This window comes from Salvelinus namaycush, chromosome 4 (genome assembly GCF_016432855.1).
Source record: "Salvelinus namaycush isolate Seneca chromosome 4, SaNama_1.0, whole genome shotgun sequence".
Lineage (NCBI taxonomy): Eukaryota > Metazoa > Chordata > Actinopteri > Salmoniformes > Salmonidae > Salvelinus > Salvelinus namaycush.
The window spans coordinates 33,742,031-33,814,119 of NC_052310.1; the positions used below are offsets into that span (position 1 = coordinate 33,742,031).

The following is a 72,089-nucleotide window of genomic DNA, read 5'->3' on the forward strand; positions in this document are numbered from 1 at the left end:
TGTTTGGCCATAATGATAATCGTTATGTTTGGAGGAAAAAGGAGGAGGCTTGCAAGCCGAAGAACAACATCCCAACTGTGAAGCATGGGGGTGGCAGCATCATGTTGTGGGGGTGCTTTGCTGCAGGAGGTGCACTTTACAAAATAGATGGCATCATGAGGCAGGAAAATTATGTGGATATATTGAAGCAACATCTCAAGACATCAGTCAGGAAGTTAAAGCTTGGTCGCAAATGGGTCTTCCAAATGGACAATGACCCCAAGCATACTTCCAAAGTTGTGGCAAAATGGCTAAAGGACAACAAAGTCACGGTATTGGAGTGGCCATCACAAAGCCCTGACCTCAAACCTATAGAAAATGTGTGGGCAGAACTGAAAAAGCGTGTGCGAGCAAGGAGGCCTACAAACCTGACTCCGTTACACCAGCTCTGTCAGGAGAAATGGGCCAAAATTCACCCAACTTATTGTGGGAAGCTTGTGGAAGACTACCCGAAACGTTTGACCCAAGTTAAACAGTTTAAAGGCAATGCTACCAAATACTAATTGAGTGTATGTAAACTTCTGACCCACTGGGAATGTGATTAAAGAAATACAATTTGAAATAAATCATTCTCTGTACTATTATTCTGACATTTCACATTCTTAAAATAAAGTGGTGATTCTAACTGACCTAAGACAGGGAATTTTTACTAGGATTAAATATCACGAATTGTGAAAAACTGAGTTTAAATGTATTTGGCTAAGGTGTGTGTAAACTTCCGACTTCAACTGTATAATAGACAGTAGCAGCAGTGTGTGTGTGTGTGTGTGTGTGTGTGTGTGTGTGTGTGTGTGTGTGTGTGTGTGTGTGTGTGTGTGTGTGTGTGTGTGTGTGTGTGTGTGTAAAGTCCAGTGTGTGTGTGTATAGAGTCAAAAAGAGTAAACGGGTCAATGCAGATAGTTCTAGTAGCTATTTGGTTAACTATTTAGCAGTCTTATGGGTTGGGGGTAGAAGTTGTTCATAAGCCTTTTGCTCCCAGACTTAGCGCTCTGGTACCATTTGCCGTAGTAGAGAGAACAGTCTATGACTTGGGTGGCTGTAGTCTGACCATTTTTAGGGCCTTCCTCTGACACCACCTGGTATAGAGGTCCTGGATGGCAGGGAGTTTGACCCCAGTGATGTACTGGGCCGTACGCATTACTCTCTGTAGCGCCTTGCGGTCGGATACCGAGCAGTTGCCATACCAAGCAGTGATGCAGCCAGTCCAGATACTCTCAATGGTGCTGCTGTTGACGTTTTTGAGGATCCCTGAGGGGGAACAGGCATTGTCGTGCCCTCTTCACATCTGTGTTAGTGTGTTTGGACTATGATAGGTCCTTAGCGATGTGGACAGTGAGGAACTTGAAGCTCTCAATCCGCTCCACTACATCCCTGTCAATGTGAATGGGGCGTGTTCGTCCATCCTCCGTTTGGCCCTCCATTTCCTCTAAATATGTCTAAATCCCGCCGGCGAACTCATGGGACTTCTCTGTTTTTTATGTCTCGGCCACTAGGGGGTGAATAATTGTTCTTATTCTGCATTAGGCTATGGAAAAATGTAGAAATGTAGAAAAAGGGATTTAAATGCATTTTTATATGATTTTATTATTTCTATCAAATCAAAGCGTGACTTTTTATGAAACACAAGGTTGTAAAAGTAGGCCAGGGCTTTGTAGAATAATTAGCACTTTTTTTGCTCGATGTTTCTATGACAATCAATGCAGATGTTAGTGTGAACAAGAGATTTAAATCCATTTCTATATGATATCATTATTTTATCAAATCAACACTTGACTTGTTATGCAATTCAAAGATTGTAAAAGTAGGCCAGACCTTTTAAGAGTAATTAGCACTTGTTTTGATGTTTCTACGGCAATCAATGCAAAAGTCATTGTGAACAAGAGATTTAATGGAGAATGTCTGTTGAATGTCTAATAGAAAACCTTCTTTACCTCGGTGATTTACCGATCCCATACATCCAGTGGAAACGTCATAAAAGACGTGAAGATTTTTCCCCTGCACAAAAACAGCTGTCTGTCCCAAGCTCAATAGGCTAGTTGAGACAATGTTACAAGTTCGCTAGTGACAGCTTCATGCTGGACACAGTTGATTAATTTGATACAATGTTGCACTTTACTAGCGATACCTCAAGTCAAGACAAATAGAAAGTGAGGCAGACAGGCGGAGTAGAGAAATTAATTCAACTGAAAGAACCTGTTTTTTTCATCAGGATATTTTCTTCTGTTTTTATTTGTTGACTTTAGGCCTAAATAGTTTACTTAGTTGATGAGATAGGCCTACTGCTGCATTGGCTTATCTCTAAGTTTCATGCGCTCATTTCTTTAGTGGCAAATGGATCAAGGTTAATCAGTGTGTATGGTGCTCCTGCATTACTTGAATTTCAATTTTTAGATTTTTATCATGTTAATTCAGATTTGTATGATTAACCAGGTGACAATGATTTAGAAAAACGAAAACATTATTATTGAAATGAAACTTCCACAAAAAATGCGCATATGCAAATCAGAGCTGGCACGCAGATCGGTAGAAATGGTAGGATAAATTGTAAGCTTCCCCAAACTTGAAACTCACTGGTCTTTACTATAACACCCATTAAACAAATTCGCATGAAAAAACGTGTCTCTTTTAAACAAATTCGCATTAAAAAAATGTGTCCCCCTCTGGAAATCAAATGCCCATCCATCTGTTCTGGCGCCGGCCATGATTATCGTTAACAGTTGACAAAGACTACCAAGACAATTACCAATATTTATACAGTCCTATCACCAGATGACTGTTCTGCAGGGAACGACACTAGACAGAGTTCAATGTTCAGAGTTCACTTTCCTATTATATCCGAGTGTGGAAGGCTGAGGGTTCATATATCCGTGCTACAAAATAACTGTAATTTTTTGGGGGAACATTTGCAGTTGCAATCTGTAAAGTTGAGGCGGGGCAGAAGTCGTCAGCAATATGTGAGACGGGCGTTTTTCTCATTTCTGCTACTCTTCTGTTCTCCCTAACATGCCTCAAGCAAGCATGAAAATAAACAGGTTCTGTCGGAGTAGGTGATAAAGCCAAGCAGCACGCTCTTTTTGACGAGTTCAGCACGGACTAGGAATGCGATACAGTCTCATTGGAGAATAAGTTTCGAGAGAAGGACTAAATAGTAACAAACAGCCTAAACTGAAACCATGGACGTATTCAATTCACGAAGAATCTCAGTTGAGCCATAAAGTGAGTTCTCAAATTGTTTCAGTAAACATATGGGAAGATGATGTGTAACATTTCTCTCTTGGTTGATATTTAGGCTATACTCTTTTTTAAATCAACATATAGATTTGTTCGTTGGATTTGTTTTGGAGATGTATACCTACTTTATTCAAACACCAAAATAGCAAGGTTATTTTGTTGAGCTGAGAAACATAATTGTCCCCGAAGTTATAGATATTTCCTAGAAAAACTATTATGTTAAGTGTATGTTTTTTAATAGTCTCATTATCCTCATCATTTTTTGCATTATGTTGGGCTTTTGAGTACTGTATTTCCACAGAGTTTCTAAACCCAGAGGCGCAACATCGCTAAACTTCCGGGAACGCTTGCGAAACAGACCAAACAGAACAGGACGGTGTTTGAGAAGTCAATCAGACAAGTGAAAAAAATTTCCTTAGTTGTTAATTTTCTCGTAATCTAAAGGCACAAACTAGATTCTTCAGTAGTTGAACATGTTATTACTCAAACCTGAAAGTTACCTATATGGAATGAGTGCCTTTGACGGCCTGCACATGCGCAGTTCGGCGCGAGACGACTTTTAGATCCGAAGACGTGTTTCTACGCATGAGCTTTGCTAGCCAATGTCGCCATGACATCGCCTACAAGCGTGATCAGGGATTTCTATTGGAGAAGCAGTTTTAGCCTATCTTCTTCACACTGTATGGTCTTTGGTATTTCTGTCCTTTCATGTCAGCCTGCCTAAATATGAACTTGCAAATGGAGTAAGAATTGACTGTTGTGCCAGGGGGAGGAGCCACTCCATAAGCCTTTTTAGCCTGTGGCATATATCCCCCTTTCCACTTTGTTTTAGTGTTGGGTTACACAGGGACATGCACAAGAGAATATGAATATGTAAATGGTGACATATTTTGTTTAAGGCTGATTTTGCAAATACGGGTGCTTTTGGATGTTAAATATTTTAGAAAATGAAAACTCTTGAAACTTATTTTTTATCTATCTGAATATTTTCTTCACTCTGTCTGGAAACAAGATCTAATAGTGGCTGAGACAATACTACATTTCCGAATTTTATCAGTTTCCCCAAATACCCGAGGGGAAATGTCATTACCACCACGTTATAAAATGTGCTATCTTAGTTGAAAAGGAAATCACAGAAATTGTGCTTAAGGTATTTTATAAAACATTTCTCATGATTTTTTTAAAATCATGCTTTTTTTTACTATTTGGAAGTTCTTAATTATATATATTCATCATTGTCATGTCTAAATGTCCATATATACATTGATGATACTCAGAAACATGTATTTACCACATCAAAATCGTATTATCTTAAGAACAGGTTCGCCTATTGGAAAAATCATCAATATCAATTGTAATTTAGTTCACCGTTTCCTCAAAAATATGTTCCGTGATGGTAATGACTTAGCATTGCGGTAATGACAAATTACATTTCATATAAAACAACTGATGAAAAATACATTTTAATGTCACAGTTGTGCATGTTTAATTTTATTGTATGTTTCCCAAGTTTGTTCTTCAAATTGCATGTGAAGTCTTCCAGTAGAGTTTGAAGGGTACCGTACACCTTCTCCTTTACAGTCAAATGGACATTAAACTTCTCTTTTGTTCCATCTTTTGTTTTTTTCTCTCACTATTCTGCCTTGCATTCTACTCAAACCACCATGTTTGTCGTCCACCATCAAAAGCGGAAGTCTGCAGCTCTTTCTCTTTGCAAAGAGGGCACTCTCGATACATGCACTATTTGGTCATCTTCTCGCAACACAAAGACCCAACCAATTCTTAAATGTTGCTGCTTTTAACCACTCTGTGATATAACAACTTGTCTGCTATGAACTGAAGGTTAGCATGTGTCTTACACCGGCATGTCTCCCTGTCTTTCACTGATGGATTGACAATCCAAAAGGGACATCTTTTGGTGAACTCTGTGTATGACAGCTTGACCTCTGATAGTTCTAACTTCTGATGGAGTTTTGCCAGTGTGTCGTTCAGTTATTGCTTCTGCATTTTATTCTTGTGTCTTGTCAATCTTACCCTTTTTCCTGTTGATGCTCGGTTGTTATCACATTCAAAGAGCATTTTTATTTCACCTTCTATTGCTGGGCTAATTGCATTCAAATGTTTCTTTCTTGAGTACTGCAGACAGGCTGGCCGTTTGTTGTTTCCACACGTTGTCTTCGCAGAGAATCCAAATTCTCTGTGGGCCATTTTCACCATGGAATACTTTTTAGTAATTTCCCAGCCAAAACCTTGGATATCACTTGTTGGTCTTTTGCACTCTGTTGCTTCTGATATTTATCTCGCATCTCTGATATGATGGTGTTATGTTATTCTTCTCAGATTCTGTGGCTTTGACCGCATTTGGTGTTTTTGTTCTGAGAGAATCCAAAATACGGATCTTCTCTGACAATCTATCATATATTTCTTGTAATACTTTCTCATTTTTCTTTCCCGTGGCCTCCAACTTCATATTTGCCATACATAGATCTCTGTAGACTTTGGATCTGTTTTTTTTCCACCTTCCTCTGTCTTGGGATTTACGAGTTTTAATAGGAGGGGGAATCCGGTGCCATTTGAGGGGCAGATAGGTCATCATTCTGTAGCTGTAAGACTTCAGGTGAGTGATGTGGTGTTTTCCTTGACATGTATGACTCCATAACCACTCATTTCTGGATAGTTGATCTTCTGTTTCTTTGGTTTATTTTCCATTGCCCCCCCCCCCCCCCCTTTTTCTCACTGGGAAAGTTGTGAGATGGGTTTCAGTTCACCACTTTCTTTTCTCTTGAGGTATCTTTTTGTTTCTTATGATACTCTTGGTATCTTATAGGATCTTGTTTGATTTTGTTAATACATGTCATTGTCCTCTCCTTGGTCGATTTAAGGGGGTATCTTATATTAAAGTAAAAATAATAATAATTAAAGTCAGTAATAACCATAGAAAATCACATAAATAGACATGAAAATTACGCAATCATCCTAACATAATACAAAATGTAATGGTCTTATTTAGCAAATAAGTGTTCAATTTCAACTTAACCATGATCATATGTAATTTATGTTTCTTTTCAGGTCTTAAGGTAAGTAAAAATGTATGAACTAATACATTTTGTCATTACCACCACATTCTGTCCTTTGCATCACAGTTCATTATGTGGTGGTAATAACGTGTGGTGGGAATGACATTTTTACAGTATTTGGTCATAAATTGCAGGGATTCTAGTATGCTAAATCCAGTTGAACAGCTAGCATATAATGTATCCTAAATACACATAATTAAAACAATTTTTACAAATCTAACATAATTTGATGACATTATAGCCTATTTGGTAATGACGTACAATATTATCTTCTCAAGTCATATTTACCTTTATTTTTCTATAATTTCCCGGCATCAAAATTTGAACCTCCCTCCATGACATCATCCATGTGCTCCACTGTCACTATTCATATCCATGGTAACAAGTACACAAACTTAAAAAAAAACATTTGTCACGGCCGTTTAAAGGAGAGGACCAAGGTGCAGCGTGGTGAGCATACAGTTTCTTTATTTAAATCAAAATGACCCCGAACAAAACAATAAACATTACAAAAACAAACCGTGAAGCTCAAAGGCTATGTGCCCTAAACAAAGTCAACTTCCCACAAAGAACGGTGGGGGAAAAAAGCTACCTTTTTTCTCTGATTGGGAACCAAGGCCTGCATATGGTTCCCAATCAGAGACAACGATAGACAGCTGTCCCTGATTGAGAACCATACCCGGCCAAAACATAGAAATAGAAAATCATAGAAACACAAAACATAGAATGCCCACCCCAACTCACGCCCTGACCAAACCAAAATAGAGACATAAAAAGGATCTCTAAGGTCAGGGCGTGACAACGTTATTATCATGTAATTTGCTTGTCGTGGTGGCAATAACACAACACGTAGAGACGACTGTATTTTGTGTAAAAAACTAACAAACAAATGGCTTATGCACATCTAATATTTATATTGTGTCCATTTATTTGCCTCTTTTTAAAAACGGGTGCATTAAATATTTTCTAATTATCAAGACTTTTGTAAGTGTAATACATAGTAGAATGTCAAAAGTCTGGGTGTAAGACAGGACAAACCTGTGCAAAACAGTGAAATCCAGACATGAAAGGCTTTAGAAAATAAACAAACAAAAAACATTGAAAGTTGGAAAAAAAAGTTTAAGATTATTTTAGTCTCTACTTAATGAATGTGATTTTTTTGTTGTTTGAAATTAACATTTTATTTTACAAATCTAACCCTGAGACACAAAAAGGCCCGCATTTGCAAAATCACCCATAAATAAGCAGAATTGTTCATAGCCTACACATCTGCCACCATATAACTTTGTTTCCATCCCTCCTCACTACCAAGTTCTCATATTGTGTGTACCCTCTCAGGTTCTCTCTCAGGAATCAGTATGGCGCACCGCTCTCAGTGTTCCTCAGCCGGGGATAACCCCCTGGACCCCAAATACCTGCCTTCCCACTTCCGCGAGGAGTACCGGCTGGCCATTGACGCACTTGTGGAGGATGACTTGGAGGGCTATTATCAATTCCTCCAGAGTGCGGATGTGGTGGACTTCCTCTCCAGACAGGAAATTGAGCACATTAGGTGCACAGTGCAAATTCCGTACCAGAGCACTCAGCCAGAGCTCCCGTATGTAGAGTCTGAGGGAGATGGCTCTTCAGACACATACTGGCCTGTGCACTCTGACTTGGATGCACCTGGTCTTGACCTTGGCTGGCCCCAACAGCATCACTTCATAGGCCCCACCGAGGTCACCACGCTGGTTAACCCCTCTGAGCCAGATATGCCCAGTATCAAGGCGCAGGCTCGTCGACTTATCAAGAATGCTCAACAAGTATGTCGATCAGCTCCATATTATACTAACTATACTAACTGATTCTGTTGGGCAATATGTTGTGTAACAGAAAGGATATGCAATAGTATAATAGTAAATGTAGAATCAGGGGCATAGTCGGTTTTTGAACATGGGGGGAGCCCAATTTAGGCGGGGTGTGGGGGTCCTCCCCTAGATTTTTTTAGCAAATGTAAAATAATTTTCCTGCAGGTCCAATGCAGCTGTTTTTGATCTCAATATCAAATAATTTCTGGTTAACAATTAAGTGCCTTACTATAATAGTTTTCCATTAAAGTGGTCAAAAAGAAAATAATGTTTTGTTGCAAAAAAACTATTTCTCAAGCAAGAATGTCACTAGGACTGTCTGGGAGTGGTCTGAGTGGGGGGGATCAAAGTGGGGCTTTAACCACAGTGTAAATCAATCCACCAGAGCAGAAGGGCCTAATGGGAGGGAAATATAACCTATTATATTTAACCACCCACGCAAAACCTGCTGATTAAAACATCCTGTGTTGATTTTATTTTCAACCAGCAACTATCAGGAAATAACAGTTGAAATGATAAGCTGTTATACAATATGATACCAAATTTGATATGATACAGAGTTTTGACTGCACTGGGCCTTTAACAAGGTTTGCCATTACTCATGGCTTCTCTGGAAGGTTGGTAGAAAACATAGTAAAGTAAAGGAAATAAAACATTTAGTGGAGTTTTAAGGACAATGTAGGAAATATAATGGTTGGCTTGCCACTTTATATACAGAAAATATTCAAACATAAAAAAACCTTGTTTGTTTTTTGAGGTGCACATGAAGATTACTATTCAAATATCCTCTGTTGGTGAATATTCTCAACATGTACAAATATTTTTGGGGCAGGTACCTTGTACCAATCTGTCTGTACTGGTTTTATCCATAACAAGGCCCAGGTGTAAAACAAGCCTTGGTAAGTCTTGTCTGAGACAGAAAGGCCAAGAGCCTATCTTCTGCTTCTGTAGCGTGAAGCAGCTTGATATACAAGTACCCCCCCTGGACAGGACAGTAGTCTGTTGCAGGGCCTAACCCCTAATTCAACTCCTTAATGCTTAATGTGTCAAGCAGAGAGGCATCAGGTCCAATTCTCAACTGGGCATCAAACCCCCAACCTTTCAATCTCAGGGTGGACTTTTTAACCACAAGGCCAAGGCAGTTATTTCAAAATATTATATTTTTATCTGGTTTTAGACATTCAATAAGAGATGCACCAATGTGGATATTGCAGGCCAATACCGATATACTACTATTTTTTTCTAGCACAGATAGAAACTGTAACAAATGTATGTTCATAAGGCTAATAAGAAAATATGTGAAATAATTTGATTACATTTTTTACTTGCATCACAAAGTGACTAAAATGCATTCAAAATGTTTTGCAAAGTTCACGAAAACATCAGGGAAGATCATCAGGTAGGAATTGTGTGTCTAGAAAATAAGATCTGCATTGCTTTCAATTGCAGTTATGTCACTGTCCCTTCTAATGAGACCTGCAAGGCTTATGAGCATCGTAGAAGGAAACAGGATACATGTGTTCCTGTGAGTTGTAACTTTCAGTGATGGGGCCATAATAGCTTATAGCTCTAAAAGTTAGAGCTAAAAAGTATTTTCCCCCTTTCTGATTACATTTTTTTTGCATATTTTTCTGCTGAATGTTATCAGATCTTACTTACTATATACTTATTTAATTTATTTAATTAACAAAGTTATGCAACACCCAATTCCCTTGTGTGAAAAATTTATGCAACACCCAATTCCCTTGTGTGAAAAATGTATTACCCCCTTACACTCAATAACTGGTTGTGCCACCTTTAACTGCAATGACTGCAACCAAATGCTTCCTGTAGTTGTTGATCGAGTCAAATCAAATTGTATTGGTCACATACACGTGTTTAGCAGATGTTATTGCGGGTGTAGCGAAATGCTTGTGCTTCTAGTTCCTTCTAGTGCAACAATATCTAACAAGTAATATCTAACAACTTCACAACCAATACCTAATACACACAAATCTAAGTAAAGGAATGGAATTAAGAATATATAAATATATGGTTGAGTAATGTCAGAGCAGCATAGACTAAGATACAGTAGATAGTATAGAATACAGTATATACATATGAGATGAGTAGTGCAAGATATGTAAACATTATTAAAGTGACTAGTGTTCCATTTATTAAAGTGGGCAATGATTTCAAGTATGTTTATGTAGGCAGCAGCCTCTCTGTGCTAGTGATGGCTATTTAACAGTCTGATGACCTTGAGATAGAAGCTGTTTTTCAGTCTCTCGGTCCCAGATTTGATGCACCTGTACTGACCTCACCTTCTGGAGGCAGTGGCTCGAGTGGTTGTTGTCCTTGATGATCTTTTAGGCCTTCCTGTGACATCTGGTGCTGTAGGTGTTCTGGAGGGCAGGTGATGCCCCCGGTGATGCGTTGTGTAGACCGCACCACCCTCTGGAGAGCCTTGCAGTTGTGGGCGGTGCAGTTGCCGTACCAGATGGTGATGCAGCCCGACAGGATGCTCTCAATTGTGCATCTGTAAAAGTTTGTGAGGGTTTTGGATGACAAGCCAAAATTCTTCAGCCTCCTGAGGTTGAAGAGGCGCTGTTGTGCTTCCTTCACCAAACTGTCTGTGTGGATGTACCATTTCAGTTTGTCAGTGATATGTACGCCAAGGAACTTAAAACTTTCGACCTTCTCCACTGCTGTCCCGTCAATGTGGATAGGGGGGTGCACCCTCTACTGTTTTTGGAAGTCCACGATCATATCCTTTGTTTTGTTGATGTTGAGCGTGAGGTTATTTTTCTGACACCACACTCCCAGACCGCTCACCTCCTCCCTGTGGGCTGTCTCGTCGTTGTTGGTAATCAAGCCTACTACTGTTGTGTCGTCTGCAAACTTGATGATTGAGTTGGAGGCGTGCATGGGTGAACAGGGAGTATAGGAGGGGGCTGAGCACGCACCCTTGTGTGGCCCCAGTGTTGAGGATCAGCGAAGTGGAGATGTTGTTTCCTACCTTCACCACCTGGGGGCGACACGTCAGGAAGTCTAGAACCTAATTGCACAGGGCGGAGTTCAGACCCAGGGCCTCAAGCTTAATGATGAGCATGGAGGGTACTATGGTGTTGAATGCTGAGCTATAGTCAATGAACAGCATTCTTACATGGGTATTCCTCTTGTCCAGATGGATGCAATGTGATGGCGATTGCATCGTCTGTGGACCTATTGGGGCGGTAAGCAAATTGAAGTGGGTCTAGGGTGACAGGTAAGGTGGAGGTGATATGATCCTTGACTAGTCTCTCAAAGCACTTCATGATGACAGAAGTGAGTGCTACGGGGTGATAGTCATTTAGTTCAGTTACCTTTGCATTCTTGGGTACAGGAACAATGGTGGCCATCTTGAAGCAAGTGGGGACAGCAGACTGCTTCAGTGTTACTTGCCTCGAAGCGAGCATAGAAGTAATTTAGCTCATCTGGTAGGCTCGTGTCATTGGGCAGCTCATAACTGTGCTTCCCTTTGTAGTCTGTAATAGTTTGCAAGCCCTGCCACATCCGACGAACGTCGGAGCCGGTGTAGTACGAATCAATCTTAGTCCTGCATTGACGCTTTGCCTGTTTGATGGTTCATCGGAGGGAATAGCGGGATATCTTATAAGCTTCCGGGTTAGAGTCCCCCTCCTTGAAAGCAACAGCTCTACCCTTTAGCTCAGTGCGGATGTTGCCTGTAATCCATGGCTTCTGGTTGGAGTATGTATGTATGGTCACTGTGGGGATGACGTCATCGATGCACTTATTGATGAAGCCAGTGACTGATGTGTTGTACACCTCAATGCCATCGGAAGAATCCCAGAACATATTCCAGTCTGTGCTAGCAAAACAGTCCTGTAGCTTAGCATCTGCTTCATCTGACCACTTTCTTATTGACCGAGTCACTGGTGCTTCCTGCTTTAGTTTTTGCGTGTAAGCAGGAATCAGGAGGATAGAATTATGGTCAGATTTGACAAATGGAGGGCGAGGGAGAGCTTTGTATGCATCTCTGTGTGTGGAGTAAAGGTGGTCTAGAGTTTTTTTCCCCTCTGGTTGCACATTTAACATGCTGGTAGAAATTAGATGAAACGGATTTTAGTTTTTCTGCATTAAATCCCTTTAATGCAGGAAATTATGGCCGAATACAGCGCATTGAGTGCGGTCTTAGTGCCAGCATCGGTTTGTGGTGGTATGTAGACAGCTACAAAAAATATAGATGAAAACTCTCTCGTGTAAATAGTGTGGTCTACAGCTTTTCATCAGATTTGTTTGTTTTTGTTTAATTTAACTAGGCAAGACAGTTAAGAACACATTCTTATTTACAATGACGGCCTACCCCAGCCAAACCCGGACGGGGCTGGGCCAATAGTGCGCCGCCCTATGAGACTCCCAATCACGGCCGGATGTGATACAGACTGGATTCGAACCAGGGACTGTAGTGGCGCCTCTTGCACTCAGGAGATGTCGTCGTTCAGCCATGACTCTGTGAAACATAAGATATTACAGTTGTTAATAAAAAATGTAAAAAATATTTATTTAACCTTCATTTAACTAGGCAAGTCAGTTAAGAACAAACTTATTTACAATGATGGCCTACCAAAAGGCAAAAGTCTTCCTGCAGTGACGGGGGCTGGGATTAAAAATAAAACAAATAAATAACATATAAATATAGGACAAAACACACATCACGACAAGAGAGACAACACAACACTACATAAAGAGAGACCTAAGACAACAACATAGCAAGGCAGCAACCAATGAAAACACAGCATGGTAACAACACAACATGACAACAACATGGTAGCAGCACAAAACATTATTAGGCACAGACAACAGCACAAAGGACAAGAAGGTGGAGACAACAATACATCCCACAAAGCCGCCACAACTCTCAGTAAAAGTGTCCATGATTGAGTCTTTGAAGATTGAGATAAAACTGTCCAGTTTGAGTGTTTGTTGCAGCTTGTTCCAGTCGCTAGCAGTGGCGAACTGAAAAGAGGAGCGACCCAGGGATGTGTGTGCTTTGGGGACATTTAACAGAATGTGACTGGCAGAATGGGTGTTGCATGTGGAGGATGAGGCCTGCAGTACATACTGTATCTCAGGGGGAGTGAGGCCTTAGAAGGTTTTATAAATAAGCATAAACCAGTGGGTCTTGCGACGGGTATACAGAGATGACCAGTTTACAGAGGAGAATAGAGTGCAGTGATGTGCCATAGAAGGAGCAGTGGTGGCAAATCTGATGGCCGAATGGTAAAGAACATCTAGCCATTCGAGAGCATCCTTACCTGCCGATCAATAAATTACATCTCTGTAATCTAGCATGGATAGGATGTTCATCTGAATCAGGGTTAGTTTGGCAGCTGGGGTGAAAGAAGAGCGATTACGATAGAGGAAACCAAGTCTAGAATTAACTTTAGCCTGCAGCTTTGATACAGTTGAAGTCGGAAGTTTACATACACTTAGGTTGGAGTCATTAAAACTCGTTTTTCAACCACTCCACAAATTTCTTGTTAAGCAAGTCGGTTAGGAGATCTACTTTGTGCATGAAACAAGTCATTTTTCCAATAATTGTTTACAGACAGATTATTTCACTTATAATTCACTGTATCACAATTCCAGTGGGTCAGAAGTTTACATACAGTAAGTTGATTGTACCTTTAAACAGCTTGGAAAATTCCAGAAAATATGTCATGGCTTTAGAAGCTTCTGATAGGCTAATTGACAAAATTTGAGTCAATTGGAGGTGTACCTGTGAGTGTATTTCAAGGCCTACCTTCAAACTCAGTGCTTCTTTGCTTGACATCATGGAAAAATCAAAAGAAATCAGCCAAGACCTCAGAAAAAAATTGTAAACCACAAGTCTGGTTCATCCTTGGGAGCAATTTCCAAACACCTGAAGGTACCACGTTCATCTGTACAAACAATAGTACGCAAGTATAAACACCATGGGACCAGGCAGCCGTCATACCGCTCAGGAAGGAGACGCATTCTGTTTCCTGGAGATGAACGTACTTTGGTGCGAAAAGTGCAAATCAATCCCAGAACAACAGCAAACGACCTTGTGAAGATGCTGGAGGAAACAGGTACAAAATTATCTATATCCACAGTAAAACGAGTCCTATATCGTCATAACCTGAAAGGCCGCTCAGCAAGGAAGAAGCCACTGCTCCAAAACAGCCATAAATAAGCCAGACTACGGTTTGCAACTGCACATGGGTACAAAGATCATACTTTTTGGAGAAATGTCCTCTGGTCTGCTGAAACAAAAATAGAACTGTTTGGCCATAATGACCATCGTTATGTTTGGAGGAAAAAGGGGGATGCTTGCAAGCCGAAGAACAACATCCCAACCGTGAAGCACGGGAGTGGCAGCATCATGTTGTGGGGGTGCTTTGCTACAGGATGGACTGGTGCACGTCACAAAATAGATGGCATCAGGAGGCAGGAAAATTATGTGGATATATTGAAGCAAAATCTCAAGACATCAGTCAGGAAGTTAAAGCTTGGTCGCAAATGGGTCTTCCATATGGACAATGACCCCAAGCAGACTTCCAAAGTTGTGGCAAAATGGCTTAAGGACAACAAAGTCAAAGTATTGGAGTGGCCACCACAAAGCACTGACCTCCAGCCTATAGAACATTTGTGGGCAGAACTGAAAAAGCGTGTGCGAACAAGGAGGCCTACAAACCTTACTCAGTTACACCAGCTCTGTCAGGAGGAATGTGCCAAAATTCACCCAACTTATTGTGGGAAGCTTGTGGAAGGCTACCCAAAACATTTGACCCAAGTTAAACAATTTAAAGCCAATGCTACCAAATACTAATTGAGTGTATGTAAACTTCTGACCCACTGGGAATGTGATGAAAGAAATAAAAGCTGAAATAAATCATTCTCTCTACTATTATTCTGACATTTCACATTCTTAAAATAAAGTGGTGATCCTAACTGACCTAAGACAGGGAATTTTTACTAGGATTAAATGTCAGCAATTGTGAAAAACTGAGTTTAAATGTATTTGGCTAAGGTGTATGTAAACTTCCATTTAGCCATACTCCCAAGTACTTGTATAAGGTGACTACCTCAAGCTCTAAACCCTCAAAGGTAGTAATCACACCTGTGGGGAGAGGGGCCTCCTTCTTACCAAACCACATGACCTTTGTTTTGGAGATGCTCAGAACAAGGTTAAGGGTAAAGAAAGCTTGTTGGACACTAAGAAAGCTTTGTTGTAGAGCTTTGGGAAGATCCGGGGAGCGGCCAGCTGTGTAAAAGACTATCATCTGTATATAAATGGATGAGAGAGCTTCCTACTGCCTGAGCTATGTTGTTGATGTAAATTGAGAAGAGCGTGGGGCCTAGGATTGAGCCTTGGGTTACTCCCTGGTGAAAGGCAGTGACTGAGACAGCAGATTTTCTGACTTCATACACTACACTCTTTGAGAGAGGTAGTTAGCAAACCAGGTCAAAGCCACCTCAAAGACACCAATACTCCTTAGCCGGCCCACAAAAATGGAATGGTCTACCGTATCAAAAGCTTTGGCCAAGTCAATAAAAACAGCAGCACAACATTGCTTAGAATCAAGGGTAATAGTGACATCATTGAGGACCTTTAAGGTTGCAGTGACACATCCATAACCTGAGCGGACACCAGATTGCATACCAGAGATAATACTATAGACATCAAGAAAGCCAATCTTTTGATTATTGACAAGTTTTTCCAACACTTTTGATAATATGGGCAAAATAGAAATTGGCCTATAAACAGTTAGGACCAACTTGATCTCCCCCTTTAAATAAAAGACGAACCGTAGCTGCCTTCCAAGCAATGGGAACCTCCCCAGAATGGAGAGACAGGTTAAAAAGGTCGGAGAAAGGCTTGGCGATGATAGGGGCAGCAACCTTAAAGAAGAAAGGGTCTAAACCATCTGCAGATGGTTTTTTGGGGTCAAGTTTCAGGAGCTCCTTTAGCACCTCGGACTCAGTGACTGCCTGCAGGGAGAAACTTTGTAGCGGAGCAGGGGAAAAGAGGGAGAAGCATCGGGGATAGTCGCATTAGAAGGGGTGGGAGATGAGGAAATGTTCGACGGGCAAGGAGGCATGGCTTAGTCAAATAGGAATCCTGACTTAATGAAGTGGTGATTAAAGAGCTCAGCCATGTGCTTCTTGTCAGTTACAACCACATCATCAACATTAAGGGACATGGGCAGCTGTGAGGAGAAGGGTTTATTATCCAGGTCTTTAACTGTTTTCCAGAACTTCTTGGGGTTAGACCCACAGAGAGAGAACTGCTCCTTAAAGTAAGTAACTTTGGCCTTCCGAATAGCCTTAGTGCACTTATTTCTCATTTGCCTGAACAAGAGCCAGTCAGCCTGAGTATGCATGTGCCGAGCCTTTCGCCAAATGCAATTCTTGAGGTGGAGTAACTCTGCAAGATCACCGTTAACAATACCACTGAAAATATCAAAAAAGGGGGGATCAAGCTGATTCTATACCATTTTACAGAGGCCAGATCATGAAGGAAGGCTTGCTCATTAAAGTTTTTTGCAAGTGTCTATAACAAATCAGGACAGGTTGTTTCACTGAGCAGCCATTACGAACACAGGCTGTAAAACAGTGATCACTGAGGTCATTACAGAAAACGCCAGACTGATACCTACCAGGATTATTTGTGAGGATAACATCAAGGAGAGTAGCCTTTTCTGGGTGGTTGGAGTCATACCTTGTCGGATTGGCAATAATCTGAGGAAGATTTAGGGAGTCCCATTGCTTTAGGACTTGGTCAGGTGGGTTAAGCATGTCCCAGTTTAGGTCACCTAGCAGGACAAATTCATACTTAGTGTAAGGGGCCAGGAGAGAGCTTAAGGCAGGTAGGGTACAGGCTGGTGCTGATGGAGGACGGTAGCATCCAGCAACAGTCAACAAAGAGCTATTTGAAAGTTTAATGCTTAAAACCAGCAAATCAAATTGTTTGGGGACAGACTTGGTGGAGACAACCGAGCACTGAAAGTGATCCTTGGTAAAGATTGCCACTCCCCCACCTTTGGAAGATCTGTCTTGCTGAAAAAGGTTATAACCAGAAAGGTTAACATCAGTATTTATAATACTCTTCCTTAACCATGTCTCACTAATGACCAACACATCTGGATTTGAGCTGTGAACCCACACTTTCAATTTATTATTTTTAGGTAATAAGCTTATGGTGTTAACGTGCAGAAAACCCAGGCTTTTATGATAGCAGAAATCAGTTAATGTCTCATTGGTAGGATATACGTGATCGTAGTTCGTCTATTTTATTATCGATTGATTGTACGTTGGCTAATAGGACCGATGGTAAAGGTATATTACCCTTTTGGCGACGGATCCTAACAAGGCACCCAGATCTTCGTCCACGATACCTCTGTCTCTTTCTCCTGTGAATGACGGGGATGAGGGCCTTGTCAGGAGTCTGAAGTAAATCCCTCCCCCCCTACTCATTGAAGAAAAAGTATTCTTCCAGTATGGGGTGAGTAATCGCTGTCCTGATATCTAAAAGCTCTTTTCGGTCATAAGACACAGTGGCAGAAACATTATGTACAAAATAACTTACAAATAACGCGAAAAAACATACACAATAGAAAAATTGGTTACGGGATCGTAAAACGGCGGCCATCTCCTTCGGCGCCATTGTCAAAAGATTTCCAGTTAGCACAAAGTTCAGTGAAGTTCTTGAGGGCTGTCGTGGTATCGGCTAGAGGGGGGATATGCACGGCTGTGACAATAACCGAAGAGAATTCTCATGGGAGATAACAGGGTCGGCATTTGATTACAAGGTATTCTAGGTCGGGTGAACAAAAGGACTTGAGTTCCTGTATATTATTACAATTACACCAGGAGTCGTTAGACATGGCACATACACCCCGCCCTTCCTCTTCCCAGAGAGATGTTTATTCCTGTCAGTGCAATGAACTGAGAAACCAGATGGCTGGCCCGACTCCGACAGTATATCCCGAGAGAGACATGTTTCCGTGAAACAGAGTATGTTATAATCCCTGATGTCTCTCTGGAAAGAAACCCTTGCCCTGATCTCGTCAACTTTGTTATCCAGGGACTGAACATTAGCGGTGGGTGGTGTGCGCACCTCCTAAGTCTGACTAGAAGACCGCTCCGAATTCTTCTTCTCCACCGGCGTTGTTTTGGGTCGGCCTCTGGAATCAGTTAATTTGCCCTGGGTGGTGCAAACAAAGGATCCGCTTAGGGAAAGTCATATTCCTGGTTGTAATGCTGGTAGTGCTGGTGAGTTACCGCCGCTCTGATATCCAATAGTTCTTCCCGGCTGTATGTAATAACACACAACATTTTCTGGGCTAACAATGTAATAAATAATACATAAAAAACAAAATACTGCGAAGTTTCCTAAGAACTAGAAGCGAGGCAGCCCTCTCAGTCTCTCACATCACTGTGGAGGAATTTATGTCCACTCTTGCATGCAGAACTGCTTTAACTTGGCGATATTTGTGGATTTTCAAGCATGAACTGCTCATTTCAAGTCCTGCCACAACATCTCAACTGAGATAGGTCTGGACTTTGACTAGGCCAGTGGTTCCCAAACTTTTTGTAGTCCTGTACCCCTTCAAACATTCAACCTCCAGCTGCGTAACCCCTCTAGCACAAGGGTCAGCACACTCTCAAATGTTGTTTTTTGACATCATTGTAAGCCTGCCACACACACACTATACAATACATTTATTAAACATTAGAATGAGTGTGAGTTTTTGTCACAACCCGGCTCGTGGGAAGTGACAAAGAGCTCTTATAGAACCAGGGCACAAATAATAATAATCAATAATTTTGCTCTTTATTTAAACATCTTACATATAAAATTTGTTAATTAAAAATGGTGAATAACTCACCACAGGTTAATGAGAAGGGTATGCTTGAAAGGATGCACATAACTCTGCAATGTTGGGTTGTATTGGAGAGAGTCTCAGTCTTAAATCATTTTCCACACACAGTCTGTGCCTGTATTTCGTTTTCATGCTAGTGAGGGCCGAGAATCTACTCTCACATAGGTACGTGGTTGCAAAGGGCATCAGTGTCTTAATAACAGCAATTTGCCAAGGCAGGATACTCTGAGCGCAGCCCAATCCAGAAATCTGGCAGTGGCTTCTGATTCAATTACATTTTCACAGAATCTCTTGTTCAGATATCGGTAAGTGGACTGGAGGCAGGGCATGAAAGGGATAACGAATCCAGTTGTTTGTGTCATCCGTTTCGGGAAAGTACCTGCGTAATTGCACACCCAACTCACTCAGGTGCACCGCTATATCACCTTTGACATTGTCCATAAGCTTGAGTTCATTTGCACACAAAGAAATCATACAATGATGGGAAGACCTGTGTGTTGTCCTTGTTATGCAGACAGAGAAGAGCTCCAACTTCTTAATCATAGCCTCAATTTTGTCCCACACATTGAATATATTTGCCGAGAGTCCCTGAAATCTTAGATTCAGATCATTCAGGCGAGAAAAAATATCACCCAGATAGGCCAGTCATGTGAGAAACTCGTCACCATGCAAGCGATCAGACAAGTGAAAATTATGGTCAGTAAAGAAAACTTTAAGCTTGTCTCTCAATAAAAACATGCGTGTCAATACTTTGCTAACCAGCACACTTCTGTATGTTGTGAAAACGTTACATGGTCGCTGCCCATATCATTGCATAGTGCAGAAAATACACGAGAGTTCAGGGGCCTTGCTTTAACAAAGTTAACCATTTTCACTGTAGTGTCCAAAACGTCTTTCAATCTGTCAGGCATTCCCTTGGCAGCAAGAGCCTCTCGTGGATGCTGCAGTGTACCCAAGTGGCGTCGGGAGCAACTGCTTGCACGTGCGTTACAACTCCACTATGTCTCCCTGTCATGGCTTTTGCGCCATCAGTGCAGATACCAACACATCTTGACCACCAAAGTCCATTTGATGTCACAAAGCTGTCCAGTACTTTAAAAATATCCTCTCCTGTTGTCCTGGTTTCCAGTGATTTGCAGAAGAGGATGTCTTCCTTAATTGACCCCCTATAAATGTAACGGACATATACCAGGAGCTGTGCCAGGCCCGCCACGTCTTTTGACTCATACAGCTGTAACACATAGAATTCACTAGCTTGTATGCGAAGCAGTATCTGTTTCAAAACATCTCGTGCCATGTCACTGATGCTTCGTGAAACAGTGTTGTTTGATGAAGGCATTGTCTGTATAGTTTTTTGGGCCTTTTCCCCCAGCATTGTCCCAGCCATATCCGCGGCAGCAGGAAGAATTAAGTCCTCCACAATAGTATGGGGCTTGCCTGTCCTAGCTACTCGGTAGCTCACCATATAAGATGCTTCTAGCCCCTTCTTATTAATGGTATCTGTTGCTTTTACATATGTCTTACTACTCAAAAGTCATCTTAATTGTCGCCCAAAAACTCCTGTGGCTTATTTTTGTTTAAATAAATTTTTATGTCTGCGAAAAAGGGAAGGTTTCATCGAGTTGTGAGATAGTACTTTTGCACATAGACTACCGTTCAAAAGTTTGGCACCACTTAGAAATGCCCTTGTTTTTGAAAGAAAAGCTAATTTTTGGTCCATTAAAATAACATAAAATTGATCAGAAATACAGTGTAGACAGTGATGGTTGCTGATAATGGGCCTCTGTACACCTACAGTATGTAGATTTTCCATAAAAAATCTGCCATTTCCAGCTGCAATAGTCATTTACCACATTAATAATGTCTACAACAGTGTAGATTTTTAAATACAATATTAAATACAGATTTTTTATCAATTTTATGTTATTTTAACCTCTAACGAGCCTCAACCCCGGATCCGGGATCACCCCCCACCCCCCCCCCACACTGATTAGCATCGCTAGCATAGCGTCACAATTAAATAGTAGCATCTAAATATCATTAAATCACAAGTCCAAGACACCTAATGAAAGATACAGATCTTGTGAATAAAGCCACCATTTCAGATTTTTAAAATGTTTTACAGGGAAGACACAATATGTAAATCTATTAGCTAAACACGTTAGCAAAAATCACCATTTTTCTTTGTCCACCATTTTCTCTCAACACCAGTAGCTATCACCAATTCGGCTAAACTAAGATATTGATAGCCACTAACCAAGAAAAAACCTCATCAGATGACAGTCTGATAACATATTTATGGTATAGGATAGGTTTTGTTAGAAAAATGTGCATATTTCAGGTATAAATCATAGTTTGCCATTGCAGCCAGCATCACAAATCTCACCAAAGCTCCTAGAATTACTACAGACAGCAACGTGTATTACCAATTTACTCATCATAAAACATTTCTTAAAAATACACAGCACATAGCAATGGAAAGACACAGATCTTGTGAATTCAGACAACATTTCAGATTTTCTAAGTGTTTTACGGCGAAAACACAATAAATCGTTATATTAGCATACCACATACGCAAACGTTACCCGAGCACTGATTCTAGCCAAAGAGAGCGATATCGTATCATCGCCAAAATATATTAATTTTTTCACTAACCTTCTCAGAATTCTTCAGATGACACTCCTGTAACATCATATTACAACATACATATACAGTTTGTTCGAAAATGTGCATATTTAGCCATAAAAAACCGTGGTTATACAATGAAAATAGTAGCAAAACAAGCCTGGAAATGTCGGTCGCCATCTTTGAGTGATCTAGTTTAATCAAAAGCTAATCATATACTTGACTAAAAAATACAGGGTTGACAGGAATCGAAAGACAAACTAGTTCTTAATGCAATCGCTGATTTACATTTTTTAAATGATCCTTACTTTTCAATACAGGTTGCGCCGAGCGAAGCTATACAAAACAAAATGGCGGCGTAAGCGTGTAACATTTTTCGACAGAAACACGATTTATCATCATAAATTGTTCTTACTGTGAGCTGTTCTTCCATCAGAATCTTGGGCAAAGAATCCTTTCTTGGGTCTAATCTTCTTTTGGTCGAAAGATGTCCACTTGTCCGTCGAAATGCCCACTAACGTACGACCGGGACCCCCAAACGTGCCCAGCGCTTCAAAGTGCACAACAAAGCAATGCCTCAAAATCGCACTAAAAGGATATAAATTGCTATACAACGGTTCAAATTAACTACCTTATGATGTTTTTAACTCCTATAACGAGTAGAAACATGACCGGAGAAATATTACTGCCTACACTAATGCTTGGAAAAAGTGCAAGTCGGTGTCCACCGCGCGCCCGGTGCATCTGGAAAAGAGTTCCTACCTACAGGTTTTTTCCATTTATAGTGGCTGTGATTGCGCAATCGATACCGTTCAAAGCGTCATCACGTAAAGGCATCCAGGGGAAGACGTAAGCAGTGTCCGTATCCTCATAGCAATAACAGTGGCCTTTAAACTGACTCCAGATCAGGGGCCAAAATGTGTGAAATCTGACTCCATGTCAGGGAAATTGCTGTAGAATGAGTTCTGTTCCACTCAGAGACAAAATTCCAACGCCTATAGAAACTAGAGACTGTTTTCTATCCAATAATAGTAATAATATGCATATTGTACGATCAAGAATTGAGTAGGAAGCCGTTTCATCTGTAGAGACAATTATGCTAATTTGAAACAGCACCCCCTATAGTCGCAAGATTAATGGACAAAAAAATTGCTTTTCTTTCAAAAACAAGGACGTTTCTAAGTGACCCCAATATTTTGAACGGTAGTGTAAGTGAACCCCAAATCAATGTAGTTCTTATCATATTTGCACCTCTTCGATGGTCCAACGTCCCTGTCTGTTGTTCGGTGCTTTCCCGGGTAAGGGGGCAGTAGCTTTTCCGTGGCATCAGATTCACAACTGTCAGTGTACATGCTAGCTGGGCTAACAACAAATGTAGAATTACTGATGCTAGCATTGGATGTGCTCATGGAAGCAGAACAACTTGTGTTGTCGACAGTTGCAGGTGTAGTACTGCTGGTAGTAGCAGTACTACCAGTAGAGGTGGTATGTGTCTCTATGGACGCGGTTCTTACTAAATGGACTGTTTGAAAATGTGAATAATTTTTGTAGTTTTTTTTAACAAATGTTATTTATTTAAAAATGTTAAAAAAAAAAATATCACATTTTTATATGGCGTACCCGGGACGGCATTGCGCGTACCCAAGTTTGGGAATACCTGGACTAGGCCATACCAAAACTTCAAATGTGTTGCTTTTTAGCCATTTTCATGTAGACTTGATTGTGAGTTTTTAATTATTGTCTTGCTGCATGACTCAGCTGCGCTTCAGCTTCAGCTCACAGATGGATGGCCTGGTCGTCCAGGTCCAGAGGCAGAAAAACATCCCCAAGCTCGACCGTTGGTATAAGGTTATTTTATTTTTCATTTTTAAAACACTTTTTACCCCAATTGGTTGTTACAATCTTGTCCCATCACTGCAACTCACATACGGACTTGGGAGAGGCGAAGGTTGAGAGCCATGTGTCCTCTGAAACACGACCCTGCAAAGCCACACTGTTTCTTGACACACTGCTCGGTTAACCCGGAAGCCAGCCACACCAATGTGTCAGAGGAAACACAGTCCAACTGGCGACCGTGCGTGCATGCACCCAGCCCTCCACAGGAGTCGCTAGAGCGAGATGGAACAAGGACATCCCGGCCGGCTCAACCCTCCCCAAACCCGGACGACACTGGGCCAATTGTGCGCAACCTCCCAGTTGCAACACAGCCCGGGATTGAACCCGGATCTGTAGTGACGCCTCTAGCACTACAATGCAGTGCCTTAGACCGCTGCGCCACTCAGGAGGCCTGGTATAAGGTTCTTCGTGTGGAATGCAGTGTTTGGTTTTCACCAGGCATAATGGGACCCATGTCATCCAAAAAGGGATACTTTTGACTCATCTGTCCATAGAACATTCTTCCAAGAGTCTTAATGATCATCCAGGTGATTTTTTTTTTTAGCACACTTGAGTCAACGTTTTGGACGAGATGGGTCCCATTATTTCTGGCGAAAACCAAACAGCAATGTGAGAGACTGATCAACAACTACAGGAAGCAAATGGTTATAGTCATTGTAGCTAAAGGTGGCACAGCCAGTTATTGTGTGTAAGAGGGCAATTACTTTTTCACCCAGTGGAATTGGGTGTTGTATAACTTTGTTAATTAAATAAATATTTATTTGATAATAAATATATATTTTAGTTATTTGTAATCTCAGGTTCCCTTTATCTAATATTAGGTTTTGGTTGAAGATCTGATAACATTCAGTATAATAAACTATGCAAAAATAGAGAAATAAATCAGAAAGGGGGCAAATACTTTTTCACAGTAGTGTATACGCCGACTACGCCTATGTGTAGAATAATTGCACAGCATGTTATGTGTGTATAATGCCTCACTATTGCATGCTTTAACATTTGAAACGAATGTAGGCCTAATCATAGCGTGCTCTGTTGTCCTCTCCAGGTGATTGCTGTGGTAATGGACACCTTTACAGATGTGGACATCTTCGCTGATATTCTGGATGCTGCCATGCGAAATGTTGCCGTGTATATCATTCTGGATGAACAGAATGCACACCACTTTACTACCATGGCTTCCAACTGCCGGGTCAATCTGGAGAGCATTCAAGTGAGTCTATGAAGTGGTGGAATATCTTGAATATATGTGCTGGAGTTTTTCAATTAAGACAAGTTTATAATTTTGTCTTTGATACTTGATGGATTTTCAGGCATTTTCCCTTATAAGGCTTTCCTCTGGAAGTTCATATTCAGTAAGGAACTTAAACGGAAAGGAAACTAGAGGTCAAAAAGTTGGACTCGTACCGAAAAGGACCTGGGGCTGTCCCACCCGGACCCGATATGCATAAATACATTTTTTAAATATAGATACCCATTCTGAACGGACCCGAGAACAGCTAGACCCCTTCCATATAGACCTGGTTGAATCCAGACCCGGTCTGATCAGCAGTAAAGCAGCAGAAAAGTCATTTTTTAAAGCTCTTAGGGATCGGATCCCGCTAGAGGGTTCATATTCGACAACATCCGTTGTAATTGCAGAGCGCCAAATTCAAAATAAAAAATCATAATATTAAACATTCATGGAAATACAAGTGTCTTACATCATTCAAAAGCTTAGATTCTTGGTAATCGAACTGCGTTGTCCGATTTACAATAGGCTTTACGGTGAAAGCATAGCATTCGATTATCTGAGGACAGCGCCCCACATCAACATATTTTTCAAACCAGCACAGGCGTAAAAAAAAATCACAAATAGCGATAAAATAAATCACTTACCTTTGAAGATCTTCCTCTGTTTGCAATCCCAAGGGTCCCAGCTACACAAGCCTGAAACCTTGTATAAAGACTGTTGACATCTAGTGGAAGCCATAGGTACTGCAATCTGGGAGCTATTTATTTGTATATCCCATAGGCTTCCATTGAAAAGGCCTGTGAAAAGAAATGTACGGATGGATTTTCCTCGGGTTTTCGCCTGCCATATCAGTTCTGTTATACTCACATACATTATTTCAACAGTTTTAGAAACTTCAGAGTGTTTTTTATCTAATTCTACCAATTATATGCATATGCTAGCTTCTGGGCCTGAGTAACAGGCAGTTTACCTTGGGCACGTCAGACAGGCGGAAATTCAGGATACTGCCCCCAAGCCCTAAAACGTTTTTAAGCTCCTTTATTAACCAGAGCTGATAAAGCATGAGAAGAGGGAGAGAGGTGCAGGGGAGGGGCTGTACTGTGAGCGAGTGACACTGGAAGCAGGGAGAGACAAGAGACAGCAACCAACCAAGTCGACTTGTGCTATAGTAGATTAATAGCTTCAATAGCTGGGTTATTTATCATCAAATATGATTACATAGTACCTGTCTTGACTGCATCAAACCGGGAGAAGCTAGCTAACGTTAGCTAGCTAGGCTAATTGAGCCTGCAGTGCATGTGCTTTCTCATCCTACAGTTACAAATAACAACAATTCCATTCAGAATATTAAGTAGCAGCCTACCTGTTGGCTCTTGGTCATTGTAGCCTATTCTTCTTTAACTTTTAATTCCGTAATTTTAATTCCATCTTCCATTGATTAGATATCTCCTAACTTTTGCGAAACATGGAGACTCTACGACTGTGGCATATTGCCGCTTTGATGACTTATGATTGGCCAACAACAAGCACCATGCACCATGCTCCACTCTCTTGAAAAGCAATAGCAGCAGTATGAGTGATAAAAAAAATATCTCTCTCTCAACTGCAGCTGTCGCATTCGGAGCTGTGCGGGCCCTTCCAGACAAGTCAGTTAAAATTGCACATACCTGAGACCCGTGGCAATCATATCAGATCCGACTCGGATCCCGTGACATTATTTATAATTCTGGATCCGGACCCGCTCGGGTCCCAGATTGTGTCTTGGGTATTCGGGTACTTGTGGATCCGTGAAGACCAATAAAGGAAACCTGTAGGCTTGGGATATGAATAGCTCTTCCTCTCAACCGTGAACATGAAGACCCACTGCCTCCTCCCTCATTTGTTCCCATTCAATGAACAACAACTACTCAATTTCAATCATTATTCATGTGGAACCAATTCAGTTCTTTTTGGAGAACATCTAATGAGAACATCATGTTTTTATCTTGCAGTTCATGCGTGTCAGAACTGTGTCAGGCATCACCTATCGCTGTCGCTCTGGAAAGTCCTTCAAGGGTCAGATGCTGGATCGCTTCTTGCTGACAGACTGCAGGGCTGTCCTGAGTGGAAACTATAGGTGAGGGTTCAAAAATGAAGAATGTGGTACAAAGTGTTTTAAAATTGTACAAATGTTGCATGATTTCTCAAGCAGACCTGACATTAGTAATGTGTATTTAAGAAACTGTACATTAAGTTTCTCTTACACCTGTGTAGTAACATTATTGTTGCATTGTAATTTAGCAATTTCTTTGCATTTGCATAGTAATGGAGTAAGAGTTCCTTATTCCATTGTAATATGTATATTTTGCTACATTATGCTGTGTAATGAAATTCCATGAATCTCTCTGCCCACAGCTTCATGTGGTCTTTTGAGAAGATTCACCGTTGCATGGCTCACCTCTTTCTTGGACAGCTTGTGGCTACTTTTGATGAGGAGTTCCGGATCCTGTTTGCACAGTCCCAACCTTTGGTACCTGAAAATGTCCTTGTTCCAGTGCCAGACTACAGCAGTTTATCTGACAGCCAATACAGCACTGATAGGACACCATTGTTCAGAGATCCCAGAAAGTTCCTGCCCATCGAGAGCTCTCGTCCTAAAGAATGGGCTAGACATTCCTTTGATGATCAGAAAAGAATGCCCCCTGGAAGGCACGAGCACATCCACAGGTCACTAGATCAGGGTTCACTTGATATGTACAGAAACAAGTACTCCTCACAGCAATTTAGAATAGAGCAGCAGTATTTTATGGAGCAAGGTCACCCTATGATGCAGTCGAACACAATGGATTTTGCTGGCTCTAAAAGGCACAGTTATGCAGAGGGCACTTATGCCAGACACTCCTCCCCTCAATTCATGCAGCACCAAGCCATGGACAACTATGAGGAGGGTATGGCAACCCAGAGCAGGAAGATACATAGGGAACAGCATCACCACCAGAGAACAGGGCCAGAGCCTGGTTATGGTAGCTACGATCAATTCAGTGACCAAGGGTACCCTCCGATGGATCAGTATTCTGAGTCTGGTTACCCACATGGAATAGAGATAGAGCCACCAGACAACTATGACCCTGTAGTGAATTATTTATCATCCTCGAAACTTGCTGTGGAGATGGGACATGGCTCAGACAAATTATCACATCCAGGAGAGGGTCCCTTTTGTCATTCAAACGCAAAAAGACTGAGCGTGGGCCATCCTTATGCCTGTCAGACCTCCCCAACGCAACAAAACCTGTCTGAACAGAAGCAGTTTTTTGTTGGGTCTGGTTCGGACCGTAAAACACAGGATCCCAGTGCAAAGCAGGGAATGCGAGATTGGAGGATCAGCTCATACCTCAGTGCATATGATGATGGCGGAGAAGAAGACATTTCACAGCCTTTTGGAAATGACCCCTTTGAAGAGCCCCTTAATCCTTCACAAGGAATAATATTTGCTCCACTGGTATCAGATCCCAAGTTTAATGCCAAAGAGTTACCCAAGATTGCAGGGCTCAGGTTAAAGACCACACGCCCAGAACATTCAAGAACACCAGATATTATTGTTAGCATGGCAACAGATGAAGGCGACAAATCAGAGGACATGGATGTAAAAGAGCCCAAAAGAGAAGAGTCATTCCGTAGGAGGTTCAACCCTGCTATCCAAAGGACCTCAAGGCTAAGATCCTCACTAATCTTCAGCTCACAACTAGAACAGCATATCTCTCACGAACTGAACCTTACCTCAGGCCAACATTGCGAGGAAACTGCCAACGAGGAAGATGACCAATCTAGATTATCCTTGACCGCTCAGATTTTGGGAAAACGAAGATCCATAACAAGAGAACCTTTTGAATGGAGATGTAATAAGCCAGCAACAGTTGATAATTCAACCTTAGAGTCTTTGAAATCTGAGGACATCACTACTGATGCCGGTGATAAGGAATTGCAAAATAATCCTCCTGTGGGCACCGACATGGCTTCTTCAAAGGAACAACCTAAACCTGACCATGAAGAAGAAAGCAAAATGGTACAATGTGCACATCCATCCAAATCTGCTCAAATTGAGCAACCCAAAACCATACAAACAGCACACCTGCCATCTTCATTGAGCAATACATTATATATAGATATGAATGATCCAGACAGTAGGTTCAAGTTTTTTAAAGAGTTGGCTGCCCAACGAAAAGCTGCAAAGGCTTCAGAGTCTGAGAGCAGCGCTGAAAAAGCTCCTCTAAATCCAGTGACTCCATTTGACTTGACAACAAAGGACGAAGTCACAAGTGTAGAACCTACTCTTCCAGTGGCTCCACTAAATCCAGCAGATACTTCCACCAAAAAGCCATCTACATCAACAGAGGGACCTCTTAAACCAGAAGATGCATCAAACAAAAAGACAGCAACATCAACAGAGGCCCTACTTAATCCAGCAGATACTTCCACCAAAAAGCCATCTACATCAACAGAGGGACCTCTTAAACCAGAAGATGCATCAAACAAAAAGACAGCAACATCAACAGAGACCCCACCTAATCCAGCAGATACTTCCACCAAAAAGACAGCTACATCAACACAGGCCTCTTCGGAAACACTGGAAACCTCACCAGTCTCACAGGAGAATAAAACATCCATGGCAACACATGGCTCATTACATCTTGATGTCAAAGACAAGGCTTCTAAAAATAAAGAACATGAAGAACTTAATCTTCCCAAAAGTGACTCCAAAACATTCCTCAGGTGTAGATTATCTTGTGACGATGGGCTACTTAGAGTCGCTACGGATGCTGAGAAGATTGAGCTGAAGAACAGTCAGAACCAAAGTGTGTCTGAAGTTAACCCTAGAGATACAAGTGCATTTCTTGAGCACACCTCAAAAGAGCGTGGCTTTAACATCGCCCCAAAGGAGTTTAGTTTATATAAACAATCACCAAAGGAACCAAATTCTTCAAATCCTGCTTCAAAGGAGCTGAGCCCATCTCTTCAACTCACCCTAACAGAAGTTAGCTCGTCGTTATCTCCGACATCAACGAGTTTCAGTTTAACTCATCTCACTTCATTTAAACATGCAGCAAAAGATTTGAGCTCAGCCCTTACCCCCACCCTTAATGAGTCCAGTTCATCTAACCCCCCGTCAAAGCAGCAATTACTATCCTCTAAACCAGTCACAGTAGAGTCCAACAAACCTCTGAGCCCCACCCAATCCGCATCAAGTGTCTCTTCTCATCCCATTCCATCAAAATCCAGCACCTTCGCTCATACCATCCCATTGCAATCAAGTCCCCCCATTATTCCTGGTCCAGTTGAGCCAGTTGTGTCTCCCAAGCCTGACAAAACTGATTCCAAGGAATATCTTAGCCCTACCCCAATGCAATCTTGCTCATCCTCAATCCCTGCCCCTGCAACAGAACTTAGCCTTCTGCCAAGCTCTACCCAAACAAAATCCAGTTCCTTACCTACATCCACCTTAGTTGGGTCCACTTCATCAACACCAATAGACTCTAACATCTCTCCCAATCCCTCCACAAAGGAGTCATTGTTTACAATTGCCACAACTGAGTTGAAGTCACCCTCTCCAAAGACCAACCCAATAAAATCCTACTCCTCTCCTAGTCCTGGCCAAGATGAGTTTGTTTTATCCCCCAAACCCTCCAAAACAGCATCCAACTCCTCTCCAAAGCCCACCACAGCAGAGTTTAATGACTCTCCCAACTCCTCACTTCCATCGCCAAAGCATGTCACGGAACAAACCAACAAATCTCCCATCCTAACACCAACACAATCTAGTTCTTCTTCCAATCAAACAACAAGAGAACCCAACCCTTATCCTAACAACACCCCAACGGAACCAGGTGCATCTCCTGACCCCACCCCAACAGATTCAAGTGCATCTTCTAACCCTAGCCAAACAAAATCACATTTCTCCCCTATGTCTGCGTCAGGTGGATCAGTTTTGTGCCCCATGTCTGGCCAAACAAAATCTATCACTTCTCCAAACCTCACCCCAACCGAATATTGTTCCTCTCCTAATCATACCCCAACTGAGTCTACCTCACCATTCAACCCTGTCCTCGTAGAATCCAACCCATCAAGTAACTCAAACCCAACTCATTCCACTGCCTCTCATGACACGGTCCCAGCTCCATCCGTCATTGTGGATAACAGTAAGAAGGGCAAACTAAGTAACCTTATCAAGGAGCAAAAAGCTGGAAGTTCTCCTGCCGCTAAAGGTGACAAGAAAGCAGTTGATACTGAGACAATGAGCAAAACTGCTCCTGGAGAATCTGCCTCCCATGGACCTCAGAGTCCTAATGAAACCAAAGAGAATGATAGCACTATGAAAACAGAGAGCCCTACAGATCAAACTAATCCCATATCACCCCCAGTGAAGCAAGCTAAAGTAAGCCAGTCCCACTACCATTCATCTACTGCCAATGTACTCTCAAGCAGCAACCTAAGAGATGACACAAAGCTCCTTTTAGGGCAGATTTCTGCTAACAGCCAGAGCCGGACAGAACTCACTACAGAATCTGCTGTCACTGATGATGCCAAACAGGATGAGGCTGACCGGGGTGTTAGTAGTAAGGAGGAAGCATCAGCCCAAGGACAGAGCAGAGGCCCGACTAGAACTTCTCAGGAGCGGGAGAAGCTACTTCAGAGAATCGAGAGCATGCGGAAGGAGAGGAAAGTATACAGTCGCTTTGAGGTAAAGTACCATACTGTATCAATAGGCCAGTAGCAATTTACAAAATACAATTTTAACGTACCTATTGTACCCAAGGTACCCACTGTATTGTGTTTTCACTCACACCTGCTTTCCTTCATGTGAGCTCATGTTTTCTGTTTATTATTCTGTATTTTGATAGATGGCGCCTTAACCAGGGATCGGAAGGATGAGTGAGTATGGGGAAAGACCATAGCTAATTCTCCTTTAAAACTTGTCCTTTAACTATCTCCATTCCCCAAAAGTCTAAAACCACAGGTCGGAGAGGCACAGCTAGCTAACCAACAGAGAGCTATTATTCTCAGGTTTCTATATTAGAGTGTTCCTCCGAATGGACTATCTGCATGTAAATGATTAAGGTTTATGGGAACATGAACAGAAACTTGACAAAGTTGACTAAGTTTACCAACATGGACTACTGTATACGTAAACAGAGACTCTACAGTGTGGACAATGGACTACTGCTATCTACAAGGTGGGACTGAAACATGAAATCTCATCAGATAAATATACAACTAAATGTGCAATATATTTGAAAAGTATTGTGTTCATAGACACACCGGACACATTGTGTCATTGTTGACTGTATTGGTCAAGTGCAATGTAATATCTGTTACTCTCATGGTTGTTTAATTATTATCTGTTTGAGGATCTGTTTTATATACTAACAGACATTTCAAAATACTAAAATTAGAATCACCATTAATCATTATAGAAAATGTAATCATCATAAACAGTGCAAGTATAGCTTTCAATTAGTTAATGGACCACTTTCTTCATTTCAATAGGTTAGTAGGTGTAACAAATCAGGATGACAATGTGCTAGCTAAACCAAATGCAGGTAACTGCCAAAATAATGTAAACACATATGTAAATGAGGGATACAAATTATATTGAAGGCATGTGCTTCCATACAGGTGTGGTTCCTGAATTAATTAAGCAATTAACATCATGCTTTGGGGTCATGCATAAAAATGCTGGGGCGGCCATTATTTTGGATACTATTGTTATACCTCCATAGGATGACAATGCCCCCATCCACAGGGCACAAGTGGTTACTGAATGGTTTGATGAGCATGAAAACGATGTAAACCATATGCCATGTTTGTCTCAGTCACCAGATCTCAACCCAATTGAACACTTCTGGGAGATTCTGGAGTGGCGTCAACAAAACACAAATTATGGAATTTCTCGTGGAAGAATGGTGTTGCATCCCTCCAATAGAGTTCCAGACACTTGCAGAATCTATGCCAAGGTGCATTGAAGCTGTTCATGGTGGCCCAACACCCTATTAAGAAACATTATGTTGGTGTTATTTTTATTTTTGGCAGTTACCTGTGTATGCATGAATAATCATGTGTATTTGCACTAAAATGTTAATGCCATGGGATATTGCTATCTCCAGTTTGGACTTTCGAAAGTATGTGGACACCTGCTCGTCGAAAATCTCATTCCAAAATAGAATGGAGTTGGTCCCCCCTTTGCTGTAATAACAGCCTCCACTGTTCTGGGAAGGCTATCCACTAGATGTTGGAACATTGCTGTGGGGACTTGCTTCTATTCAGCCACAAGAGCATTAGTGAGGTCAGGCACTGATGTTGGGTGATTAGACCTGGCTCTCAGTCGGCGTTCCACTTCATCCCAAAGGTGTTCGATGGGGATGAGGTCAGGGCTCTGTGCAGGCCAGTCAAGTTCTTCCACACCAATCTCGACAAACCATTTCTGTTTGGATTTCGCTTTGTGAAAGGAGGCATTGTCATGCTGAAACAGGAAAGGGTCTTCCCGAAACTGTTGCCACAAAGTTGGAAGCACAGAACTGTCTAGAATGACATTGTATTCTGTAGCGTTAAGATTTCCCCTCATTGGAACTAAGGGGCCTAGACCGAACCATGAAAAACAGCCCCAGACCATTATTCCTCATCCACCAAACTTAACAGTTGGCATTATGCATTCGGCAGGTAGCGTTCTCCTGGCATCTGACAAACCCAGATTTGTCCGTCTGACTGCCACATGGTGAAGCGTGACTCATCACTCCAGAGAACGCTTTTCCACTGCTCCGGCGTCCAATTGGCGGCGAGTTTTACACCACTCCAGCTGACGCTTGGCTTTGCACATGGTGATCTTAGGCTTGTGTGCGGCTGCTCAGCAATAGAAACCCATTTCATGAATCTCCCGACAAACAGTTCTTATGCTGACATTGCTTCCAGAGGCAGTTTGGAACTCTGTAGTGAGTGAAGATTTTTACACGCTTCACCACTTGGCGGTCCCTTTCTGTGAGCTTGTGTGGCCTACCACTTCGTGGGTGAGCCGTTGTTGCTTCTAGACGTTTCCACTTAACAATAACAGCACTGACGGTTGACCAGGCAGCTCTAGCAGGGAAGAAATTTGAAGAACTGATTTGTTGGAAAGGTGGCATCCTATGACGGTGCCACGTTGAAAGTCATTGAGCTCTTCAGTACAGGCCATTCCACTTCCAATGTTTGTCTATGGAGATTGCATGGCAGTGTGCTTGATTTTATACACCAGTCAGCAACAGCTGTGGCTGAAATTGCCAAATCCACTCATTTGAAGGGGTGTCCACATACTTTTGGCCATGTAGTGTAAATATACAGTGCATTTGGAAGGTTTTCAGACCCCTTGACTTTTTCCACATTTTGTTATGTTGGAGCCTTATTCTAAAATGTATAAAATGTGTTTCTTTCCTCATCAATCTACACACAGTACCCTATAATGACAAAGTGAAAACAGGTTTTTAGACATTTTTGTAAATGTATTCAAAATAAAAAACAAAAAAAACTTATTTTCACAAGTATTCAGACCCTTTGCTATGAGACACGAAATTGAGCTCTGGTGCCTCCTGTTTCCATTGATCATCCTTGAGATGTTTCTACAACAAGATTGAAGTCCATCTGTGGTAAATTCAATTGATTGGACATGATTTGGAAAGGCACACACCTGTCTACATAAGGTCCCACAGTTGACAGTGCATGTCAGAGTAAAAACCAATGAGGGGATGAAAGGAGGGGATGAAAGTTTTGACACCATCTACAAGGAGGGGATGAAAGGTTTGACACCATCTACAAGGAGGGGATGAAAGGTTTCCCTTTGGAGTTCCTTTGGGATCTATGAACTGTGAATTGTAGCAGGCCTACTGTTGATAAATAACTAAGAACTTGCAATGTACATGGTCAGCTATATCCACGAGCACTCTAACCGAAAAGTTTCTTTGGGTCAACAAAAAAAACGAAAGAAAATCTCTTTGAATTCTTAGAAACAGATGATTTATTTCCTATACAAAGCTCCTAGAGTGAAACAAATTGATTAGCTACAGCACTGAGCGAATCTTCTATTTCTGTACTAATTAGAGACATGTGCTGTGTATTTTTTCTTAATGGACTTGTATAGTTAAATAAAGGCAAAATATTTTTTTTTTAACAATTGTAATGTAGGCTATTACATGAGACATACTAACAAGGTGTTCTAAACCCATTATGTATCTTAGCAAATACCAGAGACATAATAATAACACATTATGTTTCCATTACTCATGCTACTTTTTATGCTAATTAATCATCCTTTGACATCACTAAACCAAATCAGTGTGTGTAAACTCACCGTCCAATCACATGCCAGGTTGGACTGATTATGAAAGAAGAAAACCCCCAAATGTCACCAGCAATAGTGGGCTGCTTGTCTAGGAATGTGCTTTTGTAACCCTTTTACTGCCAATTGTCTGAACAAGCCGATGCTGAATCATAATCTTGAAATAAAGAGCTTTTCTCTGCCAAAACCCCTTCTTTCTTTCTAGCAACATTGTATACTACATCAGATGGGAAAGCAGCACCTTCAGTTTTCTGGTACAGTTTGTGCCAATGCCACATTCAGTGTTTGTTTTGTTTATTTCTCTTAGTGTTTGCTAGTATTTCTGTTATAGAATAGTATCAATCTAGTGTCAATCTATCATAGTTCATCATGATTGCAAAAGTGACAATAGTTTACCATATCACATCTTTCAGCTGGTATGCCTTTGTCATTATTAAGTTCATGGTTGCTTAGGATCGGGAGAAGTTACCACCTGGGATGTTTCAATGTGGTGGAACCTGGAACTACCTTACTTTCCTCAACCTGGTGAGCTTACTTGGCATTTTGATTACAATTGGGAGTTGGAGTCTAATGGATTGAAAGGTGATTAAAAATCAACAACATTAATGACCAAATTTTATTGTGAATTTGATTGATTTGAGATAGTTGGATGAAATTGGTTATACTGTACGGGTTGTGATTTGATCTGAACAATAAAGTAACTGTCCAGTGAAAATATCACTTTTAAAAGTTCATATTCTGTTAACTCATTCCTAAATAATGTTGTTGACTTATCCTATACTCGTATTTGTGGCCAAAGCATAAATTGGAGCATTTTTCTTTTCAAAACCCCCCCCAAACTTATAACTCAAATAGACGTTTCAAAAATCATTGCTTTTGTCTCATATACAGTGCATTCAGAAATTATTCAGACCCCTTAACTTTTTCCATATTTTGTTATGTTACAGCCTTATTCTAAAATGTATTAAATTAATGGTTTTCCTCATCAATCTACACACAATACCCCATAATGACAAAGCAAATGATACTTTTTTAAAAACAGAAATACCTTATTTACATACTGTAAGTATTCAGACTTTTCTATGAGACGCAAAATTGAGCTCAGGTGCATCCTATTTCCATTGATCATCCTTGAGATGTTTCTACAACTTGATTGGAGTCCACCTGTGGTAAATTCAATTGATTGGACATGATTTGGAAAGGCACACACCTGTCTATATAAGGTCCCACAGTTGACAGTGCAAGTCAGAGCAAAAACCAAGCCATGAGGTCGAAGCAGAGTGTAGTTGTCACACTTAGTTCTACATACATTTGTGTGGCTCAAATTTTGGAACGGATGGTATACGAGGTCGCTCTGTTTGCGCGAAGTATATAGCGGCCTTTAGGAGTCTTGGGCTTGGCTTACTTGGTCTGGTAAGTAAGGTAATTTATTAATCAGATACAAACGTATGTATTGTTGATTTTAGCCTGGCTTGAAAAAAGAGGAGGCTGGATTTGGAACGGCGGTGTGTTTCAAACTTGTGGATTAGCCAACTGTGATCTGAAGGTGGCTGTGCAATGACCGGGCTGTGAATGGTGGAGACATGATGGAGCAGGGGGATGAAAGCGAGGAGTTTGAGGACTGTGAGGAGAACCTCGTTAAATATGTCAGGACATAGCAATACGAGTGGTCCAGGAGTAGTTGTGGGAACCACAGTACTGTTAACAGTGGCAACACGTCATTCAGGGTGAGCCCCACATTTTTTGCAAAATAAAAGTGCATGTTTTGCATTTTATTTTGGCATTAATGTGTCAAATATCAGTTTGCAAACAATGTAAAAAAAAAAAAAAAAAAAAGTGAGTTAATAAAGCCACATATGAACATGGTCTTTTTTTTTGCTTTCTTAAGGCAGCTCCAAAATGCAGGTGTTTCAGCCTAGCTCAGTGCTTTCTGAGGTGGAGGGGCAGCCAGAGGAAAATAGAAAGCGTAGGGGTTGGTCATCTTCTCTAGTTGTGCTGTGATTGTTCTGTCACTCATGGGGACACTATGTCATCGCAAAATCTACAGGAAGAGCTAGAAAGTTCAAGCCCCCTTGTGTGGTGCCATGGAATTACATTAGAAGTGCCCATCCAAGAAGGCTCAAGGTCATTGGCAACAGATAAAATTACATCAAATCACATATCTACCGTAGCTTTGATTGGACATCATACTTTCTAAATCTTAGCAAGTTAGACAAGCAGTCATCATCATGAATCGTGTCAACAATCTACTGGCAAATCCTTTTCAATCCTCGTCATATGAAGAGAAATTATACATACTGTATAATGTATCGGCCATTGAACATAAACATTACATAAGTTGGAAATCACAACTTCAACAAGGAGTGGTTTGGAAGGAATACGTGGCTACCTGCAAAGCAATCACTATGTTGCTTCCCTTGCCTGCTATTTGGTGGAGAGGGTGTGTGCTCCAAGTCTGGGTTTAAGGGTCTCTTTTCCAGGCTTAAAAGGACTGACGACCTAGTTTTTTTAGTAGTTCCCAGTTGTCTTGACAGCACCATAAATCCAGAGAACGCCAGATGTTGTTGACGTTTCATGAAAAAAAAATCCTGCAAGAAGGACTGCTGCGCCACCTTGCTGTTCAAGTGAGCACAGCACAATGTTGAGTCATAAATGTATTGTATGCTGCTGCATAAATGATGTAGTATGTAATGGAGATATGTATACTGTAGCTAAGAAAGTAATACTAAGTAAATGTTGTGTAGTAAACTGTTAGTAGACAATGTGCCTCACCCTAATAATCTGGTACCTTTCCCCCTCATAACTTAGCCTACCGTTCTGACTTGGTGGTGCACATGTAGCCTATAGCCTGTTTTAGAGAAATGTCATAATTTAATATTGTAAGAGCTTTCATTGTCTGCTTAAATGCCCCCTTTTACTTATGCTACAGTTCTGACTTGGTGTACAGGGAGAACACTGTAAGAACGGCCCATATTCTGAATTCTGTCGTTGTACATTTCAAAAGTGCTGAACAAATAGACAATGTCTTAATTGAAATTACGGATTGCCTCTTATCCGCTCATCGTTCCTTTTATGCCATCGTTTGTACGTCTCAATTGTCAGTAGAAACCACATTTGATTAAGCAAGTCAGCCATCTTAGCTATGTTTTTTTTAAAGGCAGTAAATGAGGCTGAACTAATTGTTTTGCCGCCAGACAAGACTCGGTGGTAAGGATTTTAAAAATAAATATTTTTTTACCTTTATTTAACTAGGCAAGTGTGAGGGAAAATTATGTATTCACCTTATTTGTTGGCTATGTAACAATGATTTACTTAACGAACAGTAAGATATTTCTGTCCTGCTAATGCTGTGTTTTATGGTCTCCACTCTAGTACCCTGCAGCCTGTCTGGGTGTTGAGGACATGGGTTCTACTGGAGATGGCTTGAAGCTGACAATTGACTAGTGTTTGTCACGTCTGCTCCCGCTCTTCCCTTCCCCTGGCGCTTGAGGGCGCCAGATTACCCTGCATCACGCACTCCTGCCATCCATCACGCACACCTGCCTTCCCTCGTCACGCGCATCAGCGTTATTGGACTCACCTGGACTCACTTATCTCCTGTTTATTTCCTCCCCTATATTTGACAGTTCCCCAACTCTGTTCCCGGCTGCTGCATTGATTGTCTTTGTCTTAGTTTCTGTTTGCTGACACTGTGCTTGTCTTATATGTTCGTCATTTATTAAATGTTACTCCCCGTACCTGCTTCGTCGCCAGCGTCAGTGCATGTGACAGAATGCAGCAGCCACATACGAAGCATCGGGGAGTACTGGCGTTCCGGTTGGAATGGTGGCAGAAGCTCTGGGTCGCCACCGATGGAACCGGGGAAGTCTAGCCAGCTCATCAGGCTTTCACGCCCTAGCTGGCTCGAGAGGTTTCCTTGCCCCGGTTGGCTCGGAGGGCCCATCCCACGTCGGGCCTCAGCTGGATCGTCAGTTCTTGTTCGCCCAGCTGGTCCAGGAGGTTTTGTCTTGTTTTGTTGGTGACGTCGGGAAGGATCCCGCCGCCGATGGAACCGGGGGTGCCTAAGCCAGCCCATCGGGCTTTAATGCCCTGGCTGGCTCGCAGTTTTCCGGCTCGGCGGCTTCCCATCCCACGTCACACTCCACTGGATCATCGGGCTCCCCTTCTACTGCGGGATCGACAGGCGTCTTGCCTCAGCCGGCTCGCCAGGCTCTCACGCTCCTGCCGGTTGGTCGGGTTTTCACGCCCCAACCGGCTTGCCCAGCGCCCATGTCTCGGCCGGTTCGCCCAGGTGGGACGTCGGGTGTCTTCACGAGAGGGAGGGGTACTGTCACGCTTGAGGGTGCCAGATTACCCTGCATCACACACTCCTGCCTTCCCTCGTCACGCGCATCAGTGTTATTGGACTCACTTACCTCCTGTTTTATTTCCTCCCCTATATTTGACAGTTCCCCAGCTCTGTTCCCCGCTGATGCATTGATTGTTTTTTTGTCTTAGTTTCTGTTTGCTGACACTGTGCTTGTCTTATATGGCCGTTATTTATTTAATGTTACTCCCCGTACCTGCTTCGTCTCTCCAGCGTCAACTCATGTGACAGTGTTGGTGATAAAAAGCTAGCATTCTATAGACATGTGGTGTGTGTGTGACTCCAGATAGCGAGTTGAGAACATTGTCTCAGTTTACCAGATACCAGGAAGATAAGTAAAAGACCATCCTGTGTAGATAACCAAGGTGGCTTATGGGAAGGTTAGAAGTGACTGACTAAGCAATCTTGGTATCAGCTATATAAAAACTGTGCAGTAAAGGCTCGCAGCCTAACAGTCAATCAAGACTGGTGGCCTGACGGTCTCATTATTGCAATAATTAATCGATATTAAATAAAGCTGATTGTTTGAAGAAATGACCAAGACCAAGTCTCTCTCAGTACTGAATTTCCACAACACAAGTCAGTTAAGAACAAATTCTTATCTTCAATGACAGCCAAGGAACAGTGGGTTAACTGCCTTGTTCAGGGGCAGAATGACAGATTTTTACCTTGTCGGCTCGGGGATTCGATCTAGCAACCTTTCGGTTACTAGTCCAACGCTCTAACCACTAGGCTACCTGGTGCTGAAAAGAGAGCTCTGCTGTTGGGACAGCTTTATGTAGGCCCTAACATTTTGTGGGCACTGTTTATTAGTTATAGTGCAATTATTGTATTTAGTGTTGTGTAGTGGCTTTGCTGGCATGCATAAAAACATGTTATATTTTAGTTTGCCCCACCAAGATTTACATGCTAAAATTGCCACTGAGCGTTGAGCAAGTGTAAAAAAAAAAAAACTGCCTCGCAGCCAGCGCAGTAGCTATGAAAATGAGCAAGGACAAGAAGCAAAGCAAAGGAAACTTGCTTTGAGCCCCAAGACTACAGTGGTCAGTAGGGCTACAGAGCCCGACTTTAAAGTCTATATGCGGTTTTCAGGTGGATACGATGGGAAGATCAACCCTCAGACTGTCAGCAGCATTAAAATCTCAACTCGGGGAAATAAATGCCCAAGTATTTCCGGATGGCAATGTCCTTCTCACATGTGCTTCCGAAGAACAACGCAGTAAGGTCTTAACCCTCACGTGTGTCCAAACAAACCGTAGTGTACCAAATATGGTGACCAGAAGTGGAGTACAGGAGTTATATAGGCTATGGAGTTGCTACTGAGATCAATGATGAAGAGTTGAAATGTAACCTTGTTGGTGGGACTGTAGTTAAAGTAAAGAGATTCCAAAATGGCTGTGGTGAAGACCAGGTGCCAAGCAACACTGTAATGATTGGATTTGAAGATGATCTGCTGCTCGATTGTGTACATTTAGGATTCATGAGCTTCAGTGTGAGACCCTACATCCCACCCACTATGCGTTGTTACACGTGGCAAAGGTTTGGGCACGTTGCCACCTACTGCAAAGAAAAAGTCTGGTGCTCTAGGTGTGGTGGGAGCCATGAGTACAATCAATGTGTAGAAGGGACTGAACCGAAATGCTGCAGTTGTGGTGGAAATCATAGTGTGGCATATGGCGGCTGCCTCGCCATGAAGAAAACAAAAGTAATACAGCATTACAGAGTTACTGAAAGTGTCTCAAGCAATTTGCCAGTCATGCAGGACGACTCTCTCCTGACCATAGATAAACTGACCTTTGTAAGCCTTCTAACAGAAATAATAACATGCACTAGCTTTGTTGAGACCAGGACCGAGAAGACCCAACTTACAGTCTCAAATGCCAGGAGGTATCTAGACATGCCAGAACTCACCCATGAGTTAATCAAACAGATCGTAGAAGAATATAGGCCTTCATGCACAGGAGCACACTTAACACATCCAGGATAAATGGGCCTACGGGTCCTGCAGTCCAATGCCAGGAGTCTCATTTCCAATGGACAAGAATTTAAAAAAAAATACATAGAGAACCAGAACATTAAACCAGATGTAATACGTATCCAAGAAACATGACTTCCTCCCACCTTGACTACAACATTTCTGCTTATGTCAGAATGGAAAAAGACAGACAGAATGGTCATAGCGGAGGATGTGCTACCTTTTTAAGAGATGGCCTTGCATACAAAGAGATCCCCACTGTCACTCCCCTGGAATGTATAGTAGTGGAGGTATGGATAAATGTAGGTGCTTTGGTGCTGGTAAACTTTTACAACCCATGTATGAATCTTTCACAGGAAGAACTATAGAGGGTGGTGGTGGTGGGCACCAGTCACAATATAATATTGTGGTGTGGTGATTTTAACGCACATGACATTCTGTGGGGAAGTTTGGCAACAGATGGTAATGGTCGGGTGGTAGAGGATGTCATGGAGTCCTGTGACTTAGTCTACCTAAATGACGGCTCAGGCACCCAAATTAATGTAGCCACCTCAACAATGTCTTGTATAGATCTTACACTGGTATCAAGTAGGTTAGTGGGAATATGTAGATGGGAAGTCCTAGCTAAATACATGGTAGGTTGTGACCATTTTCCTATATCATGCACTATTAGGTAGTGTGAAACAAGGGGTTGGTAACAACACAGTGGTGCTTCCATAGAGCCAAATGGGAAGAGCTCCAAAACAAGGCCAATTAAGAACTTAGCTCTTTCCCTAAACGAGGCAACTCTGATCAATATAATGAAACTCTAGTACCCGGTTTAATGAGAGCGGCTGAAGAATCCATCCCAAAGTGAGTGCCGTACGGCTGTCAAGGACAGAAACTGAGCCTTTAAAGCCTTAAAAAACTCACATACTGTAGGTTCACAAAACTAATAGATTATCAAAGAAAAAGAGCAATAGCAAGAAGAATCATACAGGTGGCAATGGTGACTTATTGGAGAAAGTAATGTGACAGCATTGGCCGGGAGACAAACATAAGGGACGTGGGGAATGATCAGGAAAATGAACGGCATCAATAGAAGACGGACCATCCCGACACTAACATCTGACGAGAAAACTGCATGCACAGATGAGGAGAAAGCAGAAATGTTAGTGCAGGCCTTTGCAGGTATCCACAACACTGCTGCATCTCTACGCCCAGAACACCTAAGAAGCAGGGAGATCATGCTGGAGACAAACTCAACAACACATTAGAGGAGTGCCATTAACACCAACCCGTTGGACGCAGAATTTTCTTTGGCTGAGATGAAGGTGATGAAAGCAGCTGGCTGCTCAAGCCTGGGACCAGACCTAATATGCTATGAAATGTTCGGACACCTATCAGACAATTCCATACAAATGGTTCTCAGATTAAATTTAGATCTGATGAGAGTGAAATATACATTCATAAGTGGGTACCCCCACGAGTACCCGGTTAGACATCTCATTGCATTTAGAGCTTTCTTTTTACTATAATAGTATTTGTTCTATGTGGTGTTTCCATGTTAGTGTGCTGTCAAAACCACATCCCTAAAAATGTAATTACTGGAACCCATTTGCTGGTCACGTTTGCTGGAATGCTCTTCCCGGTGAAAAAGAGAGACTTGGTTTTAAATGCAGAAAAATTAAAAAGCAATTTTTTAGACCATTCTTCCACTCCTGTGATCTTCCTGTATTTTTTGTGCCACAAAGGAGACATTGCGGCTTCTCATCCATATTGCTCCATCAGCATACAGTGATGTCTTAATTCTAGGTCCGATAGAGTCAAAAATATAATTAAACATAATGTTATTAAAAAGGCTGGACTGATCACACTTTCCTGGGCGGTCCCATTCTCCACCTCATGACTGGTTGATGGAGTTGAACCGATCAGTTATTCAATTTCCCCCCTATACCTAGTAAATGTAACTTCATTAGAAGTTCTTCTCACCACAATAAGTCATAAGCTTTGTTGTTGTTGTCAAAGAAGACAGTTGGCCTGTGCTTTACGGATACTGTATACGTTTCTAGGCACATTATTCCATCTAGAGTAGGCCGACCTTTTCAGAATCTACTTTGACTGCCTCGTAACAGATTTCTGCTCTCCAGGACATTGGACAGTCTGTCTGTGACCATACGTTAAATTAGTTTTACATGTGTTTGAGGTGAGAGATATTGGCCGGTAAGCAGTTGCAGATGATGGGTCTTTTCCCGGTTTAGGGTACTACTACAGCGTGTTTCCACCAAGCCATTACAGTCAACTTTCTTTAGGTCCCGGCTCACATGGGGGAGCCTGGGAATGACAGCGGCAAAAGGAGCACTACATGACGACATCAACGTCATAGTTCCAATGTCAAAATCTGAAATAAAGTCACTCATTAGAATCAAAATCACAGACAAATGGCAAAAAGGAATGGACAGAAGGGGAAAAAGGAGGGCATCTATACTCCATTCACTCAATCTACAATAACCACAAAAGACTCTCAAGACAATCAGAAACCATAATCACCCGTCTGCAAATAGAACACAATGGCCTCAATCACTCTGTCCAAAAGATAGGAAAACACAACACAGGTTCAAGTCCTAACTGTCCAGCAGCAGAAACTACAGATCACATCCTCCTTCACCGCCATAAAACCCGAACGAAGAAGAAGAAATGTTGTTGATCATGTGATTGAAGTTTTAATCCCCATTCCAAAGTAATTTGATCATTGAGTTATAATTCTGATTTGAAAATGCATACTGACCCAATACACTAACGATATATTGACAATAAGAGTCAGACATTGTTCTGTATGTTGTTTCGCTGATGCACCTCCATTCTCCATCTCTCTTGTTCTGTAGGGTGATATTTATCTACTTGGCGGAATGTCTTTGGGTGTATCCTCTCCTCAGGCTCCTTAGCACCTCTGGTGTGTTGGGGTTATTCCTCTTCAACATAACGGTGGTGAAAATGTTGACCTTCTGAGACAGACCCTGAACAACTGCATCTGGGGAGTGACCTCAGCAGGCTAGCAGGCCATGAAGTCAGAAGTAGAAATGCCGTGCTAATGTTATAAAAACCTCTCTTATTACTTTGGGAAATGGCAAGACGGTTACTAACAGGAAATGAAACTCCAGTGGAGGCTGCTGAGGGGAGAACGACTCATAATCATGTATGAAATGGTGTAAATGGATTGGCATCAAACCATGTGTTTGATACCATTACAATTATTCCGCTCCAGCCATTACCACGAGCCCGTCTTCCTCAATTAAGGTGCCACCAACCTTTTGTGAATTCAGCCCATGTTCCTCTTTCAAACCACCGGGGCCTGAAACATTGTTGTGACTCCGATTTCCCCAACATACCTCAATAAATACTGTATGTGTATGAATAGATATTGCACACAGGGTCTTGGGATATGTACTGTCCTCTGACAACAGTTTCTAAGTAACAAATCTGCCTCTAAGATATTGTGGGAAAACAGTGATATGATACTCTACCAAAAGTATTTAAAGAGATTGAATTTACTTCAACTTATGATGTTTGTGTTTCATGAAGATAGAGTTGTTCTTTTTAAAATAAATGTAATCAGCATATCACAATGGAAAAATAGAACTCAGTTGATCGGTTTAGTCCTTTTCTACCAGGAAGTTTCAAAACAATAATTTTCCACTTTCTAATTCTCTGGCTACAACTTGACCAAATGAGAATATGAGTATACACGAGGTGATAAAATATCTTACCAATTGTTTTAACTTTTTGTCTTGAGATTGGAGTATCATTATGTTTCCAGAAGCTGTATAAACACTTTTATATCGTACATATCTGTTAAGTGGAAATCATGAACAGTATGTGAGCTATTATAGTCTCCAACGCCATGCAGTGGAGAACCACAGTTCCTACAATTCTACCCATTTTGCTATGGGGCAAAGACTAATATATGCAGTTTTACAACTAATCATTTCATTATTCAATCATTAACGAATAAAATAAAAGGGCAGCACATCACTCCAATGACAACTGTGGGCCCATGAGTGGATCCTTATTCATTCTCACATTGTCTGTTAATGTTTTTTGATATTGGTGGATAGCTTGAACTTGCGTAGAAATAAATATTTTCCACGGTACCAAATGTGATTGGCTCCAGAAATAACTGTGCCGTACATTTCCTGGTGCATTTCCTGGTGTGTGGATCCTTCAGGAATTGCTACCACGCAGGTCCCTGTAGTCCCTGAGGTGTTGAAGATAATTGGGGTCTGCGTCTACCAATCCAACCGACAGGATTTTGGCCAACAAGTGATAGTCTTGTTCAGTTAACTGCAGAAGAAACTAATGTCAATTGATGATATTAAAGGATATATGAACCAGTTTTATCATCTAAAGTGTGTTATCAGAATATACGTGGCCTGCATCATCTCCGCACCTTTTTCTTGTTGGCTTCCTTGTGTTCAGGATTTTGAGGATTTCCACCTTTATTTCTGCGCATCAAAGCATTTCTCTGTGAAAAAAGGTTACATGGACTTTTAGAATGAAGACTAGTGAACTGTGATTAGGACAACAATAATAATTTTACAAAGCTATACTAATTTCAAAATGAGGTCACTCTCATGCTATGGGCCATAAATGGCTCTGTCTGTCATTTATCAAAATATGAATCTCTTTGTTGTCAAGACAGGGAACCATTTCCAAACATTTGAGCAAGCTGACACAATACATCCAAGTGTTGCATAATCTGACGATTAAAAAAAAACACACCAGGGCACTTTCAGTCAGTGTTATAAGTCAAGGAATTATAAAGGTAAATGGTAATGCACAATACATGATTTACAGATGTGTCAATTAAGCCCCCAATGATTACAGGAGAAAAAATGTAAAGATAAAAATGTTAAGGCTTAACAGTAAAATTGGAAGACACTGAAAATGTGTAATCTGAAAACCTAGAGTTAAGATGAGGTTGATAAGGAATCCTCTTCTGGTTTACACTTCCTTCTTAGGAAACATTTCATTTGCATACCCCGGAGGTTTCAAGAAACAAGTAGGGAAAATTATACTTTGAGAATGAATTATTTTGGGAGGGCATTAACAGCAGTTTTAAATACAATATCACTAGTTTTGGTATTGGTAGTGAAACTTGTGATGTAGGAAATAAAGAGTACTCGCCTCTTTTAGGCCATTTGAAAAGCATATAATGATGCAAATGAGGCCAATGGTAATCTGTAAAGGTTTAATGGAAAAGAAACATTAGGTCAACATTTTATTTTCCCACATAAGGGCCTAAGCCTTGTTATGATGAAGGATCTTAAAGACAAAATACAGGTTGCACAATAGTCTAGCACTGCTTACCAAATCCAGAATAAAGTATAGGTAATACCTAGTATGAACTACAATAGGAAGCTCAAATAAAAGGTCCTTGTTTTTTGAGTAAAGAGTTTGAACTTACCCCTAATATGTACAACATGTGTCTCTCTCTGTATATCCTTCCTGTGAGGTGTGTGAGGTCTTCTTATCTTAAATGAAGTGAAGTTTCCTGCTCCTACGCTTTAACAGACTACTCTCGCAATGTGAAACTCCTACAAATAACCAGTAATACAGGTTTAACCGCATTTATTAGGTATTGTTAAACCACAAAAGGCTCTAGTTATGCGTAGTGAGCTGGGCTATCACGTAAATAAACGTCAACTGATTGAATCAGGGTTATTTAATGACACACTCAACATAGCTATTGATTTTTTTGAATAGGCTACACCTAGAAACAATGTGTGCACAAGGTTAGGCTAATGTTATTTTGTGGAAAATCTGCACACCCATGTATATAATGACCCATTGGAAACGTTATAAAACCAAGTATGCAGTTACTCAAGGAATTCTTATAAAACCATAAAGTCTCAGGTGCAACTGAACCAAACCCCTAATTAATTGCTTTGTAATGATCAATTTTCTATTTAAAATGCACACATTTAATCTCAAATCAGGGAGAGGAATGTAGCTTACATTAAAACGACATTAAAAACATTACATTTAGACTACATTAAATCATATTTAAATGATTGTGTGCAGGTTTAATTGTCTATTTAGTTTTTATTATTTTGACTGTGTAGTCTGTGCCTACACCTTTCATCACCATACCACTCAGTGCTTGGGGTAGAAGTTGATACAGTATTCTGCACAGATGTAATATCCTCAGTTTGTCCTCAATGTCCTAAATAGGTTATTGTTAGGAGGGAAACACAAAACGGACCTTAGATCAGTCTAATGGATCAGTGTCAAGGCGCAAAGAGAGATATTACAGAAAGGAGAATATATCAGAGGAGACAATCCCATTGGGCAATGAATGGAGGAACGTATAACGCCTCCCCAAGCAGACTGTCGACCAATCGCGTTCACGTTGTCAAATATGCGTCACAAATTTGCTAAACTATCGTCATGAAATCACTTCTTAATTTAAAGTCAGGGTAGGAGTCGAGAAAACCTGCCTATTTTCGTCGATAGTATGTAATGTCACGATTCCAAAGCTTATACGATATTACAGAGAACAAGTTAATTATCTCACATCTCGGAAAATAATTGCAATGTACTTCTTGTTGACCAAATCCATTCTAATGTTGGGTTTTGAAGCAGCGCCAATTGAACCATTCACGCCCTGATTCACCCAGAATGCACCGTGCGGCCCATTGACGATAAATGGGCAACATTCAGTGTGCGTTAATACGATTCCAATGGAGTTTCCCGTCTCCTCAAAAATATCTCTGGTGCAACTTCTGCCGCATTCATGCGCTAGTAGAAACTAGGAAACTCTGAAATGTCCGAATTGCTAGTTGGTAGTAGTTATACAAGTGCTGCTTCCAATAAATCAACAACACAGAAATGTCTGAGTTTTCTAGTTCCGACTAGTAACATGTGAACGCTTGTTTTCCTTCTGTGTGTGTGACAGCCCATAGCAAACTATGTTGGAATGTGGTGCTAGCAGTTGTCTGGTCTCAATAACTCCCTACAATTTACACCTTCCGAGCACATCTGGTCATCGACATTGAACTAATACAAGAAAAACATTTCAGACTTCTCGTGGCAACGTTCACGTACCCCTGACTGCAGTTCGGGGCCGGTATCAATGTGGACGTTTGACCCTGACCACCGGTGTTTTTTGTCCATCTGTGGTTTGACAGTCATACTGAATACAAACACACACGTTTGCGCAAGGCACACATTGAATACAAACGTATTTCATTTTTGAAGATCGTAAGAAATATTATATAAAGTGGTACCAGCACATGTGTTGTAACACTTTTTGCTTCATGCTATATTTGAGACAAGCTAATGATATTGTTGCAGTGAACAACAGACTTGTTATGTATGTCATGTACTGTTAAAATTTTGTTGATAAATGTTATAAGTTTGTAATTATATTATTTCATTGAGCATATATACAGTTACTACCTATCCTGATTTATAATGCTATTTACTTTCCTCATGAGAATAGAGACAGACTATACCATATAGACATATTGACAAGCTGAATGTGTTAAGCTATACCAGATCCAGTAAAGAGATCAGAGACTCGGGTGACTTCTACGTCATCTTTACTAAACAAAATAACACAATTAACAATTGAAACAATTAACACAGCAGACAAAAACAAGGTTTGACCACTCCTCAAAAATGGCTTCACTCTTGCTCCTTAAAAGAGGCAAAGACAGTCATTTTCTTGTTGTTAACTACCTCCACATAGAACATCTATCCTTGTAACTGGAACGAGAACATGAATGGTTCCTTGAGGATAATATTTTCCTCTTCATCCAGGCCATCATACAACCGTAGTTCTTTAAGGGTTGTAATATGGTCTTCCCCGTCCATCCCAATTACACTAAGGAGGGAAATGGTGCCTTTAAATGTTTGGCGTTCGCACCACCTTGCTGCCTCTGGGGTGTCCCTTAGAAGAACGTCTGCATCCTTGAAGAAAAAGGAAGAATAAATATTAAGAGTAGTGGGTGATCAAGACAAATTACACCCCACTTTCACAATACCACCATGCAAACAAAAGCCACTATTACTATAGGGGTTTTCAGACATATCTATAACTACTCAACAAGTCATCACAACTATTATATCTTGCCATGCATCAAGCCTTCAGCATTACACACAGTAGACTACATACCCAGTTCACAGATCCCAGTTCGCAGTACAAGAATGCACCTTACTTTAGCTAATAGCCTATATAATACCTGATCCTGCAGAGCTGGATGCTGATGTGACATGCTGTGACTTCTTGGGGGGACGTCTTCTACATCATCCTGAAATATATTGGAGAGGAAGGGGGGGTTAAGTCTTTAAACATAGGTTTAAGACTATACCACTCATCATATGACACCTCCTACCTGTAGTGTGTTTTGTTTTCGCCGCCTTTTTCGATCTTTCAATCTCTCTCAGACCTTAGTGAGGGAATGACATACATTACATACATTCAATATGAAAATATATTCAGGTCAGTCTGGCTAGGGTGAAACAAGTGATTTTAAGGATGCAAATGAAAAGTTTTTATATTGTTCAAGACTTACGGCATTGGAAAGTTCTGCAGGAGAACTAGGCACCACCATCGCCTAATTTGCTGCATGTTTTCCTTTGAAAAAGAAAATCACACCATCGGATGAGTATCCCAAAAAACCTTATATCCACTGGTGATGAGAATTTAATCATTTATACATACCTCAGTGAAATCACACTGTGCTTCCATTGCAATGTACAGAGCGTACTGTAAGATAAGAAAGAGTAGGTTGTTAAGTTTGATAGTTATGATAACAACAATAATAATGATAATAGTAAATAATAATAATAATAATACCCCCCCCCAGGAATATATTTCAGGATGTAGAAGGCTTCCCCCCCCCCAAGAAGTAACAGCATGTCACATCAGCGTCCAGCTCTGTGGGAGTTTGATGTATGAATTGTGTATGTAGTGTAAAAACTTTAGGAAATAGGTCCCAAAAAGTGTCAAGAATAATAAACAAGAAAAGTATGAGAAATAAAAATAGTGTGGTTTGCATGCTACAAGCACATACATAATAATACACTTTTCATATGTTATAACAACAGAAAATAGGACTAATATCATATACTGAATAGCCAGTATCTTACCATCAAAACAAACACCCCACAGTTGTTGAGAAACCTTGCTTTGGTAGGCCATTTTCAATAAAGGAATGACAATCAAATGGTACAGTTCAGTGGAATAATTTAAAGAATTATCTAACCTGAACATCATCCACACCAAAAGTCCTCCAAGGTCCAGGGGACAAGATCTTGAGGGGTCGAAGCTCAAGGGGCCTCTGGGGACTGTTTAAGGGCCTCTGGGTGCTCTTGAGGGGCAAATAGATGCTGATGGTATGTCAGGTGCTTCAGAAACTGTGCTCTGATGATTATTGTTGCCGTGTGTAACCGATGTGAAATGGCTAGCTAGTTAGCGGGGTGCACGCTAATAGCGTTTCAATCGGTGACGTCACTCGCTCTGAGACCTTGAAGTAGTTGTTCCCCTTGCTCTGCAAGGGCCGCGGCTTTTGTGGAGCGATGGGTAACGATGTTTCAAGGCTGGCAGTTGTTGATGTGTGCAGAGGGTCCCTGGTTCGAGCCCAGGTAGGGGCGAGGAGAGGGACGGAAGCTATATTGATGCTGTTGACCCGGATGACTGGTTGCTGCGGAAAAGGAGGAGTTCAAAAGGGGGGTGAGTGTAACCGATGTGAAATGGCTATACTGTTACACGTGCAATAGCAACAATGAAAGTGTGTCGCATTTCTACAACTGAAACCACACTTTACGATTATGAACTCTGAAAAAGAGGAATAACAGTAAAGTAACAAGTTATAAAATTAAATTAAATACACTGATGTAACTGAAAAAATAGGGAAAACGTGAACGTCAAATATATTCAATAAACAAAGTAAGAAATAGTACCTCTCTGCTTCACTGAAGCATGACCTTTGATGTGGTTGTTGACTATACATTGTTAAGCCTTATATGTGCAGAAGGGGCAGTGATTGTCACACCCTGATCTGTTTCACCTGTCCTTGTGCTTGTCTCCACCCCCTCCATGTGTCACCCATCTTCCCCATTATCCCCTGGGTATTTATACAGTTGAAGTCAGAAGTTTACACACACACCTTAGCCAAATACATTCAAACTCAGTTTTTCACAATTCCTGACATTTAATCCTAGTAAAAATTCCCTGTCTTAGGTCAGTTAGGATAACCACGTTATTTTAAGAATGTGAAATGTCAGAATAATAGTAGAGAGAATGATTTATTTCAGCTTTTATTTCTTTCATCACATTCCGAGTGGGTCGGAAGTTTATATACACTCAATTAGTATTTGGTAGCATTGCCTTAAAATTGTTTAACTTGGGTCAAATGTTTCGGGTAGCCTTTCACAAGCTTCCCACAATATGTTGGGTGAATTTTGGCCCATTCCTCCTGACAGAGCTGGTGTAACTGAGTCAGGTTTGTAGGCCTCCTTGCGCGCACATGCTTTTTCAGTTCTGCCCACACATTTTCTATAGGCTGGAGGTCAGGGCTTTGTGATGGCCACTCCAATACCTTGACTTTGTTGTCCTTAAATCATTTTGCCACAACTTTGGAAGTTTGCTTGGGGTCATTGTCCATTTGGAAGACGCATTTGCGACCAAGCTTTAACTTCCTGACTGATGTTTTGAGATGTTGCTTCAATATATCCACATAATTTTCCTGCCTCCTGATGCCATCTATTTTGTGACGTGCACCAGTCCATCCTGTAGCAAAGCACCCCCACAACATGATGCTGCCACTCCCGTGCTTCACGGTTGGGATGATGTTCTTCGGCTTGCAAGAGTCACACTTTTTCCTCCAAACATAATGATGGTCATTATGGCCAACCAGTTCTATTTTTGTTTCATCAGACCAGAGGACATTTCTCCAAAAAGTACGATCTTTGTCCCCATGTGCAGTTGCAAACCGTAGTCTGGCTTTTTATAGCGGTTTTAGAGTAGTGGCTTCTTCCTTGCTGAGCAGCCTTTCAGGTTATGTCGATATAGGACTTGTTTTACTGTGGATATAGATACTGTTGTACCCGTTTCCTCCAGCATCTTCACAAGGTCCTTTGCTGATCTGGGATTGATTTGCACTTTTCGCACCAAAGTACGTTCATCTCTAAGAGATAGAACGCGTCTCCTTCCTGGGCAGTATAATGGCTGCGTGGTCCCATGGTGTTTATACTTGCGTACTATTGTTTGTACAGATGAACGTGGTACCTTCAGGCATTTGGAAATTGCTGGCTGATTTCTTTTGATTTTCCCAGGATGTCAAGCAAAGAGGCACTGGGTTTGAAGGTAGGCCTTGAAATACATCCACAGCTACACCTCCAATTGACTCAAATTATGTCAATTAGCCTATGAGAAACTTCTAAAGCCATGACATCATTTTCTGGAATTTTCCAAGCTGTTTATTAAAGGCACAGTCAACTTAGTGTATGTAAACTTCTGACCCACTGGAATTGTGAAACAGTGAATTATAAGTGAAATAATCTATCTGTAAACAATTGTTGGAAAAATGACTTGTGTCATGCACAAAGTAGATGTCCTAACCGACTTGCCAAAACTATAGTTTGTTAACAAGAAATTTGTGGAGTTGTTGAAAAACGAGATTTAATGACTCCAACCTAAGTGTATGTAAACTTCCGACTTCAACTGTACCTGTTTTCTGTCTGTCTGTGCCAGTTCGTCTTGTATGTTCCAAGTCAACCAGCGTATTTTCCCGTGTGCCTGCCTTTGCTATTCTCTTCGCTAGTCCTCCCGGTTTTGACCCTTGCCTGTTTTCTGGACTCTATACCCGCCTGCCTGACCATTCTGCCTACCCTGACCTCGAGCCTGCCTGCCACACTGTACCTCCTGGACTCTGAACCGGTTTTGACCTTTTGCCTGTCCACAACAATTCTCTAGCCTACTCCTTTTGGATTATTAATAAATATCAAAGACTCAAACCATCTGCCTCCCGTGTCTGCATCTGGGTCTCGCCTTGTGCCCTTATAGTGATGAAGTTGACTGCTGATGCATTTTAAAATTTTGGGACTCTCGCCTTCCAATAACACACTAACGTGTCTCTATACATCAAAGTAAATAAGCATAGACATAAAAGGCATGATAATTAGAAAGGCATTGTAACGGTCATCGTTGCATGAAGAAGTTGACCAAAGCGCAGCGTGGTAAGTGTTCATGATTTAATAATAAAACTGACCACTGAATAACAAAAAAACAACAAAGAGAACGAACAAAACCGAAACAGTTCTGTCTGGTGCAGACACAAAACAGAAAACAACTACCCACAAAACACAGGTGGGAAAAGGCTACCTAAGTATGGTTCTCAATCAGAGACAACGATAGACAGTTGCCTCTGATTGAGAACCACACCCGGCCAAACACACAGAAATAGAAAACATAGAACACAAAACATAGAATGCCCACCCCAACTCACGCCCTGACCAAACCAAAATAGAGACATAAAAAGGATCTCTAAGGTCAGGGCGTGACAGGCATAAAATAAGCATTAGGCATTTAATTTCATTATTGTATATACTATGTGTAGGCTGTGTAGACTCGCTGTGTAGACTCGCTATGTGTAACTTGGGAAATGGCCGTCGGCATCAACGATACACATTTAGAGCCAGCCAAACACAACAAGGCATACATTGAAGAAACACAGACAATCAACGATCAAATCGATTACATAACTGTACAGTCGTGGCCAAAAGTTTTGAGAATGACACAAATATAAATTTTCACAAAGTCTGCTGCCTCAGTGTCTTTAGATATTTTTGACAGATGTTACTATGGAATACTGAAATATAATTACAAGCATTTCATAAGTGTCAAAGGCTTTTATTGACAATTAAATGAAGTTGATGCAAAGAGTCAATATTTACAGTGTTGACACTTCTTTTTCAAGACCTCTGCAATCCACTCTGGCATGCTGTCAATTAACTTCTGGGCCACATCCTGACTGATGGCAGCCCATTCTTGCATAATCAACGCTTGGAGTTTGTCAGAATTTGTGGGGTTTTGTTTGTCCACCCGCCTCTTGAGGATTGACCACAAGTTCTCAATGGGATTAAGGTCTGGGGAGTTTCCTGGCCATGGACCCAAAATATCGATGTTTTGTTCCCCTCGCCACTTAGTTATCACTTTGCCTTATGGCAAGGTGCTCCATCATGCTGGAAAAGGCATTGTTCGTTACCAAACTGTTCCTGGATGATTGGGAGAAGTTGCTCTCGGAGGATGTGTTGGTACCATTCTATATTCATGGCTGTGTTCTTAGGCAAAATTGTGAGTGAGCCCACTCCCTTGGCTGAGAAGCAACCCCACACATGAATGGTCTCAGGATGCTTTACTGTTGGCATGACACAGGACTGATGGTAGCGCTCACCATGTCTTCTCCGGACAAGCTTTTTTCCGGATGCCCCAAACAAAAGGGGAAAGGGAATTCATCAGAGAAAATGACCCCCAGTCCTCAGCAGTCCAATCCCTGTACCTTTTGCAGAATACAGTCTGTCCCTGATGTTTTTTCTGGAGAGAAGTGGCTTCTTTGCTGGCCTTCTTGACACCAGGCGCTCCTCCAAAAGTCTTCGCCTCACTGTGTGTGCAGATGCAATCACACCTGCCTGCTGCCATTCCTGAGCAAGCTCTGTACTGGTGGTGCCCCGATCCCGCAGCTGAATCAACTTTAGGAGACAGTCCTGGCGCTTGCTGGACTTTCTTTGGCGCCCTGAAGCCTTCTTCACAACAATTGAACCGCTCTCCTTGAAGTTCTTGATGATCCGATAAATGGTTGATTTAGGTGCAATCTTATTGGCAACAATATCCTTGCCTGTGAAGCCCTTTTTGTGCAAAGCATTGATGACGGCACATGTTTCCTTGCAGGTAACCATGGATGACAGAGGAAGAACAATGATTCCAAGCACCACCCTCCTTTTGAAGCTTACAGTCTGTTATTCAAACTCAATCAGCATGTCAGAGTGATCTTCAGCCTTGTCCTCGTCAACACTCACACCTGTGTTAACGAGAGAATCACTGACATGTCAGCTGGTCCTTTTGTGGCAGGGCTGAAATGCAGTGGAAATGTTTTTTGGGGGATTCAGTTCATTTGCATGGCAAAGAGGGACTTTGCAATTAATCTGATTACTCTTCATAACATTCTGGAGTATATGCAAATTGCCATCATACAAACTGAGGCAGCAGACTTTGTGAAAATTTATATTTGTGTCATTCTCAAAACTTTTGGCCACGACTGTACCTGTAAACCTAGGCTTACTGCTCAAGTAGGCAAATTTGTCCAAATAAGATTCCCTCGTTGTAAGCAATTAGCTAGCTCACATGCAAAAGGGTGCTATTGCTAATTAGCTAGCTCACGTGCAAATGGGTGCTAATTAATGCTATGCTAACATCGGTGCAGTAATTGGTTGCAAAAAAATATACCACTGCGCTGGTATAACATGAATATTACAAAGTACATTATGCATAATGACAGTCTCACTTACTTCGATGGTTTATATTTTATCCATGTAGGTTAGATTCGATTAAGATTCGCTTTCGTTGACGTTGATACCTTGGACGTGAACCACAACTTGGGTGACCTTGAAGGAGACGGGAAGGGTTCGGGTTAAACGTGTTTCACTCCGCCATCATTGAGCCTGGCCCCGAACTGCACACTGCAGTCAGGGGCTTCTCGCAAAGTTTTCAACCATTGCATTGTCTAACAACAGGTAAGCCGAACCCATTTGCGGCACACAAAGCCGGGTATGGGCACCTGCTAGTTAGTTATAGACATGCATAACCTGTGAATGTCTGTCCTGATTAACAGCCAGTTTGCTAGCATGCAGACCCTCCCTGGCTGTATGCTGACAGCTGAACGGTGGACAGCTGCAGCTAGCTAGCTGCCTTATGTTGCGAAATATATATATATTTTAAAATTTTATTTCACCTTTATTTAACCAGGTAGGCTAGTTGAGAACAAGTTCTCATTTGCAACTGCGACCTGGCCAAAATAAAGCATAGCAATTCGACACATACAACAACACAGAGTTAAACATGGAATAAACAAAACATAGTCAATAATACAGTAGAACAAAATGAAAACAAAAAGTCTATATACAGTGAGTGCAAATGAGGTAAGATAAGGGAGTTAAGGCAAAAAACAGGCCATGGTGGCGAAGTAATTACAATATAGCAATTAAAACACTGGAATGGTAGATGTGCAGAAGATGAATGTGCAAGTAGAGATACTAGGGTGCAAAGGAGCAACATAAATAAATAAATAAATAAATAAATACAGTATGGGGATAAGGTAGGTAGATTGATGGGCTGTTAAAAGATGGGTTATGTACAAGTGCAGTGATCTGTGAGCTGCTCTGACAGCTGGTGCTTAAAGCTAGTGAGGGAGATATGAGTCTCCAGCTTCAGAGATTTTTGCAGTTCGTTCCAGTCATTGGCAGCAGAGAACTGGAAGGAAAGACGACCAAAGGAGGAATTGGCTTTGGGGGTGACCAGTGAGATATACCTGCTGGAGCGCGTGCTACGAGTGGGTGCTGCTATGGTGACCAGTGAGCTGAGATAAGGTGGGGCTTTACCTACCAGAGACTTGTAGATAACCTGTAGCCAGTGGCGTATGAAGCGAGGGCCAACCAACGAGAGCGTACAGGTCGCAATGGTGGGTAGTGTATGGGGCTTTGGTGACAAAACGGATGGCACTGTGATAGACTGCATCCAGTTTGTTGAGTAGAGTGTTGGAGGCAATTTTATAGATCATCACCGAAGTCGAGGATCGGTAGGATGGTCAGTTTTACAAGGGTATGTTTGGCAGCATGAGTGAAGGATGCTTTGTTGCGATATAGGAAACCAGTTCTAGATTTAATTTTGGATTGGAGATGCTTAATGTGAGTCTGGAAAGAGAGTTTACAGTCTAACCAGACACCTAGGTATTTGTAGTTGTCCACGTGTTCTAAGTCAGAGCCGTCCAGAGTAGTGATGCTGGACGGGCGAGCAGGTGCGGGCAGTGATCGGTTGAATAGCATGCATTTAGTTTTACTTGCGTTTAAGAGCAGTTGGAGGCCACGGAAGGAGAGTTGTACGGCATTGAAGCTCGTCTAGAGGTTAGTTAACACAGTGTCTAAAGAGGGGCCAGAAATATACAGAATGGTGTCGTCTGCTTAGAGGTGTATCAGAGAATCACCAGCAGCAAGAGCAACGTCATTGATGTATACAGAGAAGAGAGTCGGCCCGAGGATTGAACCCTGTGACACCCCCATAGAGACTGCCAGAGGTCCGGACAACAGGCCCTCCGATTTGACACACTGAACTCTATCAGAGAACTAGTTGGTAAACCAGGCAAGGCAATCATTTGAGAAACCAAGGCTGTCGAGTCTGCCAATAAGAATGTGGTGATTGACAGAGTCGAAAGCCTTGGCAAGGTCGATGAATACTGCTGCACAGTAATGTCTCTTATTGATGGCGGCTATGATGTCGTTTAGGACCTTGAGCGTGGCTGAGGTGCACCCATGACCAGCTCTGAAACCAGATTGCATAGCGGAGAAGGTACGGTGGGATTCGAAATGGTCGGTAATCTGTTTGTTAACTTGGCTTTCGAAGACCTTAGAAAGACAGGGTAGGATAGATATAGGTCTGTAGCAGTTTGGGTCTAGAGTGTCACCCCCTTTGAAGAGGGGGATGACCGCGGCAGCTTTCCAATCTTTGGGAATCTCAGACGATACGAAAGAGAGGTTGAACAGGCAACAATTTCGGCAGATCATTTTAGAAAGAGAAGGTCCAGATTGTCTAGCACGGCTGATTTGTAGGGGTCCAGATTGTGCAGCTCTTTCAGAATAACAGCTATCTGGATTTGGGTAAAGGAGAAATGGTGGGGGCTTTGGCGGGTTGCTGTGGAGGGTGCCGGGCAGTTGACCGGGGTAGGGGTAGCCAGGTGGAAAGCATGACCAGCCGTAGAGAAATGCTTATTGAAATTCTAAATTATAGTGGATTTATCAGTGGTGACAGTGTTTCCTAGCCTCAGAGCAGTGGGCAACTGGGAGGAGGTGCTCTTATTCTCCATTGACTTTACTCCCAGAAATTTTTAGAGTTAGTACTACAGGATGCAAATTTCTGTTTGAAAAATAATCATGCAAGCAGCATAATTGGAGGCTTCATGTGCCCTCTTAGATGGTAAGTTACCTCTGTACTTTAAATTGAATGACTTGTTTACTCAATGTCCAAGTGTGTGATGTCCCCTTGACACTTGCCCTAGAATATTTGTATAATTCCACGTTGTAGATACTAGTAGAATCAGTAATTAATTCATCCCCTTCATCTAGTGTAGGTATTGTTCAATGTCAGTCCTGGAGGGCCAAAACACTTATTTTTGTTGTTGTATTTTACCCCTTTATCAATTACAATATTGTTTCATCGCTGCAACTCCCCAACAGGTTTGGGAGACGCGAAGGTCGAGTCATGCGTCCTCCGAACCATGACCCACCAAACCTCGTTCCTTAACACCTGCACAAATGTGTAGGAGGAAACACCATTAAACTGACAGCGGAGGTCAGCCTGCAGGCACCCGGCCCGCCAGAGCCAAGTAAAGCCTCCCGTAACCCGGACGACGCTGGGCCAATTTTCCACCGCTTATGGTACTCCCGGTCACGGCCAGTTGTGACACAGCCTGGGATCGAACCCAGGTCTGTAGTCTGCGATGCAGTGCCTTAGACCACTCTGCCACTTGGGAGGACCCTGTTTTTTAACTTCTAATCAGGGACTGATTCATCTGGGGGACCAGGTGAGTTCAATTAACTACCAGGTAGAAACAAAAAATGTTTCGGCCCTACAGGACCGGAATTAAACAGCCCTGACCTAGTGGGAAAACCTATTGGGAAATCCACTTACTCACCCATTTTAGTTCTATGTGTAATTGCCCATGATAACACACTAAACACGCACACCTGGCGGTCAGAGGAATTCCAATTTCATAGCATTCAGTTAGTAGATTCCAGACTTGCTCAATGGCAATGTATTGAAATAATTTTGCAAGTAAACTTGGACTAATCCTTTTAAAACAGACACAACTGACACTTTAGTGACATTTTAACTGGCATCTATTACACATTTTAGATAATAACCTAACTGCACTGAGGTGAAGATGTTCTTCCAGTCCTTTCTATCTCGAGCAGTGGTTCCCAAACTGTGGAACTCAGTCTGGCTTTCAACATACTCTTCAAAGTTGTAATAGAATGCACATTGTGCAATTTCGAAATTGGGTAGTGCATCATCAGTTTTCCTCTTGTCATGTCAGTCTTTGCATACCTAGAGAACTATTTATAACTTGTCTGAAATTTCCAGATCAAAATCATATACTGTACAACACCAGATTATCAGATTCGTATAAGTAAATGAGTCATCTCATGAATATATATTTGATCAGATCATATACAGTTGAATATATACAGTATACTCCACACATTTCTTGTTAACAAACTATAGTTTTGGCAAGTCGGTTAGGACATCTACTTTGTGCATGACACAAGTCATTTCCCAACAATTGTTTACAGACAGATTATTTCACTTATAATTCACTGGATCACAATTCCAGTGGGTCAGAAGTTTACATACACTAAGTTGACTGTGCTTTTAAACAATTTGGAAAATTCCAGAAAATGATGTCATGGCTTTAGAAGTTTCTGATAGGCTAATTGACATAATTTGAGTCAATTGGAGGTGTACCTGTGGATGTATTTCAAGGCCTACCTTCAAACTCAGTGCCTTTTTGCTTGACATCATGGGAAAATCAAAAGAAATCAGCCAAGACCTCAGAAAAACATTTGTAAACCTCCACAAGTCTGGTTCGTCATTGGGAGCAATTTTCAAACCCCTGAAAGTACCACGTTCATCTGTACAAACAATAGTACGCTAGTATAAACACCATGGGACCAGGCAGCCATCATACCGCTCAGGAAGGAGACACGTTCTGTCTCCTAGAGATGAACGTACTTTGGTGCAAAAAGGGAAAATTAATCCCAGAACAACAGCAAACGACCTTGTGAAGATGCTGGAGGAAACAGGTACAAAAATATCTATAACCACAGTAAAACAAGTCCTATATTAACCTAACCTGAAAGGCCGCTCAGCAAGGAAGAAGCCACTGCTCCAAAACCGCCATAAAAAAAGCCAGACTACAGTTTGCAACTGCACATGGGGACAAAGATCATTACTTTTTGGAGAAATGTCCTCTGGTCTGATGAAACAAAAATAGAACTGTTTGGCCATAATGACCATCATTATGTTTGGAGGAAAAAGTGTGAGGCTGGCAAGCCGAAGAACACCATCCCAACTGTGAAGCACGGGAGTGGCAGCATCATGTTGTGGGGGTGCTTTGCTGCAGGAGGGACTGGTGCACGTCACAAAATAGATGGCATCATGAGGCAGGAAAATTATGTGGATATATTGAAGCAACATCTCAAGACATCAGTCAGGAAGTTAAAGCTTGGTCACAAATGGGTCTTTCAAATGGACATGGACCCCAAGCATACTTCCAAAGTTGTGGCAAAATGGCTTAAGGACATCAAAGTCAAGATATTGGAGTGGCCATCACAAAGCCCTGACCTCAAACCTATAGAACATTTGTGGGCAGAACTGAAAAAGCGCGTGCGTGCAAGGAGGCCTACAAACATGACTCAGTTACACCAGCTCTGTCAGGAGGAATGGGCCAAAATTCACCCAACATATTGTGGGAAGCTCGTGGAAGGCTACCCAAAATGTTTGACCCAAGTTTAACAATTTAAAGCCAATGCTACCAAATACTAATTGAGTGTATGTAAACTTCTGACCCACTGGGAATGTGATGAAAGAAATAAAAGCTGAAATAAATCATTCTCTCTCCTATTATTCTGACATTTCACATTCTTAAAACAGTGGTGATCCTAACTGACCTTAAACAGGGAATTTTTACTTGGATTAAATGTCAGGAATTGTGAAAAACTGAGTTTAAATGTATTTGGCTAAGGTGTATGTAAACTTCTGACTTCAACTGTAATAGTGCTTAAAACATTCCTCATCAGCAAAAGGTGGGTAATTTCTTCTTCTGAGGAAGTTGCCTAAATGCGGGCTGTTACAGGTCTTGTCAATACAATAGACAATCTTTGGTATTCCTTAACCCCAGGTTTTTTTTAAATGGTATCCTCACTGTCGTGGATTCAAGAGTTAATTTAGCACACTGCACAGAATTATATCAGTCGGTCACACAAACACCTAGCGCTGAAAGTAATAAATGATCTTACTCCAATACATTTTTATAGAAAGTTTATATAATGAATATGAATTCGTAGGGCAGAAATGATTAAATACTAAAGCATTAGACCTCTCACTAACGGCTTCAGTCATGCAAAAGTTATACTTAAATTTGAACTGGTTCTCTAGCAAATTTGTAAGAATGTCTCATCCCATGTTCAAGAATGGCCTTTTCCCTTTGTTCAGATTACATCCGCTCACTTTCAGTTATTTGAAAAGGAAGTCGTCTCCCAAATATCGCAATTTTTAAACAAGCCATAGAAAGTTGGTTGCAATTTCAATTTAATCCACCAGAAAAGACAGAACAAATAATATAACAAATATTGTTGTTAAACTCAAATATTCGAATTGATAATATACCATTATTTTTTAAGAATATTTCAAAAAGGTATAATCTTTGTAAATGATATCATTTAAAGGGCTGGTGGAGTTATGTCACACATGCAGCTAACAAAAACATATGGAAATATCTGCTCTACCCAAAATTACAACCAACTAATTGCATCATTACCGCAAAAATGGAAGAGAAAAGTGGAAGGGGGAAAAAGTAAGGAACTTGTCAGTCAGCCTCCCGGATCCGGGATCCTCCTCATCAAAAAAGCTGACTAGCATAGCCTAGCCTAGCGCCACAGGGATATCATATAATATAATTTCATGAAATTACAAGTCCAATACAGCAAATGAAAGATAAACATCTTGTGAATCCAGCCATCATTTCCGATTTTTAAAATGTTTTACAGCGAAAACACAATATATATTTATGTTAGCTCACCACAATAGCCAAACACACAACGCCATGTTTTCACCATGTTTTCACCGCCAACATAGCTTTCACAAAACCCACAAATAGAGATAAAATGAATCACTAACCTTTGAACAACTTCATCAGATGACAGTCTTATAACATCATGTTATACAATACATGTATGTTTTGTTCGAAAATTTGCATATTTAGAGGTATAAATCGTAGTTTTACATTGCAGCCACCGTCACAAATAGCACCAAAACAGCCAGAATAATTACAGAGAGCAACGTGAAATACATAAATACTCATCATAAAACATTTATGAAAAATACATGTTGTACAGCAAATGAAAGATAAACATCTTGTGAATCCAGCCAATATTTCCGATTTTTTAAGTGTTTTACAGCGAAAACACAATATATATTTATATTAGCTCACCACAATAGCCAAACACACAACGCCATTTATTCACCGCCAACATAGCTTTCACAAAACCCACAAATAGAGATAAAATTAATCACTAACCTTTGAACAACTTTATCAGATGACAGTCTTATAACATCATGTTATACAATACATTTATGTTTTGTTCGAAAATTTGCATATTTAGAGGTACAAATCATGGTTTTACATTGTGAATACGTAGCCATAATGCACCAAATTGTCCGGAGATATTTTGGACAGTCACGTAATCTAACCAAAAAACTCATCATAAACTTTACTAAAAAATACATGTTGTACAGAAAATGAAAGATGCACTGGTTCTTAATGCAACCGCTGTGTTAGATTTTAAAAAATAACTTTAGTACAACGTACAGCATGCAATATTGTGAGACAGCGCCCAACAATTCTCCGCCTTGTTGGAGCCAACACAAACCACAAAAATACGAAATAACATCATAAATATTCTCTTACTTTTGATGATCTTCCATCAGAATGTAGTGCAAGGAGTCCTAGTTCCAGAATAAATCGTTGTTTTGTTTTAGAATGTCCATTTCTTCTGTCGAATTAGCAACTTTGGCTAGCCATGTGGAGGGCACATGTCCAAGAACTCTTAGAGCATGGAACGAAAAATTCCAAAAGTCCCAAGAAACGTCGAATAAACTGGTCAAACTCGGTTGAAAATCCAACTTTATGATGTTTTTCTCATATGTATCCAATAAAATCCGAGCCGGAGCATTTCGTCGTGTATACCTAACGCATTTCAGAAGACAATGTGGGGTTCCCTGGTGCGCAGTTGAATACTGCCAATAGAGCGGACCTGTCACTCCAAAAGCTCTCATTCGGTCTCACATCAAGCTAAACACCCCATTCAACATTCTACTGCCTGTTGACATCTAGTGGAAGGCGCATGAAGTGCATACAGATCCATAAATATAAGGCAATTCAATAGGGAGGTCCTGACACAGAGCCCCATTTTCAGAATTTTCACTTCCTATTTGGAAGTTTGCTGCCAAATGAGTTCTGTTTTACTCACAGATATAATTCAAACAGTTTTAGAAACTTCAGTGTTTTCTATCCAATAGTAATAATAATATGCATATTGTATGATCTAGAACAGAGTACGAGGCCGTTTAATTTGGGCACGATTTTTTCCCAAAGTGAAAATAGCGCCCCCTATTAAGAAGAAATTAAAGAAAATTGTATACCAGTTTCATCTAAATCTCCATCTTGTGTAACATGTGTCATATTGTGTTGGTCCGCTAGGGACCTGTTGTCATCGTATTAAGTTTCTAATCAATAACCAATACCGTGTATGTGTATCTTATGTTATCATTTAGTTTGAGACTGATATAAGGAAACGATTAATTGACGGCTGGTATGATATCTATATTCTTAAGTTAGTTCGGGAAATTGTAACTCATTAAATAAACTTTTCCGTGGTGCCCCATATTCCTAATGAGTTAATTGTTACATGGTTAATTTCAAATCGGGTAATAATTAAATGTTAGGTAATTATTCGATGAATAGCATGTCATCACATTAATGATAGTCATGTCACGACACCTTAGGGGGGGACATGTTAGATGAAATAGCTTACTTTTTGAATCAGGCTACCATCTCAGTTTTTTTATTTACTTGGCAATACATTTTTGGGGGTCTAGAGCCCTGCCGCTAATGTAGCCTAAAGTAACTACCCATAAAAAGAAATGATTGAATTTATTGTTATCGAGCAAAATAGTTACATTTATCACAATTACTTTTTGTCCATATCACCCAGCTCTAGCACCTCCTATTTATCGTAATTTATCGCTAATTTATCGTTAATGCAAAAAAAGTACATTTTTCTCAATATGGATTTTTGTCCATATCACCCAGCTCTGAGTTTATTATTTTTTTACAGGTTTTTTTTTTTGGGGGGGGGGGGGGGTAGATCAGCTTTAATATTGCAGATAGATTGTAGTTTGTAATTGTAATGTAATTGTCTACATCACTTCCAATACCCCATATATATTTTTGCAAATTACACACACACACACACACACACACACACACACACACACACACACACACACACACACACACACACACACACACACACACACACACACACACACAGGGTTTTTCTTTATTTTTATTATTTTCTATGAAGAAATAACATATACGGAATCATGTAGTAACCAAAATAGTGTTAAACAAATCCAAATATATTTTATATTTTATACTACAAATAGCCACCCTTTGCCTTGATGACAGGTTTGCACACTCTTGGCATTCTCTTAACAAGCTTCATGAGGTAGTCACCTAGGATGCATTTCAATTAACAGGTGTGCTGTGTTAAAAGTAATTTTTTTGAGTTTTTTTCCTTCTTAATGTGTTTTAGCCAAGCAGTTATGTTGTGACAAGGTAGGGGGGCTATATACAGAAGATAACCCTATTTGGTAAAATACAAATTACATGTTATGGCAAGAACAGCTCAAATAAGCAAAGAGAAACAACAGTCCATCATTACTTTAAGACATGATGGTAAGTCAATACGGAAAATTTCAAGAACTTTGAAAGTTTCTTCAAGTGCAGTCGCAAAACCAATCAAGCGCTGTGATGAAACTAGCTCTCATGAGGACCGCCACAGGAATGGAAGACCCAGAATTACCTCTGCTGCAGAGGATAAGTTCATTAGAGTTACCAGCCTCAGAAATTGCAGCCCAAATAAATGCTTCACAGAGTTCAAGTAACAGAAACATCTCAACATCAACTGTTCAGTAGAGACTGTGTGAATCAGGCCTTTGTGGTCGAATTGCTGCAAAGAAACCACGACTAAGGACACCAATAAGAAGAAGAGACTTGCTTGAGCCAAGAAACACGAGCAATGGACATTAGACCGGTGGAAACTTGTCCTTTGGTCTGGAGTTTAAATTGGAGATTTTTGATTCCAACTGCTGTGTCTTTGTGAGATGTGGTGTGGGTGAACGGATGATCTCCGCATGTGAATTTCCCACCGTAAAGCATGGAGGAGGAGATGTTATGGTATGGGGGTGCTTTGCTGGTGACACTGTCTGTGATTTATTTAGAATTCAATTCACGCTTAACCAGCATGGCTACCACAGCATTCTGCAGTGATAGGCCATCCCATCTGGTTTAGGCTTAGTGGGACTATCATTTGTTTTTCAACAGGACAATGACCCAACACACCTCCAGGCTGTGTAAGGGCTATTTCACCAAGTAGTAGAGTGATGGAGTGCTGCGTCAGATGACCTGGCCTCCACAATCCCCCGACCTCAACCAAATTGAGATGGTTTGGGATGAGGCGGACCGCAGAGTGAAGGAAAAGCAGCCAACAAGTGCTCAGCATATGTGGGAACTCCTTCAAGCCTTTTTGAAAAACATTCCAGATGAAGTTGGTTGAGAGAATGCCAAGAGTGTGCAAAGCAAAGGGCAAAGTGTGGCTATTTGAAGAATCTCAAATATACAATATATTTTCATTTGTTTAACACTTTTTTGGTTACTACATGATTCCATATGTGTTATTTCATAGTTTTGATGTCTTCACTATTATTCTACAATGTAGAAAATACATTAAAAAGAAATCACCCTTGTTTTGTTTGTTTTTACTCCTGTCCTTCCTCTACCCTCAACCTCTCCCATCTATTTCTGATGTCCATCCGGTTTGATTTCTATTTGCCATATCTTTCAAACTGTGCTCTTTCAAAAGAGTTCTTAAACCCATATACATTTTTACGACAAAGTATTTTTTACATTAGTTATCTTGTTGTTATTAGTCCCAAACTTCAGCTCCATTCAACCCCTCCCATCTATCTCTTAACACAATCCATATTGGATTTCTATTTCCCTGTCACTTGTGTGCTACCTCTCCGGCATCTAGGTTATCAGGCTGCTCGTTATATAGCGCACACCTGTCACCATCGTTACCCGCACCTGCGCGTCATCAGACTCACCTGGACTCCATCACTTCCCTGATTACCTTCCTTATATATGTCACTCCCTTTGTTTCCTTCCACAGGCGTCATTGTTTCTGTTTCTTGTCTGTGTGCTGTTCAAGTTTCTTGTTTTGGATTATGTTCCATTTATTAAAACACTCACTCCCTGAACTTGCTTCCCGACTCTCAGCGCACATCGTTACAGTCCCATATATTTTTCAATTGTGTTGTGATGTTTCACAAAAGTTCTGAACCTTTCTTTTCTCATTGTTTCTACAGAGTCTAAATTGAAAATATTTTTTTTTGCTAAAAGTATTATTATATTATTGATCAATTGACTATGACTTTTCAGATCACCCAGTAGTGCTATCGGCAGGGTTAGCTCCAGGTAAATATTGCAATTCTACAGCCATTCCTGGACCTGTGACCAAAAACAAGCTACATATGGACAGTACCAAAACGAATGATCTAATGATTCGGTCTCTTCGCAGCAAAATCTATGGAGTTGGGAAGGTTGTATCCCCCATATAAATAAAATTCTATTGGTTGCAAGAATTTTGTATAATAATTTAAAATGGAAAAATTCTACGTTTATAATCTGGCGTCGCTTTGAGTATCCGTTCATAAACCATGTGCCATGGAACCGGTACATCAAAAATCTCCTCCCAACTACTTTGAAATCTATATGGCACGGCTGTCAATTTTCTGGTCCTTAAATATAGCCCCCTTTTTTTAAAATTTTGCCTAAAATGACATACCCAAATCTAAGTGCCTGTAGCACATGCCGTGAAACAAGGATATGCATATTCTTTGTACCATTTGAAACACTTTGAAGTTTGTGGAAATGTGAATTGAATGTAGGAGAATATAACAATAGATCTGGTAGAAGAAAATACAAAGAAAAAAACAACCGTTTTTTTTTCTACCACCATCTTTGAAATGCAACAGAAAGGTCCCAAATCCAGCCATCACTCTGGTTGTAATTCTGTTTACAATCATTACAATCATTCTGGTTGTAATGGTGTCCACAAGATGGCAGCAGTGTATGTGCAAAAATTCAGACGGATAACTTGAAATATGAGCATTAGGGCAAATCGTGAAGGAGACATTTACATTCACATTACATTTTTCTGAAAGAATATTGTCAAATATGTATACTTGGACTTTGATTTAGCTTTTCAAGTATTAGTAGCCATATTATATGTTCAACATTTGCAAAACACCCAGTTTTCATAACTTTGCAAATTGAACGAGTGGAAATACAAAATCAATCGTGCATGCTATATGGACCTTTTCAGGATATGAAAAATGATTTTATCTAACAAAACGATACTTCATGTTATCTCTGGGACCCTTCAGATGATAAACCAGAGCAAGATTTCAGAATGTAAGTACACATTTCACCTTCAGAGGTGAATTTATCAAACCTATCGCGGTTAAAAAAGTGTTTTGTTGTTAGGAGCTCTCCTCAAACAATAGCATGGCATTTTTTCGCAGTAATAGCTACTGTAAATTGGACAGTGCAGTTATATTAACAAGAATTTAAGCTTTCAGCCAATATAAGACACTTATATGTACCGACATTTGTTGTTTCTCTAAAATCTGCGATCGTGACACACGGCGCTGCATGATTTACAACTGTCCCGTTGACGGGACGCCTATCCCTAAGAATTAAAGAGATAGGGAGAGCGAGAGCAAGAGAGAAAAACAATACTTGGATACATTTGTAAACTACTCTTAGTTTAGCCCAAATGCCTTGCCCCGAACTGCCGCTCTTATGGGTAAGAAGTGTAATGCATGTATTTACGTGTTGAAGGTCTTCATTGGGTATCTCTGTTGGACCCAAGCCTTCGTGTAGACAATCAATGATCAAATCGAGGCCACATAGGCTGTTTTCAAAATGAGAAGTTGCTTTTTAGGGGCAGTCTGTGATAACTGTGATAGCTGTTCATAGACTACAGCTCAGCTTTCAACACCATAGTCCCCTCCAAGCTCATCACCAAGTTAGGGACCCTGGGACTGAACCCCTCCCTCTGCAACTGGATTCTGGACTTCTTGACAGACCGGCCCCAGGAGGTGAGGGTATTTTTTTATATATTTTTTTTTACCCTTGTTTTACCAGGTAAATTGACTGAGAACACATTCTCATTTACAGCAACGACCTTGGGAATAGTTATAGGGGAGCGAAGGGGGATGAATGAGCCAATTGGAAACTAGGGACAATTTGGGACATGATGGTATGAAGGCCAGATTGGGTATTTAGACAGGACACCAGGGTTAACACCCCTACTCTTACAATAAGTGCCATGGGATCTTTAGTGACCACAGAGAGTCAGGACACCCGTTTTTCATCCCATCGGAAAGACAGCACCTTACACATGGCAATGTCCCCAATCACTGCCCTGTGGCATTGGGATCAGAGGAAAAAGTTACTCCAACTGACCCTCCAACACCACTTCCAACAGCATCTGGTCTCCCATCTAGGGACCGACTAGGACCAACCCTGCTTAGCTTCAGAGGCAAGCCAGCAGTGGGATGCAGGGTGGTATGCTGCTGGCCAACAACAACTCCGCCACGCTGACCCTCAACACGGGGGCCCCTCAGGAGTGTGGGCTTAGTCCCCTACTGTACTCCCTGTTTACCCACGACTGCGTTGCCACGCACAACTTCAACACCATTGTCAAGTTTGCTGACAACACGACGGTGTTAGGCCTGACCAATGACGGCGATGAGTTATCCTACAGGGAGGAGGTCAGAGACTTAGCAGAGGAACTCTGGAGCTCTGTTAGTTACCACTGGGTTCTTGGTCACCTCCCTGACCAAGGCCCTTCTCCCCCGATTGCTCAGTTTGGCTGGGCTGCCAGCTCTATGAACAGTCTTGGTTTGTTCAAAACTTCTTCCATTTAAGAATGATGGAAGCCACTGTGTTCTTGGGGACCTTCAGTGCTGCAGAAATGTTTTGGTACCCTTCCCCAGATCTGTGCCTCGACACAATCCTGTCTCAGAGCTCTACAGACAATTCCTTCGACCTCATGGCTTGGTTTTTGCTCTGACATGTACTGTCAACTGTGGGACCTTACATAGACAGGTGCACCTTTCCAAATCATGCCCAATCAATTGAATTTACCACAGGGGGACTACAAGTTGTAGAAATATCTCAAGGATAATCAATGGAAACAGGATGCACTTGAGCTCAATTTCAAATCTCATATCAAAGGGTCTGAATACTTATGTAAATAAGGTTTTTGTTTTATTTTTTATACATTAGCAACAAACAAAAAAAAATATATTTTTTTTTTGCTTTGTCATTATGGGGTATTTTGTGTAGATTGAGGAAAACGATAGATTTGATCCATTTTAGAATGAGGCTGTAACGTAACAAAAATGGGGAAAAAGTCAAGGGGTCTGAATTCTATCTATATACACACTCACTCACACACTACATTGACACTCACACACAAAACCCACACACATTCGCATACACGACATAGGCACGCACACACACACATAACACACACACACGCAGACTGACACAACACAGACATGCATACACATTAGTAATTACACAAACACACACACACACACATATATATATATATATACACACTACCGGTCCACTTTTACACTCATTTGCTGATGCTTCTCTGTTCTTTATTTTAATATTATTATTATCTATCCGGATATCTAGTTATTTTACCCTGCCTTCATGTAAAAATATAGAATTGAGTAGGTGTATCCAAATCTTTGACTGGTATTTGCTTAATTAATTAGATTAATATTATGGTGTTTCTATTCCATGAAAAACGAAAAACCCTCTGGGTTTCTGTTAGGATGGAACGGAAAATATGGCGCTGTACAACGTGACGGTCGGCAGTACAGTACTGGGCTATTTAGCTAAAGAATTCCTGTGTCGTGCAGACCAGACAGAGACTGTGGTTGAATTCCCCGATGGGGAGGAAAGAGTAGGCTATCCTTGTAAATAAGAATTTGTTCTTATCTGATTCCATATGTGTTATTTTATAGTTGTGATGTCTTCACTATTATTCTATGATGTAGAAAATAGTAAAAATAAAGAAAAATCCCGGAATGAGTAGGTGTGTCCAAACTTTTGACTGGTAGTTGCTTAATTAATTTGATTAATATTATGGTGTTTTTATTCCATGAAAAACTGAAAAAAAAAACTGGGTAAAATCAGACTGTTTCGCTCTCGGAGCGCACACTGGAAGTTCGGGCCGAGGAGTAGGGTTGATTTGAGCTTTCTGGCCTTGCAACGGCAGTCAAGCACCCACGCTTACATTGGCTAGCTTGCTAGCTACTTCCAGACACAAATGAGACCACTCTGACCATTTTACTCACCCTAGCAGAGCTGGTTAGGCAGTTTTCGTGTTAACCAGAGCGTTTGCGACAGTTACTGTGCTGCTGGAAACAATTTAATTAAGCTTTTTTGCCGACGTTTACTGACACCGGCCATATTCAACAGGTGTTGAGCGCTCGTAAATTCATTATTCTGCACTCTGGTACACTCAGACGAGAGTGCTCTGAAATCGGAGTAGATAGCCAGAGTGAATTTACGAAAGCACATGAATGTCCATTGAGAACGCACAACGACTATACCATTTAGCTAAGATAAGAATGACGGGAATAATCAAGTCAATAAACGTTGGGTAGTTAGATAGCCTATAGTTAATATATTGTCAAGTTTGATGTATAACTACTAACGTTAGGTAGATAGCTAACATACCGGTACATACTGCTGTAATGAATGTGGTTCGTAAGGACAGCGTAGCTAACAAATTGTCAGCCAACATAACGTGCGAGGTAACTTATTTGAAAAGTCATTACTTTATTACGTTGAGTAGCAAGCTACCGCGAGGACGCACTCTATCGACTCTGCGGCTTGAGCATGCTTTTGGTGCACAGTCGATAGCGCGCTGGACTTCGGGCAAGAAGGTTGAGGGTTCAAAACCTGCTCCCTGCTTGTTTCATTTGAAGTTGTGCACAATTATCAGTTTATTATTTGGTTTATATTGCCCATTCATTGTCAGTTAGAGACACAGTAGTGCATTGAGACCCAAAAGCATAATCAGAGCTCTAACTCCCCCTTGGTCG

The 72,089-nt window shown here is 41.1% G+C and overlaps 1 protein-coding gene across 3 annotated transcripts; it reads left to right on the top strand.

The window, feature by feature from the left end:
- The first annotated feature begins 2,816 nt into the window (after positions 1–2,816).
- On the top strand, positions 2,817–32,689 carry LOC120046451 (protein FAM83H-like). 3 transcript variants are annotated; one of them, XM_038991702.1, is made up of 6 exons: positions 2,819–3,255; positions 7,686–8,149; positions 24,656–24,820; positions 26,833–26,957; positions 27,236–31,556; positions 31,717–32,689. In XM_038991702.1, the coding sequence occupies exons 2-6, from the start codon at positions 7,706–7,708 to the stop codon at positions 31,726–31,728; spliced, it is 5,067 nt and encodes a 1,688-aa protein (XP_038847630.1). In that variant the 5' UTR covers positions 2,819–3,255; positions 7,686–7,705; the 3' UTR covers positions 31,729–32,689. The 3 variants fall into 3 exon arrangements, with proteins under 3 accessions (XP_038847628.1, XP_038847630.1, XP_038847629.1); XM_038991700.1 differs by lacking the exon at positions 31,717–32,689 and having other exon boundaries at positions 2,817–3,255; positions 27,236–31,709; XM_038991701.1 differs by lacking the exons at positions 2,819–3,255; positions 31,717–32,689 and adding an exon at positions 3,262–5,887 and having other exon boundaries at positions 27,236–31,709.
- Positions 32,690–72,089: the final 39,400 nt, after the last annotated feature.

Coding starts and splice junctions, on each gene's coding strand:
- LOC120046451 (XM_038991700.1), top strand. CDS start 7,706: ATGGCGCACCGCTCTCAGTGTTCCTCAGCCGGGGATAACCCCCTGGAC. Junction 8,150..24,655: donor TTATCAAGAATGCTCAACAA/GTATGTCGATCA, acceptor TGTCCTCTCCAG/GTGATTGCTGTGGTAATGGA. Junction 26,958..27,235: donor GTCCTGAGTGGAAACTATAG/GTGAGGGTTCAA, acceptor CTCTGCCCACAG/CTTCATGTGGTCTTTTGAGA.